Source organism: Selaginella moellendorffii, unplaced genomic scaffold, assembly GCF_000143415.4.
Source record: "Selaginella moellendorffii unplaced genomic scaffold, v1.0 SELMOscaffold_19, whole genome shotgun sequence".
Classification (NCBI taxonomy): domain Eukaryota; kingdom Viridiplantae; phylum Streptophyta; class Lycopodiopsida; order Selaginellales; family Selaginellaceae; genus Selaginella; species Selaginella moellendorffii.
This window is the reverse complement of record NW_003314280.1, coordinates 1,186,532-1,247,003: the sequence shown is the minus strand read 5'-3', so window position 1 is coordinate 1,247,003 and position 60,472 is coordinate 1,186,532. Positions and strand designations below refer to the sequence as shown.

The 60,472-nt window shown below is 48.3% G+C and overlaps 19 protein-coding genes across 20 annotated transcripts; 10 read left to right on the top strand and 9 right to left on the bottom strand.

The window, feature by feature from the left end:
• Nucleotides 1-3,528: 3,528 nt before the first annotated feature.
• LOC9651343 lies at nt 3,529-7,744 on the top strand. The gene is made up of 10 exons (XM_024677473.1): nt 3,529-3,875; nt 3,937-4,163; nt 4,223-4,461; nt 4,513-4,858; nt 4,912-5,334; nt 5,541-6,000; nt 6,222-6,448; nt 6,514-6,752; nt 6,807-7,209; nt 7,266-7,744. Exons 1-10 carry the CDS (start codon nt 3,587-3,589, stop codon nt 7,695-7,697), a joined length of 3,285 nt encoding a protein of 1,094 aa, XP_024533241.1. The 5' UTR covers nt 3,529-3,586; the 3' UTR covers nt 7,698-7,744.
• A 290-nt stretch (nt 7,745-8,034) lies between these two features.
• Nucleotides 8,035-8,766, bottom strand: LOC112347126 (pentatricopeptide repeat-containing protein At4g02750-like). The gene has a single exon (XM_024677472.1). The coding sequence runs from the start codon at nt 8,764-8,766 to the stop codon at nt 8,035-8,037; it is 732 nt and encodes a 243-aa protein (XP_024533240.1).
• A 39-nt stretch (nt 8,767-8,805) lies between these two features.
• LOC112347125 (pentatricopeptide repeat-containing protein At2g35030, mitochondrial-like) lies at nt 8,806-9,441 on the bottom strand. The gene has a single exon (XM_024677471.1). It carries the CDS (start codon nt 9,439-9,441, stop codon nt 8,806-8,808), a length of 636 nt encoding a protein of 211 aa, XP_024533239.1.
• Nucleotides 9,442-10,108: 667 nt separating this feature from the next.
• Nucleotides 10,109-18,264, top strand: LOC112347154 (pentatricopeptide repeat-containing protein At2g35030, mitochondrial-like). The gene is made up of 2 exons (XM_024677569.1): nt 10,109-10,354; nt 14,868-18,264. Exon 2 carries the CDS (start codon nt 14,905-14,907, stop codon nt 15,514-15,516), a length of 612 nt encoding a protein of 203 aa, XP_024533337.1. The 5' UTR covers nt 10,109-10,354; nt 14,868-14,904; the 3' UTR covers nt 15,517-18,264.
• LOC112347124 (pentatricopeptide repeat-containing protein At2g13600-like) lies at nt 16,425-17,392 on the bottom strand. Its single transcript, XM_024677470.1, has 3 exons — nt 17,258-17,392; nt 16,793-17,095; nt 16,425-16,616 (listed from the first exon to the last, which is right to left on the bottom strand). Exons 1-3 carry the CDS (start codon nt 17,390-17,392, stop codon nt 16,425-16,427), a joined length of 630 nt encoding a protein of 209 aa, XP_024533238.1.
• Nucleotides 18,265-21,813: 3,549 nt separating the features above from the next.
• On the top strand, nt 21,814-24,933 carry LOC112347123 (pentatricopeptide repeat-containing protein At1g09410, mitochondrial-like). The gene is made up of 4 exons (XM_024677468.1): nt 21,814-21,951; nt 22,137-22,418; nt 22,548-24,330; nt 24,473-24,933. The coding sequence occupies exons 1-4, from the start codon at nt 21,814-21,816 to the stop codon at nt 24,931-24,933; spliced, it is 2,664 nt and encodes an 887-aa protein (XP_024533236.1).
• LOC112347026 lies at nt 24,889-28,382 on the top strand. The gene is made up of 14 exons (XM_024677127.1): nt 24,889-25,477; nt 25,534-25,598; nt 25,672-25,729; nt 25,787-25,899; nt 25,957-26,025; nt 26,099-26,638; nt 26,688-27,157; nt 27,211-27,275; nt 27,344-27,423; nt 27,480-27,584; nt 27,638-27,780; nt 27,841-27,963; nt 28,032-28,184; nt 28,244-28,382. The coding sequence occupies exons 1-14, from the start codon at nt 25,252-25,254 to the stop codon at nt 28,365-28,367; spliced, it is 2,334 nt and encodes a 777-aa protein (XP_024532895.1). The 5' UTR covers nt 24,889-25,251; the 3' UTR covers nt 28,368-28,382.
• Nucleotides 28,383-29,036: 654 nt separating this feature from the next.
• On the top strand, nt 29,037-30,758 carry LOC9651339 (pentatricopeptide repeat-containing protein At1g09900). Its single transcript, XM_002972475.2, has one exon. It carries the CDS (start codon nt 29,037-29,039, stop codon nt 30,756-30,758), a length of 1,722 nt encoding a protein of 573 aa, XP_002972521.2.
• On the bottom strand, nt 30,744-31,934 carry LOC112347027. Its single transcript, XM_024677131.1, has 6 exons — nt 31,753-31,934; nt 31,604-31,678; nt 31,433-31,540; nt 31,165-31,385; nt 31,057-31,110; nt 30,744-31,004 (listed from the first exon to the last, which is right to left on the bottom strand). Exons 1-6 carry the CDS (start codon nt 31,856-31,858, stop codon nt 30,852-30,854), a joined length of 717 nt encoding a protein of 238 aa, XP_024532899.1. The 5' UTR covers nt 31,859-31,934; the 3' UTR covers nt 30,744-30,851.
• LOC9650832 (sodium/hydrogen exchanger 8) lies at nt 31,915-33,885 on the top strand. Its single transcript, XM_024677128.1, has 7 exons — nt 31,915-32,064; nt 32,118-32,263; nt 32,322-32,529; nt 32,586-32,674; nt 32,727-32,778; nt 32,843-33,284; nt 33,342-33,885. The coding sequence occupies exons 1-7, from the start codon at nt 31,962-31,964 to the stop codon at nt 33,820-33,822; spliced, it is 1,521 nt and encodes a 506-aa protein (XP_024532896.1). The 5' UTR covers nt 31,915-31,961; the 3' UTR covers nt 33,823-33,885.
• On the bottom strand, nt 33,852-35,180 carry LOC9650831 (tobamovirus multiplication protein 2A). The gene is made up of 6 exons (XM_024677129.1): nt 34,838-35,180; nt 34,680-34,779; nt 34,528-34,608; nt 34,372-34,476; nt 34,107-34,313; nt 33,852-34,049 (listed from the first exon to the last, which is right to left on the bottom strand). The coding sequence occupies exons 1-6, from the start codon at nt 35,140-35,142 to the stop codon at nt 33,942-33,944; spliced, it is 906 nt and encodes a 301-aa protein (XP_024532897.1). The 5' UTR covers nt 35,143-35,180; the 3' UTR covers nt 33,852-33,941.
• An 852-nt stretch (nt 35,181-36,032) lies between these two features.
• LOC9651338 (X-linked retinitis pigmentosa GTPase regulator-interacting protein 1) lies at nt 36,033-36,962 on the bottom strand. The gene is made up of 4 exons (XM_024677398.1): nt 36,905-36,962; nt 36,736-36,840; nt 36,491-36,689; nt 36,033-36,420 (listed from the first exon to the last, which is right to left on the bottom strand). Exons 1-4 carry the CDS (start codon nt 36,915-36,917, stop codon nt 36,102-36,104), a joined length of 636 nt encoding a protein of 211 aa, XP_024533166.1. The 5' UTR covers nt 36,918-36,962; the 3' UTR covers nt 36,033-36,101.
• A 215-nt stretch (nt 36,963-37,177) lies between these two features.
• Nucleotides 37,178-38,511, top strand: LOC9650830 (coiled-coil domain-containing protein 25). Its single transcript, XM_002972473.2, has 6 exons — nt 37,178-37,345; nt 37,400-37,527; nt 37,586-37,689; nt 37,742-37,829; nt 37,891-37,952; nt 38,009-38,511. The coding sequence occupies exons 1-6, from the start codon at nt 37,233-37,235 to the stop codon at nt 38,159-38,161; spliced, it is 648 nt and encodes a 215-aa protein (XP_002972519.1). The 5' UTR covers nt 37,178-37,232; the 3' UTR covers nt 38,162-38,511.
• LOC9650829 (ATPase family AAA domain-containing protein FIGL1) lies at nt 38,271-40,637 on the bottom strand. Its single transcript, XM_024677467.1, has 13 exons — nt 40,369-40,637; nt 40,197-40,317; nt 39,959-40,129; nt 39,726-39,907; nt 39,549-39,676; nt 39,374-39,492; nt 39,231-39,323; nt 39,076-39,177; nt 38,920-39,022; nt 38,785-38,868; nt 38,641-38,736; nt 38,454-38,581; nt 38,271-38,408 (listed from the first exon to the last, which is right to left on the bottom strand). Exons 1-13 carry the CDS (start codon nt 40,635-40,637, stop codon nt 38,307-38,309), a joined length of 1,698 nt encoding a protein of 565 aa, XP_024533235.1. The 3' UTR covers nt 38,271-38,306.
• Nucleotides 40,638-40,694: 57 nt separating this feature from the next.
• On the bottom strand, nt 40,695-42,848 carry LOC9651337 (protein NRT1/ PTR FAMILY 8.3). The gene is made up of 5 exons (XM_002972274.2): nt 42,734-42,848; nt 42,508-42,667; nt 42,245-42,462; nt 41,621-42,183; nt 40,695-41,567 (listed from the first exon to the last, which is right to left on the bottom strand). Exons 1-5 carry the CDS (start codon nt 42,794-42,796, stop codon nt 40,745-40,747), a joined length of 1,827 nt encoding a protein of 608 aa, XP_002972320.2. The 5' UTR covers nt 42,797-42,848; the 3' UTR covers nt 40,695-40,744.
• Nucleotides 42,846-44,699, bottom strand: LOC112347047. 2 transcript variants are annotated; one of them, XM_024677209.1, is made up of 7 exons: nt 44,543-44,699; nt 44,440-44,490; nt 43,954-44,306; nt 43,702-43,883; nt 43,370-43,634; nt 43,267-43,319; nt 42,846-43,216 (listed from the first exon to the last, which is right to left on the bottom strand). In XM_024677209.1, the coding sequence occupies exons 3-7, from the start codon at nt 44,296-44,298 to the stop codon at nt 42,883-42,885; spliced, it is 1,179 nt and encodes a 392-aa protein (XP_024532977.1). In that variant the 5' UTR covers nt 44,299-44,306; nt 44,440-44,490; nt 44,543-44,699; the 3' UTR covers nt 42,846-42,882. The 2 variants fall into 2 exon arrangements, with proteins under 2 accessions (XP_024532977.1, XP_024532976.1); XM_024677208.1 differs by lacking the exon at nt 44,440-44,490 and having other exon boundaries at nt 44,543-44,621.
• Nucleotides 44,700-44,721: 22 nt separating this feature from the next.
• On the top strand, nt 44,722-47,213 carry LOC9651336 (protein NRT1/ PTR FAMILY 8.3). Its single transcript, XM_002972472.2, has 5 exons — nt 44,722-45,128; nt 45,207-45,333; nt 45,390-45,607; nt 45,667-46,223; nt 46,298-47,213. The coding sequence occupies exons 1-5, from the start codon at nt 45,060-45,062 to the stop codon at nt 47,124-47,126; spliced, it is 1,800 nt and encodes a 599-aa protein (XP_002972518.2). The 5' UTR covers nt 44,722-45,059; the 3' UTR covers nt 47,127-47,213.
• Nucleotides 47,214-47,330: 117 nt separating this feature from the next.
• LOC112347048 (IQ domain-containing protein IQM5-like) lies at nt 47,331-49,322 on the top strand. The gene is made up of 12 exons (XM_024677210.1): nt 47,331-47,424; nt 47,502-47,575; nt 47,650-47,755; nt 47,810-47,903; nt 47,960-48,025; nt 48,085-48,173; nt 48,230-48,317; nt 48,372-48,512; nt 48,572-48,664; nt 48,718-48,819; nt 48,877-49,166; nt 49,221-49,322. The coding sequence occupies exons 2-12, from the start codon at nt 47,518-47,520 to the stop codon at nt 49,237-49,239; spliced, it is 1,146 nt and encodes a 381-aa protein (XP_024532978.1). The 5' UTR covers nt 47,331-47,424; nt 47,502-47,517; the 3' UTR covers nt 49,240-49,322.
• Nucleotides 49,236-51,485, top strand: LOC112347044 (protein NRT1/ PTR FAMILY 8.1-like). The gene is made up of 5 exons (XM_024677204.1): nt 49,236-49,517; nt 49,564-49,642; nt 49,690-49,907; nt 49,958-50,496; nt 50,553-51,485. The coding sequence occupies exons 1-5, from the start codon at nt 49,248-49,250 to the stop codon at nt 51,433-51,435; spliced, it is 1,989 nt and encodes a 662-aa protein (XP_024532972.1). The 5' UTR covers nt 49,236-49,247; the 3' UTR covers nt 51,436-51,485.
• Nucleotides 51,486-60,472: the final 8,987 nt, after the last annotated feature.

Sequence of the window (60,472 nt, the reverse complement as noted above, 5' to 3'; positions counted from 1 at the left end):
CTCTGTTCCTCCTCTTGGTGGGTACAAGCAACAGCAACCTGCGAAACCTACTCCTAGTGGAACAGGTAGTGTGGGTCATTGCTTCCATTGTGGAGAGTTAGGACATAAGTCCTCGAAATGCCACAACAAGCATAAGACAAGGTCTCGGGTTAATGTCTTGAGGGAAGACGGTGGTGGCGAAGCTGAAGGGGTTGACAAGTTGGTCAATGCAGATTATGAGAAAGAGGAGGTGAGTTACTTTCGTTGCTTTCCTCAAGCTTTTCTCGCAGTCAATGCAAACACTAATCTGTTGATGTATCTGGTAGGCTTTCTCCGTGGACACCGAATCTGAGTGATGATTGACACGGGAGCTATGCACAATATGATATCTAAAGACTTAGTTAAGTTGTTAGGATTGAATGCTGAGCAAATGTCACCTATACACTTCCAGTTTGTGGAAGGTGGGCAAGTAGCCAGAAAGTTTATGAGTGATGTTCCAATAAAAATATCCAAGTGGAAAGAAAGAGTGGACTTGATAGTGTTGAAAATACCAGATTTTCATATGGTGTTTAGTATAGACTTCTTCAACAAATATATAAAAGGGATTTATAGTGCTGGACAAAGTCATATCATATTGAAGTCAAAAGGACATCCTGATATGTCCTTCCAATTGCAAAAGCACTCCTCAAAGGATTGGGATGCCAAGTTCTAGATTGCGAGGGCCGCTCAAATAGCAGTTAAGAAGGGATGTCAGACCTTTTGGGTTCAAATGATGGAAACTGAGGGTATTGGTGACACAGTTTGAATCGGTGACGGGGTTGATCCGTACCAAAGAAGATATTGGAGTTGTTGGCGAGGAATCAAGATATCTTTCCGAAGGATTTGCCACCAGGGCTACCTCCTAGCCGTGAGGTTGATCATCGGATTGAGGTTATTTCGGGTTCTAAACCACCTATGAAAGCTCTATATCGGTTGAACATCAAGGAGATGGCTGAACTCAAGAAACAACTCACAGAGCTTCTTGACAAAGGTCATATCTAACCAAGCAAATCACCTTATGGAGCGCCGGTCCTTTTTGTTATGAAAAAGGATGGAACCATGAGGATGTGTATTGATTATTAGGCACTCAACAAGATCACGGTTAAAAACAATTATCCTTTGCCATGCATTGATGACTTGTTTGACCAACTCTTAAAGGCTAAGTATTTTACGCGACTAAATTTGCGGTTTGGGTATCATCAGATATGGGTGGCGGATCAAGATGTGAAGAAGACAGCTTTTAAGACTCGGTACGGATCTTATGAGTTTCTTGTCATGCCATTCGGGTTATGCAATGCTTCGGTAATGTTCAGCACTATGATGAATAAAATATTCGGAGATTATTTGGACACATTTGTTGTCCTATATATCGACGATGTTCTAGTCTTCAGCGAAACATTGGAGGATCATTTGAAACACTTAAGAACTGTTTTAAACTAGAACTCCTATAAAATTAGCAACCAATGAGTCACTTTACCTATTTTGCATGGCTTCAAAATAAGATATTTCAAGGCCTGGTGATCAATATAAAAAGTAAACTCCTTACCGAACCAATTGCCACTGCCAAAGCATGGAATTCTCGAGACCAATTTGGCATCTTCAAAATTGGGACCGTGACCAAAGTTTGCTTCAATTCTTCAAAAGCCTATTGACACTTCTTGTTCCACTCATACTTCACATCCTTCAACAGCAAAACTTTTTCAGCATATCTCCTCACAAATCTGCAATGGTATCTTACATGTCCCAAGAAAACTTGCAACTGGTAAAGCCTAAATAACTTTTATCTTACTAGGATCAATTGTTAATCCTTCTTGGGAGAGGGTTGAGTGAAATTTCAAATTTTCTGCACCTGTCAAAGAAACTAGCAAGCTTCTTCTCATGCTGTTCAACATCAGTGAACACACTAAAATCGTCCAAAAATACCTTCATGAAATCTTGTATAAAACGTTGAAAGGCTACTATTACCACTCTTTAAAAACTCAAGCACATTTGTTAAGCCAAAAGGCATCACTTGATATGTGTATCATCCCCACTCAGCGAATGTAGTTTTAAGCTGATCCTCTTCAGCTATTCAAACTTGATTGTAGCCACTGAAACCATCAGGAAAAAAATAGAGCCTATGGCCTGGAACTAAATTCAGCATTGTATCCATAAATGGCAATGGAAAGCCATCTTTTCTTGTTACATTATTCAGCTTTCTATAATCTACATAAATTTGGAGTTGACCATTCTTCTTCTTGATGACTACAATTGGAGAAAGCCACTCACTAACTTCCACTTCAAAGATAAAACCAACTCACAATAGCTTCTCAATCTCTTCTCTCATAGCTTTGGAGTAATGGGGATTAGAGTGATAGGGTTGTTGACACACTGGCACAGCACCAGGAACTAGAGGAATCCTATGGACAGCTAGAGCTGGATCAATCCCTTTCATGTCCTTGTAGGTTCACGCAAAAATATCTCAATAGTTAGACAACAACTTCACTAAACTCATCTGCTTCTCATGATCCAGTTGGTCACCACCCTAGAGCTTCCTAGCATCCCCAGATCCAAATTAATCAACTCGGGAGGCTTGATAAATCTCAACTCCTTTCCAACCTATATTGTTGGCTCTTCATAAATTGCAAAAGATTTTTCTACCACTTTCCATAACCAATGCTTCAAACGATCACTGCTATAATCCCACTCAAAAGAGGACAAGGCTAGGTTGGCATAATTTATCATCTTCTCTTTCTGGACCAGAGCTGCTTCTTCATCCTCTTCTTAGTCAATCACTAGAACCTGAATTAGAGCAAGAATTCTCCTCTTCCTCACTGCCAGAAGTAGTATCACTGTTGTTATCGTCCCTCTCAATTTCCACTGGCTGGTTTGACTTTGACATTGCTTGAACACTAACTTGAATCTTGCACTTGAAATTTCCACTTCGAATCCTCATCAAGCCTTTATGATAGTATTGAGAAGCATCAGCTTGCACCAACCAAGGTCGGCTTAGAAGCAATGGATAAGTTAATTCACCAAGACTCATCCTAAAAACCACAAAATCCATGTAAAAGTTCAACCCTACTACATCCATCTTCACACCTGTAAGAACTCCCAATGGCTTCACCCGACTCTGATTTGCCATCCTAACATGGAAATTCACTCACATGTTTTAAACAGCATTTTTTATTAATCGTACCCGTTCGAATGCAAGTATGCATCACACATAGAAGGATGCACTCTTTGGTAAACCTTGCCAAAAATATTGAGCTTGATCATCTTCTACAGGTTTTGGATCCTTCTTTGAGAGGAGTCACCAAAATCTCATTGCAAATAATTTCTCCTGGCAGCAAGGTAATCATACTGAGCTTGTCACTCACTCATTGGCAGCAAGGTAATCATACTGAGCTCGTCACTCACTCGTTGACAGAATCCTGTATAGCATTTAAAAATGCAGTCGTCAAATCGTCCCAATCAGTGAAAGCTACTCCGCAGCAAAGTTTAGTCGTGCTCACGTTCTCGAACGTGGAGACCTGCTCGTCGGGAACTTCGATAATTTTGACATTGGGTCACTTGTTTGTTGTGAGAAATGGAGGGCATTGGCAAGGCAGTGTGGACGGGCGCGCTGCTCGTGTTGCTAGCACTGGTTGCGAAGCTATGGCGATCAATTGTCACCAGGTATTGGCTGGAGCCAAGATCGCTCGACACAAGGATTCGAAGCCAGGGTATCCAGGGGCCGCCAAGGACTTTCTTGGCCGGGAATATGCTCCAGGTGATGAAGATGAGAGACACTCCCAAGGAGCGGGACATGGCAGGCTTGAATCACGATATTGTGGAGCATGTGTTGCTGGATTACCACCAGTGGTCCAAGGAATACGGTTAGTCTCTCTTTTCGTTTCTATCGTAAGTTGAGTTAGACTCTGGAGGATTTCTTCCCAGGAAAGATGTATTTCTACTGGTGGGCGACAGAGCCGAGGATCATGGTCACGGAGCCCGAGCTCATCAGAGAAGTTCTTGCCAAGAAAGTTACTCAGTTTGAGAAATCGGACATGATGGTTTCTGCAGTCGCATCCATAATCGGCAGAGGGCTCATTGCCGTGAATGGTAACGAGTGGAGCCACCATCGACGTGTTGTGGCTCCAGCTTTCTACCTAGAGAAGCTCAAGGTTCCATTTTTTCTTTCTTTGCTTCTTATCAACTTTCACTACTTGGTCATACAAACCAGAAAATGGTGCCCCGTATCGGACTGTGCGCGCTCGAGATGCTAGACAGGTGGGAAGAAGCGCTCCGCGAGCAGCCCGAGATTGAAATGAGCAGTGAATTCTCAAAGCTAACCGCAGACATTATCTCCCACACGGCATTCGGAAGCAGCTATCTCAAAGGCCAGAAGGTCTTCGAAACCTTGAGAGCAATCCCAGAGGAGCTTTCCAAGGTCGATCGATACAACTATGTACCAGGCAAAAGGTGATCAAATCTCTTTCGTTTACGTACTATAACACGATTTTCTGACCGCAGATTCCTTCCGTTTCCAGCAAACTTTCGATTGAGAAAGCTCTACAGCGACCTCGACTCGCTGCTGCTTGGCCTGATCAAGGAGCGGCGAGCTCAGAGTGGCCAGAGTCATGACTTGCTGGGGTTGATGCTTGCCGAGTGTGGAAACTCTTCTTTTGACGATCGGGCCGTGATGGAGGAGTGCAAGACTTTCTACTTTGCTGGCCACGAGACGACGGCAACTCTGCTCACCTGGTCCATAATGCTGCTTGCTTTGCACCCGGAATGGCAGGAGCGCGCTCGCGCCGAGGCCCAGGAAGTCTGCGAAGGTGCCACTCCAGAAGCCGATTCAATCAGCAAGCTCAAGCTGGTAAAGGTTTTACGTTACTTTCGAGTTTCACGAGCTTTCTTTCTCATGGCTAGATCAACATGATCCTCCACGAAACTCTCCGCCTGTATCCACCGGTGGTGTCGATGATGCGATCGTGCTTCGAGGACACCATACTGGGAGTTATCCTCGTCCCAAAGGGAGCGGGGCTCTCCTTTCCAATCCTCGCCATCCACCACGACAAGGAGCTCTGGGGGGAGGACGCCCACGAGTTCAATCCGGAGCGTTTCAAGGATGGTGTCACCAAGGCGTCCAAGCACCCGAACGCGTTCATGCCGTTTTCGCTTGGCCCCCGGGTGTGCGTCGGCCAGTCCTTTTCACTCATGGAAGCCAAGATCGCCTTGGCCACCATTCTCCAGCGCTTCCGGTTTCGGTTGTCGCCATCGTATCGCCACTGCCCGGTGTTCAAAGTTACGCTCAGACCTTGCCACGGTCTTCCTCTCGTCATGGAGAAAATATGATCCTTCATCACCATCTATACCATAACTCTTCCTAAGCTTCGAGAGTTTCAGCAAAGTCTTAGTAAGTCTCGCTTCACATATTTGTAGCACAGTATCAACAATGAGGATCATCGCCCTCGTTCTCCAGAGCTTTGGTCATCTAATCTCTCCTCTCTCCAAAGATCCTACCAGCTTTGACAGATTGGGGAGTCCAAAGCTCGTGACTCGCCAGCAAAATCTACATGCGCTACGGCTGCCGCGATACGTACGTGGGTCATGTGTTTTGGGCCCCCATTTCTTGCCTCCTTTGTGGCGTTTTGCGGGTTGACTACCTAGATCCAGAGCGCGCGTTGATCGATCCAATCTTTTTTGCTGCTTCTTCATGGGGGTTTCCTCCATTTGATGCCATGGCGCTGCTGCTCATCGCGGCGCTGCTGCTCCTCCCGCTGCTTGCGTGGGGCGCTTGGGTTGGGTTTGTGAGAGACTATGTAGCGAAGCCATGGATTCTAGAGGCCAAGCTGCGCCGCCAGGGGATTGGAGGGCCTCCGCGGTCCATCCTCCGCGGGAACATCCGCGAGATGATGGAAATGCGGGCCGCCGCCGAGGAGCGCTGCATGGAGGGCATCTCTCACGACATCGTTGGCTACGCCCAGCCTCACTCGCTACACTGGGAAAAAATCTATGGTATGTTCCTTTGCTCTTCTTTCTTTCTCGACAAAATTCGCTACTTGTTTGTTTTGTTGCTCTTGGAGGATTTCCTCTTCTGTGTCTCTGGCACTTTTTGATTGTTTTTTTTTTTCGATCATCACCAGAGTTTCTTTCTTTCGAAAATTCGCTAGCTCTTTGTTTGTCTTGGAAGTGTTTCTCTGTTGATCTTTGATTGTTTGTCTTTCGATCATCACCAGGGTCTCCGATGATGATGTGGTGGGGTTACGAGCCTCGCATCGTTCTCACCGACCTGGACATGGTCAAGGACGTGCTCTACAACAAATCCGGGGTGTTTTGGCGCTCCTCCATCCAGCAGAAGTTCCTCATGCAAGTCATTGGCAGAGGCCTCGTCGTTGTGAATGGAGACGAGTGGGCCTTTCGCCGCCATATCATGTCGCCCGCCTTCTACCAGGAGAAGATAAAGGTGGTGGCCAAACCTCTCTCTTCTCGAGCTTCTCTCGACCTTCGCCTCTTCTTCTTTCTTCGCAGGGAATGGTCGGGACTATGGTAGACTGCGTATCCGAGATGCTGGACAAATGGCTTGCTCTAACGCGAGATAGCAGTGGTGTAGAAGTGGAGGTAAGCGAGCCCATCACTGAGCTGACTGCGGACGTGATATCTCGGACAGCATTTGGAAGCGGCCATGCGCAGGGCCGTCGCGTTCTGGAGCTCGTTCAAGAGCTGACCGCGATTATCCTACAGAGATTCTCCAAGCCATGGATTGAGAGGTATTCCCGTTCATGGTTTTGTTCCCATTTGATCGCTGGGAGGTTTGTATGCAGCATGAATCCTTTCAGCGAGCTTAACCGAGCCATAAGAAACGGACAGAAAAAGGTGAACAATCTGCTGCTCGAGATCGTCCATGCGCGACAGCAGCTCAAAGACTCGGGTGCTAGCAGCAACTATGGCAGCGATCTTCTCGGTTTGATGCTCGACGAAGTGGACTCGAGCCGCAGCTTCAGCGGCAGCGGGATCAAGCCAGCGCTGGCATTCACGAGCGAGAGCCTGATAGAGGAATGCAAGACCTTTTACGTCGCTGGCCATGAAACCACAGCCAAGCTGATAACCTGGGCGATGATGCTGCTCGCCACAAACCCGACTTGGCAAGAGCGTGCTCGAGCTGAGGTGCTGGAGGTTTGTAAGTCTGGCGTCCCGGATTCAGAAGCAGCCAGCAAGCTAAAGATCGTGAGCAAGATCTAGATTTCCTCCTCTCGTTTCTCATTGTTCTCGTTCTCTTCCAGGTGGGAATGGTGCTCAACGAGACGCTGCGGCTGTATCCACCGGCCGTGTTCTTGGTCCGCACGGCCATGGAGGACACGAAGCTGGGAAACTTGATTGTTCCAGAGGGAACCGGCGTTCTCGTGCCGATACTCTCTATCCTCCACGACAAGGAAGTGTGGGGCGAAGATGCCAACGAGTTCAATCCACAGCGCTTCGCTGACGGTGTGGCCAACGCCTCCAAGCACCCGTTTGCCTTTCTCCCCTTCTCTCACGGGCCCCGGGTTTGCCTCGGCCAAGGATTCGCTCTCATGGAGGCCAAGGTTGCGCTGACCATGATCCTCCACAGGTTTAGCTTCGAGATATCGCCAAGTTACCAGCACAGCCCTGTGCTGCGCCTTACTCTAACGCCAAAGCATGGCATGCCTCTCCTCCTTAGCCGAAGAGGAGTGTAAGAAAGTTGACGACGCAACTGGTAACTTTATGCTTGGGACTTGTAAAATGTTGGCAACCACTCTGTGCGAGCGGCAGGATCCGAGGAGGCATAGCCACTCCCTGGGCTCGGGCACAAAGGGCATGTTGGCGATCAGGTCCTCCGCGTCCTCCAAGTAGCCACCCCTCGCCAGAAGATCGACCATGCAGCAGTAGTGCTGCCTCTGGAACTGCAAGCCATAGTCCATTGACATGGAAACGAAGAAAGATCTCCCGGCACGTAACTTCCCTTCGTGTTTCCACGCTATGAGCATTGTGACGAAGCTCGTCCCATTGGGGAGATGGCATAGCCGGAGCCTGCTAAACGCATCCAAGGCCTTTGCCGAGTAGCCGTTGTGGCACAGCGCCGATATCCAGGCATTCCCAAGACGTGAGGTTCTCTTCTGGAAGGCGAGCAAGCATCTTTTCAGTGCATGGAACGTTCCCTGTGTTGGCATGCGCAAAGAGAAGGGAGTTCCAAGACATGACATCCCGTTGAGGCATCTGCTGGAAAAGGTGGCGTGACATGTCAGCGTCCCCTAGCTGGGCATATGCTACAAGCATGGCATTCCATGCCACCAGATTCTTCTCCGGCATACTGTCAAACATGCTTTTAGATTCTTCAATATGCCCATACTGGGCATACGCTGTCATCATTGTAGTCCATGAAACCAGATTCCTTTGCAACATCGATTTAAACAGGCGTTTAGTATCTTCCAGATGCCACGAACTGGAATATGCGGACAACATAGCACCACACGCCACAACATCCCATACCAGCATTCTAGTAAAGATCCGCTTAGCTTCTTCTAGATTCCCAGCATCCGCGTATGCTGCAAGCACACAAGTAAAAGAAGCGAGATCCCTGGTAGAGAATATCCCAATAGCACATATTAGATGCCCGTTTTGAGCATATGCCGCAAGAAGGGCATTGTAAGATACCAAGTCCCACTCGGGCATGTCGTCGAATACTTGTTTTGTCATCGTCACGTCGCCACTGGAAGAAACTGCCGACAGTAACAAGTTACAAGAGAAAAGGTTGGATTCTGGCATCGCGTGAAAGATTCCAATGGCCAAGTCAATATGCCCGTGTTAGGAATATGCCGAGAGCATCGAAGTCCACGAAACAATGTTGTGCTCGGGCATAGTATCAAACGTTTTCTTTGCTTTCTCCAGCTTTCCGTACTGCGCGTACATGCTAAGAAGAGCCGTCCGCGAGACCAAGTTCGTGAGAGGCATCTGGAAACAGATGTTCTCGGCTTCAAGAATATGCCCATTGATGGTATAAGCAGAAAGCATGGAGCTCCAGCAAATGAAGTCCCTCTCAGGCATCAAGCAGAAAAGATTCCAAGCTTCTACCAACTTATTGTTTCGTGCATGACAAACAAGCATTGAAGTCCAGGAAACTAGATTCCACAGCGGCATCGCGTAAAAAATCTTAAGAGCGTCCTTCAAATGCCCTGCCAGGGCATGCGCAGCAAGCAAACAGTTCCAGGAAACAATATCCTTGTGTGGCGTTTCTTCAAAACCCATTGCCGCTCCTTCGAAATTGCCTGATCTCGCGTACGCTGTGACGATGGTAATGGATGATACCGAATCCATCACAGGCATTTGACTGACGATGCCCCGAGCGCAGTCAAAATGCCCCACGCGGGCATATGCATCCAGGAGCGCGGTTGCTGCCACCAGGTTCTGGACTGGCATTGCATCGAAGAGCTGTTTAGCCATTTGGATCCGGCCCTCCTTGCAATGCCGGCAAATGGCGATGTTCCGGGAGAGACAATCTCCATCAGAGCCATTTCTAATCTGATTGTGAGAATGGGCTCTTTCAAAACGTGAGAATGGAAGCTGCTGGATGAACTCCAGTTTGACCTCATTCGATCAAGACGAAATTTTTTACTGAAAAGTCTAAAGTCGGAGTGAACCACGACTTTGTACATCACGAGACGTTGAGTGCTTGTTTGTATATATAGAGTTTGATCATACGAGAAAGATTAATGCAAGCAGACAATGGTATGCGTTTGGCGATATGCTCTTGTTGTGATTTTCACAGCATTTTCATTTGTCATTCATAATGGAGAGGACCAGGAGTCTAATTTCAAATTTAGGCCTCGAATAAAACCCCTGAGCCCATGACAATTATACTTTATGTGTTCTTTTTATCTCCTAAACATTTTATTCTCTTTGAATCGTTCTTTGCCGTAGGATCGCATTGTGAGCATCGTGAAAATTGTCACACAAGGGGGAAGCTCTCCAGTTTGACCTCGTTCGATATGGAAATGACAGTCAAAAGTGAAGCACGATTTTGTAGAAAACGAGACTTTTAGTCAAGCTGCTGTTTGGTATATATGTTTTGATCATGCACACGAGAAAAGATCATGCACGAAAACAATGCAACGGGTTTGGCAATACGCTCTTCAAGTTGTGATTTTGATTCTACTCTCAATTGTCATCCAGAAGGTGGAGAGCCGGTTTACCCTGCCTATCCAAAATGTCGAGGGGTATAGGCCTCCACCGAAGACCCCTCCGGTGACGGGGCCATGACAAAAGTGTGTTCTCCCATTCTCTTCTAAACAATTATATTCTGTTTGAATCGAATTGGATCAAGGGATTTCTTTCTTTCTATGCCTCGGAAGACGTGGTTTTCTTTGTCATGATCAGAGCACGCTTGCTATCCTATGCTCGATCGAGCTCAGTGCGTGGGCTTGATCCAGAGCTGCAACGATCTCTCCAGGGCCAGGGAGCTCCATGCCGCATTCCAGGAGCTCGCCACGGCCGCCGCCACTGACACCTTCGTGCCCAACAAGATCATCGAGATGTATGGGCGCTGCGGGAGCGTGCGCGAGGCGCGAGCGATCTTCGACGCCATGCCCTGCAAGGATGCCTTCTCGTGGGTGCAGATGATGCGCGGCACGGGGATCTCGATGGCGCGCAGGCCGTGTTTGTGTCGATGCCCTGCAAGAATCTTGTGTCGTGGACAGCCATGGTGTGCGCGCTTGCCGAGAGGGGGCGAATCGAGGATGCGAAGGAGCTCTTCTTGAAAATGCCCGAGAGGGATTCCATCGCCTGGAACGCGATGGTCGCGGCATTTGCCCGGGCGGGGCATGCCGCGAAGGCCGAGGAGATCTTCCACGAGATGCCGGAGAGAGATCTGGCATCCTGGAATGCTCTGCTCGCGGCATACACCCACGAAGGCGAAAGCGCTTCTGGATCGAATCCCCTCCTGGAACCCAATCGCTTTGACTGCCGTGATGGGCGCGCGCGCCCAGTCCGGGAATTTGCGTGGCGCTCGGCTGATGTTTGACGAGATGCCCGAGAGGGATTTGATCTCGCGTAACTGCATGATATCTGCTTATGCCGAGGGTGGCGGTTTCGATCAAGCGAAGCTACTATGCCCGAGTGGGACGTTGTGTCTTTCACTGCGATGATCAGAGCATACACACAAGGCCACTTAGTAGATCAAGCAAAAGCGTATACCCCAGAAAAACACCGTGCTAGCAGAGGCGTGTCACGTGTTCGAATCCATTCCAGAGAAAACCCTCACGTCGTGGACCACGATGATCGCAGATTGACGCGGCAGCGGATCTCTATCGTCGGATGCCCACGCGGGACGTGAGGTCGTCGGCGACAGTGATCGCGGCGGCAGGGACCACGCGACCACGACGCGGATATCCCGCGCGATGCCCCTCGTGAACTGCACGGCCCTGATCGCGGCGATGTCGCAGGGCGGCGACCTCGAGGACCTGTTTGACAAAATGCCGGAGCGCCACCTGGTGACATGGAATGCCACGCTGGCAGCGTTCGCGGACAGCGGCCACGTGGAGGGCGCCAAGTCGCTGTTTGACTGGTGACGTGGGCGACGATGCTTTACGTAAACCACAGCCAAGCTGATAACTTGGGCGATGATGCTGCTCGCCACAAACCCGACTTGGCAAGAGCGTGCTCGAGCAGAGGTACTGGAAGTTTGCAAGTCTTCCCAGCCAGCAAGCTGAAGATCGTGAGCAAAATCTTGCTTTTCTCCTCTCGTTCTCACTGTTCTCGTTTCCTTCCAGGTGGGAATGGTGCTCAACGAGACACTGCGGCTGTATCCACCGGCCGTGTTCTTGGTCCGCACGGCCATGGAGGACACGAAGCTGGGAAACTTGATTGTTCCAGAGGGAACCGGCGTTCTCGTGCCGATACTCTCTATCCTCCACGACAAGGAAGTGTGGGGCGAAGATGCCAACGAGTTCAATCCACAGCGCTTCGCTGACGGTGTGGCCAACGCCTCCAAGCACCCGTTTGCCTTTCTCCCCTTCTCTCACAGGCCCCGGGTTTGCCTCGGCCAAGGATTCGCTCTCATGGAGGCCAAGGTTGCGCTGACCATGATCCTCCACAGGTTTAGCTTGGAGATATCGCCAAGTTACCAGCACAGCCCTGTGCTGCGCCTTACTCTAACGCCGAAGCATGGCATGCCGAAGAGGAGTGTAAGAAAGTTGACGACGCAACTGGTAACTTTATGCTTGGGACTTGTAAAATGTTGGCAACCAGTGTGTAACTTGCTCCACAGTTTGGATCAAGTGCAAAAGCATGCTTCGCGGCATTTGCTCCCCGATCTACATCTCTGTGCGAGCGGCCAGATCCGAGGAGGCATAGCCACTCCCTGGGCTCGGGCACAAAGGGCATGTTGGCGATCAGGTCCTCCGCGTCCTCCAAGTAGCCACCCCTCGCCAGAAGATCGACCATGCAGCAGTAGTGCTGCCTCTGGAACTGCAAGCCATAGTCCATTGCCATGGAAACGAAGAAAGATCTCCCGGCACGTACCTTCCCTTCGTGCTTGCACGCTATGAGCATTGTAACGAAGCTCGTCCCGTCGGGGAGATGGCACAGCCGGAGCCTGCTAAACGCATCCAAGGCCTTCGTCGAGTAGCCATTGTGGCACAGCGCCGATATCCAGGCATTCCAAGACGTGAGGTTCTCTTCTGGAAGGCGAGCAAGCATCTTTTCAGTGCATGGAACGTTCCCTGTGTTGGCATGCGCAAAGAGAAGGGAGTTCCAAGAGATGACATCCCGTTGAGGCATCTGCTGGAAAAGGTGGCGTGACATGTCAGCGTCCCCTAGCTGGGCATATGCTACAAGCATGGCATTCCATGCCACCAAATTCCTCTCCGGCATCCTATCAAACATGTTTTTAGATTCTTCAATATGTCCATACTGGGCATACGCTGTGATCATGGTAGTCCATGAAACCAGATTCCTTTGCAACATCGATTCAAACAGGCGTTTAGTATCTTCCAGATGCCACGAACTGGCATATGCGGACAACATAGCACCACACGCCACAACATCCCATATCGGCATTCTAGTAAAGATCCGCTCAGCTTCTTGTAGATTCCCAGCATCCGCGTATGCTGCTAGCACACAAGTAAAAGAAGCGAGATCCCTCTGTGGCATGGTAGAGAATATCCCAATAGCAAATATCATATGCCCGTTCTGAGCATATGCCGCAAGAAGGGCATTGTAAGATACCAAGTCCCACTCGGGCATGTCATCGAATACTTGTTTCGCCATTGCCACGTCGCCGCTGGACGAAACTGCCGACAGTAACGAGTTACAAGAGAAAAGGTTGGATTCTGGCATCACGTGAAAGATTCCAATGACCAAGTCAATATGCCCGTGTTGGGAATATGCCAAGAGCATCGAAGTCCACGAAACAATGTTGTGCTCGGGCATAGTATCAAACGTTTTCTTTGCTTTCTCCAGCTTTCCGTACTGCGCGTACATGCTAAGAAGAGCCGTCTGCGAGACCAAGTTCGTGAGGGGCATCTGGGAACAGATGCTCTCGGCTTCAGGAATATGCCCATTGATGGTATAAGCAGAAAGCATGGAGCTCCAGCAAATGAAGTCCCTCTCAGGCATCAAGCAGAAAAGATTCCAAGCTTCGACCAACTTATTGTTTCGTGCATGACAAACAAGCATTGAAGTCCAGGAAACTAAATTCCACAGCGGCATCGCGTAAAAAATCTTAAGAGCGTCCTTCAAATGCCCTGCCAGGGCATGCGCAGCAAGCAAACAGTTCCAGGAAACGATATCCTTGTGTGGCATTTCTTCAAAACGCATTGCCGCTGCTTTGAAATTTCCTGATCTCGCGAACGCTGTGACGATGGTAATGGATGACACCGAATCCATCACAGGCATTTGACTGACGATTCCCCGAGCGCAGTCCAAATGCCCCACACGGGCATATGCATCCAGGAGCGCGGTTGCTGCCACCAGGTTCTGGACTGGCATTGCATCGAAGAGCTGTTTAGCCATTTGGATCCGGCCCTCCTTGCAATGCCGGCAAATGGCGATGTTCCGGGAGAGACAATCTGCATCAAAGCCATTTCTAATCTGATTGTGAGAATGGGCTCTCTCAAAACGTGACAATGGAATCTGCTGGATGAACTCCAGTTTGACCTCATTCGAAATTTTTGACTGAAAAGTATTAAAGTCAGAGTGAACCACGACTTTGTAGATCACGTGACGTTGAGTGCTTGTTTGTATATATAGAGTTTGAAAGAATCATGCATTGGAATCCGTTTGGCGATATGCTCTTGTTGTGATTTTCATAGTATTTTCATTTGTCATTCATAAGGTCGAGGGCCAGGAGTCTAATTCGAAATTTTCATGACAGTAATTTTATTCGCTTTGAATCTTTGAATCGTTCTTTGCCGTAGGATCGCATTGTGAGCATCCGGTCCTTTATTGTCACAAGGGAGCCCTGGAAGCTGCTAAATGAACTCCAGTTTGACCTCGTTCGAACAGTCAAAAGTGAAACACGACTTTGTAGGACACGAGATTTTTAGTCAAGCTGCTGTTTGGTATATATGTTTTGAGTATGCACACAAGAAAAAATCATTTCAAGAACACAATGCGATGGGTTTGGCAATACGCTCTTCAAGTTGTGATTTTCATTGTCTTCGCTATTGTCATCCAAAAGGTTGAGTGCGAACCTGATCCGGGTTTGAGGCCTCCAATCAAGCCCCCTCCCGAAATGAGTCCGTGACATGAATGGCTCTAAAATTGTTCTTATTTTCTTCTTCCCAACAAGTTATTATCTTGGATCATCTATCTACCCCGACTTCCTACTTTCAGATGTAATATATTTCTGTTACTAATCGCAGGGAGAGAAGGTTTTCTTTGTCATGATCAGAGCACGCTTGCTATCCTATGCTCGATCGAGCTCAGTGCGTGGGCTTGATCCAGAGCTGCAACGATCTCTCCAGAGCCCGGGAGCTCCACGCTGCATTCCTGGAGCTCACCACGGCCGCCGCCACTGACACATTCGTGCCCAACAAGATCTTCGAGATGTATGGGCGCAAGGCGCGAGCAATCTTCGACGCCATGCCCTGCAAGGATGCCTTCTCGTGGGTGCTGATGATGCGCGCCTACGCTCGGCACGGGGATCTCGATGGCACGCAAGCCGTGTTTGTGTCGATGCCCTGCAAGAATCTTGTGTCGTGGACAGCCATGGGGTGCGCGCTTGCCGAGAGGGGGCGAATCGAGGATGCGGAGGAGCTCTTCTTGCGAATGCCCGAGAGGGATTCCATCGCCTGGAACGCGGCATTTGCCCGGGCAGGGCATGCCGCGAAGGCCGAGGAGATCTTCCACGAGATGCCGGAGAGAGATCTGGCATCCTGGAATGCTCTGTTCGCGGCATACACCCACGAAGGCGAAAACTCTTCTGGATCGAATGCCCTCCTGGAACCCAATCGCTTGGACTGCCGTGATGCGCGCGCGCGCCCAGTCCGGGGATTTGCGTGGCGCTCGGCTGATGTTTGACGAGATGCCCGAGAGGGATTTGATCTCGCGTAACTGCATGATATCTGCTTATGCCGAGGGTGGCGGTTTCGATCAAGCGAAGCTACTGTTTGATGATATGCTCGAGTGGGACGTTGTGTCTTTCACTGCGATGATTGGAGCATACACACAAGGCCACTTAGTAGATCAAGCAAAAGCGTTTTTGGATAGCATACCCCAGAAAAACACCGTGTCTCTTCTCCATGCTTATGCCCAAGCGGGGCATCTAGCAGAGGCGTGTCACGTGTTCGAATCCATTCCAGAGAAAAACCTCACGTCGTGGACCACGATGATCGCAGCGTGTTGCACCAACGGCCACGCGGCAGCGGATCTCTACCGTCGGATGCCGTTGTGTCGTCGGCGACAGTGATCGTGGCGGCAGGGGACCACGCAACCGCGCGCGGATATTCCGCGCGATGCGGCCACATGGTGACGTGGAATGCCATGCTGGCAGAGTTCGCGGACATCGGCCACGTGGAGGGCGTCAAGTGACAGTCGGGACATGGTGACGTGCGCGACGATGCTGGCCATGAAACCACAGCCAAGCTGATAACTCGGGCGATGATGCTGCTCGCCACAAACCCGACTTGGCAAGAGCGTGCTCAAGCAGAGGTACTGGAAGTTTGCAAGTCCGGCGTCCCGGATTCAGAAGCAGCCAGCAAGCTGACGATAGTGAGCAAAATCTTGCTTTTCTCCTCTCATTCTCACTGTTCTCGTTTCCAGGTGGGAATGGTGCTCAACGAGATGCTGCGGCTGTATCCACCGGCCGTGTTCTTGGTCCGCACGGCCATGGAGGACACGAAGCTGGGAAACTTGAGGGAACCGGCGTTCTCGTGCCGATACTCTCTATCCTTCACGACAAGGAGTGTGGGGTGAAGATGCCAACGAGTTCAATCCACAGCGCTTCGCTGACGGTGTGCTCCTCGATCTACATCTCTGTGCGAGCGGCAAGATCCGAGGAGGCATAGCCACTCCCTGGGCTCGGGCACAAAAGGCATGTTGGCGATCAGGTCCTCCGCGTCCTCCAAGTAGCCACCCCTCGCCAGAAGATCGACGATACAGCAGTAGTGCTGCCTCTGGAACTGCAAGCCATAGTCCATTCCCATGGAAACGAAGAAAGATCTCCCGGCATGTACCTTGCCTTCGTGCTTGCACGCTATGAGCATTGTAACGAAGCTCGTCCCGTCGGGGAGACGGCACAGCCGGAGCCTGCTAGACGCATCGAAGGCCTTCGCCATGTAGCCGTTGTGGCACATGCCAATATCCAGGCATTCCAAGACGTGAGGTTCTCTTCTGGAAGGCGAGCAAGCATCTTTTCAGTGCATGGAACGTTCCCTGTGCTGGCATGCGCAAAGAGAAGGGAGTTCCAAGATATGACATCCCGTTGAGGGATCTGCTGGAAAAGGTGGCGTGACATGTCAGCGTATCCTAGCTGGGCATATGCTACAAGCATGGCATTCCATGCCAGCAGATTCCTCTCTGGCATATTTTCAAACATGCTCTTAGATTCTTCAATATGTCCATACTGGGCATACGCTGTGATAATTGTGAAACCAGATTCCTTCGCAACATCGACTCAAACAAGCGTTAGTATCTTCCAGATGCCACGAACTGGCATATGCGGACAACATAGCACCACACGCCACAACATCCCACCGGTATTCTAGTAAAGATCCGCTCAGCTTCTTCTAGATTCCCCAGCATCCGCGTATGCTGCTAGCACACAAGTAAACGAAGTGACGGCATGGTAGAGAATATCCCAATAGGAAATATCAGCGTTTTGAGCATATGCTGCAATAAGGGCATTGTAAGATACCAAGTCCCACTTGGGCATGTTGTCGAATACTTGTTTCGCCATCACCACGTCGCCACTAGACTAAACTGCCAACAGGAACGAGTTACAAGAGAAGAGGTTGGATTTTGGCATCACATGAAAGATTCCAATGGCCAAGTCAATATGCCCGTGTTGGGAATATGCCAAGAGCATCGAAGTCCACGAATGCTCGGCCAGGTTAGTTTTATGCTAAGAAGAGCTGTCCGCGAGACCAAGTTCGTGAGGGGCATCTGGAAACAGATGCTCTCGGCTTCAAGTATTTGCCCATGGATGGTATAAGCAGAAAACATGGAGCTCCAGCAAATGAGGTCCCTCTCAGGCATCCATTAAGTGGAAAAGATTCCAAGCTTCTACCAACTTCTTGTTTCGTGCATGACAAACAAGCATTGAAGTCCAGGAAACTAGATTCCACAGCGGCATTGCAGTTTCATCCATTGCCGCATCCATGCCAGGGACCATCGCCCATCCGCATGTTTTGCGAGACTATCAGCAGTACCTCCATCCCAGGGAAATTTCCTCGCGGAAGAAGAGGATTTCTTCTTGTCATCGCTGAGAATGGGAGCCCTGGAAGCTGCTGGATGAACTCCAGTTTGACCTCATTCGATCAAGACGAAAATTTTGACTAAAAGTATTAAAGTCAGAGTGAAACACAACTTTTGTAGATCGCGAGACTTTCAGTGCCTCTTCTGTATATATATTTTGATCATACAAGAAAAAGTAATGCAGGAAGACGATGCAATGGGTTTGGCGATATGCTCTTGTTGTGATTTTCATTGTATTATCAATTGGCATCCAGACGATCGAGAGCCAGAGAGTCGGACCGCCTGGCCGATCTGATCAGGATTTTAGGCCCCTAAGGAGGTCCCCTCCCGAGATGATGCCATGACAATAATGACGATTTTGTTCTTCCTTTCTTCTTCTGATTTCTTTCAAATTCTATGTTTTTTTTCTCCCGACAACACATACTTCTATCAAGGATTCTACAAATCCCAAGGACATAGTATATAATTCTTTGTCATGATTAGAGCACGTGAGGTCAATGCGTGGGCTTGATCCAGAGCTGCGACGATCTCTCCAGGGCCAGGAGCTCCACGACGCATTCCAGGAGCTCCGCCACGGCCGCCCCCAAAGTTCGCGGGTACTGATGGTGCGCGCCTACGCTCCGCATGGGAATCTCGGCAGCGCGCAAGCCGTGTATACCTTGGTCGTGGAAAGCTATGGAGGGTGCACTTGCCGAGAGAAGGCAAATCGAGGATGCGGAGGAGCTCGCCCGAGAGGACTCCATCGCCTGGAATACGGTGTTCGCATGGTGATGCCACAAAGGCGGAGGAGATTTTCCACAAGATGCCGGAGAAAGAATGCTCTGGTCGCGGCATACGAGATAATGGTCATTTTCTGGCATCGTAGAGAATATCCCAATAGCTCGCATTGTAAGATACCAGGTCCCTCGTGTCTGGCTGTTGCCAAACTCGAGAGTAATGAGTTACAAGGGAAAAGGTCATTGCGTGAAAGATTATGCCAAGAGCAAGGAAACAATGTTGTGTTAGCATTGAATGTTATGGACACTTATGAACGCCCAAACAGATGCTCTCAGCTTCAAGAATATGCCCATTGATGGAACTCCAGCATTAAACAGAAAAGCTTCCAAGATTCTCGAAACTACTTAAAAAATCTAAATCCTGAACATGCACAGCAAGTAACCAATTTCAGGAAATGATATCGTTGTGTGGCATTTTGTTAAAAACTGTGTAAGCTGTGTTGATGGTAATAGATGTGGCAATCAATTTGGAACCCAGCACCTATGTAGCCTTTTATCTGGTACAACGGTTTATGTGATCCAATTTTTGTATGAATTTGTATGATTTTTTTATGTTTCCATTGGATGGATCTTGCACACATTGAACTTTAGGATGTTTAATACATATATAATCTACACTGTCTAATAATGGATAACAATTGTCTGTAAGTTAAGTTTAAACCTTTGATATGGGTAAATTTAACAATTCAAGTATGTTTCCCTTTGGGAAAATATTATTTCCAAAAGGTTGGAAATAAGTTTTTTATAAGTTTAATTCCCATAAAAAAATTTAAAAGAATGAACTTCCTTTTAGAAAATTAATTTTTCCTATAGGATACACTTATAAAAGGTTTGTCTTCTCATCCTTTTCAAAGAATTTATCTTATTTGCAAAAAAGAAAAGGTTCTTAAATAATATATTTTTCCAATGATTGATTTTTTTAATGGAATATTAAAAAGTATTTAAGAAATTTTATGAATTATAAATATGGTTTATAAATTATAAATAAAATATTAATTTAAATGAACAACATGAAGATCTCTATTAGTGGGATTGGAATATTTTTTATTAGGTATTATCTTCTGATTTTAAATTCTTCTATTAAGTATTATTTTTTATTTAAATTTCTTTAAAATTTAAATTTTTTTATGAAAAATATAGATTCTTAGTAACGAGAGAAAAGGCACGATATCTCATTCTCCTTATGTGCTCAACAATGTTGATTATACCTTTCTGGATCCTTTGCATATAGCAGTTGTTTTACTTTGCATGGGTATGACACGGGACAGCTTGGAGACACCATAAGATCTTTTAGAATTTAGCTAGTAAGCTTATCATGGGGTAAATAAATTCATCTTTCCAAGAAAATTTTGTTAAACTAATATAAATTATATTTTATTTAAATTATTATATAAATATGCTAGTAGAGTGTAGTAGAGAGATACTTCAGATGGCATAATTTTCTTTAGCACACCTAAATGCAATATACTTTTTGTTGTCAAGGGGGTGATATATCTGTAAATTGCAAATAAACTAATTATAAATTAGAGAATTTCAAGTTTTTGAGAAGAAAAGTAAGCTCCACCCAAAGTCCTAACACCTCTATCATGTTTTGTTATTTTATTATCCTTTTCATTTTTCACTCATCCTAGAGTGGTGTTGATGACTTGACTTTATATACTATTATTTTGTCCTTCACCACCTTTGCAAACACTTTCTTCATTTGGGATACTTTGAAGTTAGTTGGTTGTTTCCTATGCACTTGCAAGAGCTAATCAAAGTTACATTGGAGCACAAGTACTTGAATGTATTGTAGGAGGATTTTTTTCTTTAGCATTTTTGCATTGCTGTTATTGTCATGCTTTAAAGAATGGATCCCTTTGCAATTTAGTTTCATAAAGTTTATCATCATGCACAAGATCTTGAACAAGAACCATGTTTATTATTACATTTGGAGAGGTTTACCCCACTTGTGAGCCTCACGAGTAAGCTCACTCAATTGGTTGAATCATTAGCACATTGCAGTGAGCTCCACACTTTAAACTCCAAGGTCATCTGACATAGCTTAACTTAAAAGAAAAAATTGAAGATTAATTCATCAATACTAAAAATATACACTCACTAACTTGCTTGCACTCTCTTAATGCTCACTTCTTATGCCTTGCTTGTCTCAGCACTCCTTTCATTGCACCTAACTCTACTTCACAAAACTATAGCAAAACTATGTTGGGCTAGTTGAGTTGCTCCTTAGCTGTGGCTATACTACCCTGCTACCTCACAACTCAAACTGTCGACTTGCCACTCCACCCTAGACACTTCCGTCGCAACACTACTAATGGCACTTGCAACAGTGTGCAGATGGGGGAATGCTGGTCATTCTCTCCTACAACAAACACCCCCATAGGGAAAGCCCCTAAAGGAATCATTAATTACCCTTTTGGAATTTTTTTTTTACCCATATGATCATATATAACTAATGGCAACCCTTGAATATTCAATGAGATCTAAATCGAATCCACACAAGCAGGAGCCCTGCGATATTCCAAGACAGAAAATATCCATTGGAGCCATTTCTAGTCTGAATGTGAGCATGGGCTCCTTTAAATATGTGGAAATCTGTCACAAGGTGGAAGCCACTGAATTTACTCCAGTTTGACCTCATGACTGAAAGAAGAAAAGTCAAAGTGAAGCACGAATTTGTAGAACAAGAGACTTCCAGGCAAGATGTTCTACTCTTGTATACATGTTTTGATCATACAAGAAAGAATAATGCAAGCAAACATTGGAAGCAATACGCTCTTGTTGTGATTATAGCATTTTCATTTGTCATTCAGAAGGTTGAGATCCAGGAAGATGAGCCCATGACAATAATGCTTTATGTGTTGGTTCTTGTTCTTTTTATCTCCAAAACATGTTATTCTCTTTGAATCGTTCTTTGCCGTAAAATTGCATTGTAAGCATCGGCTCCTTTAAAACGTGAAAATTGTCACAAGGGAGCCCTGGAAGCTGCTAAATGAACTCCAGTTTGACCTCGTTCGAACAGTCAAAAGTGAAACACGACTTTGTAGGACACGAGACTTTTAGTCAAGCTGCTGTTTGGTATATATGTTTTGATCATGCACACGAGAAAAGATCATGCACGAACACAATGCAACGGGTTTGGCAATACGCTCTTCAAGTTGTGATTTTGATTCTACTCTCAATTGTCATCCAGAAGGTGGAGAGCCGGTTTACCGTGGCTATCCGAAATGCCGAGGGGTATAGGCCTTCACCGAAGACCCCGCCCGTGACGGGGCCATGACAAGAGTGTGTTCTCCCATTCTCCTCTAAATAACTATATTCTCCTTGAATCGAATTGGATCAAGGGATTTCTTTCTTTCTATGCCTCGGAAGACGTGGTTTTCTTTGTCATGATCAGAGCACGCTTGCTATCCTATGCTCGATCGAGCTCAGTGCGTGGGCTTGATCCAGAGCTGCAACGATCTCTCCAGGGCCAGGGAGCTCCACGCCGCATTCCAGGAGCTCGCCACGGCCGCCGCCACTAACACCTTCGTGCCCAACAAGATCATCGAGATGTATGGGCGCTGCGGGAGCGTGCGCGAGGCGCGAGCGATCTTCGACGCTATGCCCTGCAAGGATGCCTTCTCGTGGGTGCTGATGATGCGCGCCTACGCGCGGCACGGGGATCTCGACAGCGCGCAAGCCGTGTTTGTGTCGATGCCCTGCAAGAATCTTGTGTCGTGGACGGCCATGGTGTGCGCGCTTGCCGAGAGGGGGCGAATCGAGGATGCGGAGGAGCTCTTCTTGCAAATGCCCGAGAGGGATTCCATCGCCTGGAACGCGATGGTCGCGGCATTTGCCCGGGCGGGGCATGCCGCGAAGGCCGAGGAGATCTTCCACGAGATGCCGGAGAGAGATCTGGCATCCTGGAATGCTCTGTTCGCGGCATACACCCACGGTGAGGATCTACAAAGATTTGTTTCGTTGTTTCACGCAGCTCCACTCCGGGATCTTGAGACCTGGACGTCGATGATCGCCTCATTTGCTGCCGATGGAGATTCTCGCGGATCCAAGCACACATTCGATGGAATGCCCGAGTGGGATCTGGTCGCCTGGAATGCAATGCTAGCTGCGTACGCCGGGAATGGAGAGATCAAAGAGGCCGAGAAGATCTTCGCTGCCATGCCCCATAGAAACTTGATATCTTACAACACTATGCTGGGTGGGTATTGCAAAACAGGGCTCGTCACAAGCGCAAAGCGCGCGTTTGATGCTATGCCACAGTGGAACACAGTAAGCTGGACGGCGATCCTCACAGCATATTCCACGAAAGGGCATCTAGGCAACGCAAGGTATATCCACAGGGAGATGCCAGAAACCAGCATGGCGACGTGGAATGCCATGCTGGCCGGGTGTGTCTCCGCCGGCGACATTGACGGGGCTGGTCGGTTGTTCCACGACATGCCGGCTTGGGACACGCTGACGTGGAATGTCATGCTGGCCGGCTATGCCCAGATTGGGCATGTCTTCCAGGCCAAATATTTGTTTGAATCCATGCCGTGGCCCAACGTGGTGTCGTGGACGCAGATGATCTCCATGTACGGGGAGTACGGTTTTGTAGATTTTGCGAAGGATACGTTTGATAGGATGCCAAGTCGAGATTTAATTTCGTGGACGTGTATGCTTTCTTCGTATGCCCGAAACGGGCATATCAAACAAGCGTTTGACGTCTTCCAGAGCATGCCACACAAGGATTTAGCGTCAACAAACGCAGTCATAGCCGCGTTTTTTGACAATGGGTGTCTTAGTCGGGCAATTGCAATGGTGGACAATATGGTGGAAAAGAATCTCGTGACTTGGAACACGATGTTGGTGGGCTATGCGCAAAATGGGCATTTTGAGGAAGCTAAGTGTTTGTTTGATGAAATGCCCGAGTGGGATGACTGCTCGTTTAACTCGCTGTTGGCGGCCTATGCCCAGTTTGGGCATCTGGACGAGACAAAGAGGGTGTTTGATTCGTTGCCTCACAGGGATCTCTTCTCCGCTACCACCCTCGTATGGGCATATGCCTCAAATGGACACCTCGAAGAATCTAAGATCCTGTTTCACAGAATGGCCTTCCACGATACAGTTTCATGGAATTGCATCATGGCAGCACACTCGCAAAACGGCGACTTGGAAGGCGCGGAGAGGATCTTCTCGCAAATGCCGGAGCACGGAGCTTCATCATGGAGCGGGATCATCAGCTCACACTGCTGCAGCGGTGGCGATTCCAGCTGCAAAGTTGTAGCGATGTTCCATCGGATGAAGATGGTCGCACTGCCCACCAAGATCTGCTTCGTCCCGGTTCTCATAGCTTACTCCCACCAAGCCAAAGTTGACGCTGGCTTGAGCTGCTTCGTCTCAATGCGCGGGGACTTTGGCCTCGAGCCCGTCAAGCAGCACTACTGCTGCGTCGTGCACTTGCTCGCCAGCGCCGGATACCTGCGAGACGCCGAGGATCTCGTCGAGGCCATGCCGTTCGTCCCTGACGCGGTGGAGCTTATGTGCCTGCTCGACGCTTGCCGGGGCCAGGGCGAGAGAGAAAGAGCCGCTCGAGTTGCCGAGCAGCTGGTGAATCTAGATCCAAAACACGGAGCAAGTTATGTGATTCTAGCAAACATCTGTATCTCGTCGCTAGCTTCTACCAAGGTCGTCAGATCCCACCAAAGGCTCGCCGGAAGACACCATAGACGTAGTCCTGCAAGGCGGAAGTTAGACACTCGCGACTCAAAGATCGATTTTTCTGGCTCTTGTGATCTTTCTAGCTCTTGCTTACCTCGAAGAAGGAGCTAGTGTCGTTGCTTTCATGCTTGAAATTCCCGGTGGTGCGCTTGTCACAGACGATCTCGTCCTGGAACCTGGTGATCGGGAGCTTGTGCTCGAACATCCCGACCTGGAAGCTTACGTGAGTGCCATCGGCGAGCTCCACGCTCGAGACTGGCAGCCAGTGGAAGCCCTTCCTAATCCACACCCCGTACATGTCGTACATCTTGCCGTGGCCAAAGCTCCCGCTGATTCGAGAATCGAAGAACAGGCCCTCCTCGTCCAGCTCCTTGGACTGGCACACGTCGCGCAGCTCCACCAGGAAAGTGCCATTCGTGCGCACCTCGAATTTCTACAGCAAAGCCGGCGATTGAGCGAGAGGGAAATTCTGGAAAATTTTCGCTTTTGCTCACCTCGATCCCTGCTGTCGGGAACAATCCCGCGGGGAGGCCATTGGTGCTGAGAAAGCTGCCGATCGTGCTCGAGACTGGAAGATCGCGGCAGTAGCCGGCGATCGCGAATGCCGCCAGGGCGAATGCTAGAACCCTAATGAAACGATCCATGGGAGGAAGAGAAGCTCTCTCTCACAGACAGCTTAAGCAGTACCAAATTGGCTCGCTCTTAGACAAAATTGGATGGAGCCGCCAATGTAGACCGAGGACCGTCGGATGTGCGCCACGTGGCGGAGCAAGGAGCTACCTCCTCCTCGTTTGTGCGCTTGGGAGAAAGAAGAGAGTGGGAAGAAGAGGGCAACTCGGCAAGAAAGAGGAGGCGCCAGGCCATGGCGCTGCGATTGTTGATGCTGCTAGCCTGCGGCTACATTCTGGCGATGCATGGAATCGCGGCGGAGGCGATCAGCGCTGGCGCTCCTGGAAGTTCTGATCGAGTGGGAGTTCTTAGGGTTCTTGCGAGCTCCAGTTCGAATTCGAATTCCAGTTCGCGCATCGCATTGTCGGCCTTTTATCCCGATAGGACCATCGGGCCCTCGGGCTGGGACTACTTTCGAGGTACGAAGATCATTTGCAATGCTTTCTCTCCATCTTTTTCTTTCTCTCTCCTGCAGCCGAGATTCCTGTGTCTTTCTCCGTACTCTCTATCATCCTCACCAAGAAGAGATGGACGTCCCAGGTAGAAAAAATCGCATTTTTTCCGAGAACTTCGTGCCAAGTTTCCACTTTTCCTTGTCTGTTTGCAAGAAAAGGGGAGTGGACCTCTTGTTTGTTTCCAATTCGGCGGCCTTCCACTGCCATCGGCGCCTGGTGAGGAAGCGATCAATTCGAGCTTTTGGTAGATTTCTCTTTTTATCGTTGGTACAGTGGAAAGCCTCGAGGTAGCGATTAAGATGGCAGGGGAGAGACGTAATGTTTCCACGACAGGGAAATGCGCTTTATTCCAAGAGTCCGTTCACATCAACATGACGAACGAACAGGTAATGTTCTACGCTCTGTCTACGCTTCCATTGACAATGTTTCTTTGACGTTTCCAGATAGTTTCTGGAGTATTATATATTGGAACATTTAGTGATCCAAGTCCCCATCGGACTCAGTCTACAATGGTAAGAAAAGCGTCAGCGTATAAATGCTTGTCTTTCTCTTTTGTTTACAATGTCTTGCTTGCGTTGTTCACAGATTTCACGGGGACCAACTTATAACTTTGAAGCGCAAGTTGCAGTTTCGGTCTGCAAAGACAATTTTGCAGGAGAGGTCTGTAACCGGAGCGTGAGTGTTCTCTCGTCTTCCTCTTCCAGCGAGTTTTCTGTATCGGGTGTGGAGAGGATTGCCAATGGAACATCGCAAGCTTCTGGTAACACTTCTTCGTGGAGAATTCTGTTGGGGAACTGTGTTGCTCGGGGTGAGTGGACATTTTTCCTTCTTCAAATTCCGGACTTGGTGTCATCTTTGGAGATCAGGGTCGACACTGACGCTGCCGTGTCCGATATGAAGCTTGCTGCCAGACATGAAGCTCTTCCTCAACTTAGTGACGTTTCTACAGGCAATCAGACTCAGCTAGTTATCGAGGCGCCTATGAAAGGTGCGTGGTACATAGGTGTGACGGGTGACAATTCTACAGGCGGTTCAAACTCGTGTTTTTCTCTACTCTGGAGAATCCAGGATTGTGTGGCCGGATACGGTGGAGCTGGATGCAATTCGCCATCCATCCCGCTTGAGGTAGCTTTGTTTCTTATGGTCGAAAACTAATCTTAGTTCTTCTTCACAGAGAGTTGTTTCAAGGGCGAGCGAGTCACCTTTCGATTCAAGCTTTTTACCAGCGACGAAGACTAGCACCAAGTCTGGCTGGTTTTCTTGGAAGTTATTAAATGTGCAGGCTGTAAATACTACGTTGAGGTGGTTATATCTGAATCTGGAAGTTCCAAATGGTGCAGCTGGATCAGTTTTGTCTTTCGAGGTTCACTTCCCCGAGGCAAGTTTGATAGAGGCCTATGCTCGGTTTAAAGGATATCCCACGCTTGAAAGCTGGGACTTTCGCCACACATCCAAGAACAACAAATCTCTCTCCTTCGACGTCACGTACCCCGCGGAAGGATTCTGGTCTATCGGTGTGAGACATTCTCTAGCTGTTGAAGCGGCTCTCAAGTTCCGGGTGCATCTACATGGCTGCGTGGATTCTTGCTCGCACCATGGATCTTGCACCACAAGATACGAAGCCAGTCGCTTGAGTTTTTACAGGTAGAATCCTTCTTCTTGTGATGCATTAGCCGGATGTTGTGTGCTGGCTACAGCTTCTGCAACTGCGACCGGACACACGGTGGGATTGATTGCTCGGAGAAACTCTTGAGTCTTTCAGGTAATTGTCATCTATTTTGTCTACATTTGCTTGGCTACATAAGTTTGGATCTTAACGGTGTGTTTCAGCGAGATCCTTGCAGATTGCTGCTCTAGTCGGCTCGAATGCAGCAGCTGCTTTTCCAAGCTTCTGGGCTCTTCGTCAAAAGGTGCTCGACATATCTGCTTTAGGAATTCATTTTGTGCTGAAAAGCTCGTCACGTAGGCTATGTCCGAGTGGCTCATATACACGACCAGCGGCATCGCTAGTGCAATCTATCACTCTTGTGACGCTGGTGGCTGGTGTGCTCTGTCCTACGACACATTGCAGGCAAGCCAAGAGCTTAAAACTGTGCTCACAGTTCCTAACTTTTCGCCTTGCAGTTCCTGGATTTCTGGCTCTCTTTCCTGGCCGTGATCTTTACATGCTTGTATCTGGCGGAAGTTCTTGGCCTTACCAAACCAACGCTTCATGTAGCTGCGGCGGTCATCACCGCCATCATTGCCAAGAACAAAGATCGGACAAGGTGTGCCAGAGGACGCAAAGTTTGAGCAAACTTTAAGAACTAACTGGCTTTGGTGTTCAGTGCCAGGAGCGCACTCCTTGTGATTGGAATTGGCGCGGCGGTGCTTCTGCTCGGGCTGTTGTGGGAGCTGTGGGGGCAAAACAGGCTGCGTCGATGCCAGCCCTTTCGGTTGCAGTCGATAAGGTGAGCAAGGAGAAGCTCCCGTGATCAAGAAACTAAAATCCGTGTGAAACCTTCCATGGTTTTTCCAGGTTGTATAGCTTGGAGCTCCAAAGGAGCGCGCTCGTGAAGAAGCTCCGGCAAAGATTTGTCTGGGCGTACGTTGGAATCGGAGTCATGATCGTAGCATTCGCGGGAGTATGCTGGAAACAAGAAACAGCGAGGAACTATTGGATTTGGCACAGGTAAGAAGAAAAAAGCTATCTTTTCCTTGTAGATCCGTTGATGGTGTTCTTGGTTTCAGTCTCTGGCACGTAAGTATCTACACAGGCGCATTTTTCTTGCTCTTTTCGGTGATCCCCGAAGAGAGCACCACACCCGAAGCTGTACCGTCCGATGAAACGGACACATTCATGAATGGACGCTAGCGATTTGCTTTGGTTTAGGGTTCTTGACAGGGAAGAGACAATGGCATTCCTCCTGAGAAGCGCGCGATGGAACCAGTCCTTGCTCGGCGGCAGCCTTAGATCATCCTTCTTGTCGGCGCGGCCATTCACAAGCTCGAGCATCCTCTCCGCAGAAGGAGAAGCGGCCGCTCCAGGAGCTTCTTCTCCAGCCAGTGATTCTCCAGCTAGCGATTCTCCAGCCCCTGCTGTCGAAGCCAAGGATGCGGCGAAATTTCCACCGATCTTTCTGTCGCAGCGGAGCCCCGTCTATCTCAAGCGCATCGGCCGCATGGTGAACAACAAGGCGATCCGGGATTTCAAGCGCCGGCTGTGCGTCGCGGAGCACGAGAACGAGCGCATGCAGTACAAGGCGATGACGCACGACCGCAATCTCCCGCTCGAGGTCCGCCGATATTTCGAGAGCAAGCTCAACGCGCTGCCCAAGAACAGCTCCATCACGCGGGTGAGGAACCGGTGCATCATCACGGGCAGGTCTCGATCGGTCTACCGCAAGTTTAGAATGTCGCGAATCTGCTTGCGGGAGATGGCCGGGCGCCACGAGCTCATGGGGCTCTACAAGGCATCGTGGTAGATCACTTTCAGGGATTTTAGGGTTCTTTAGCTAGGTAGCAAGGAGGACATAAGAGGAGAATGCAGGTAGCGGCATTCTTTCTCGGCAGGAAATGGAGATGGGAGGAGGCATACAGGTTTTCCAGCGCTCGCTGCTTGGCAGCGTTTTGCGGCAGCCAGCTCGTGGAGACCGCAGTGGCAGGGCTGGATCGAGCGATCCAAGCTCGCGGGAAGAAGGCGGCGTACAACTGGGCCAAGGATCCCATCCGGCCGGAGATGGTGGATGCCGAGGCCATCGTGGCCGCTGTCAAGGCTGGGCGATTGGACAAGCGCTTGGTCTCACACCTCCGGGACTCGACACGCATTGCGTGCCTGGTGCTGAGCCATCTCGTGCTGCCCGATCAGGCCGTGAGCTTCTTCGTCTGGGCCGCGAGGCAGGATGGATTCAAGCACGACATCACCTCCGCCAACCAGCTGCTGGAGACGCTCGTCCGGTGTGGCCGATCCATGGACGCATATGGCATCTTCAAGCGCTTCAGCCGGATGTTCAAGCCCAATGCTTTCACGTACACGGTGCTCGTCCGGGGGCTCTGCGACGCCGGAAGGATCGACGAGGCTTGCGAGGTCTTCAACGAGATGCAAGGACGGGGTGGCATCGAGGCCAAGACGGCGATCTACAGCGTGCTGCTAAACGGGCTCCTGCGATCTGGGAAGCTGGACGATGCGTTTTCTTACTACCAGATGATGCAAGAGACTTGCCAGCCGGATTCGTCGACGTATAGCACCATGATCTACGAGCTCAGCAGGCAAGGGCGCTTGGATCACGCCACCAAAGTCGCGCAGGAGATGGTGGACAAGGACAAGATACCCGACATGCCGTGCCTGGGTGTTGCTCTGGAGATCCTGTGCCGGTGTGGCCGGGTGAGCGATGCGTGGAAGCTCCTGAGGATGATGAAGGAGAAGCATTTCAAGCCCGACGCGGTGCCGCACACGTACGTGCTTCGGAAGTTCTGCGAGGCGGGTCGTCTGGACGAGGCTCTCAAAGGTTTCGAGGAGATGACTGGAAACGAGAAGTGCGAGCCCGATTTTGTCACGTACAGCGTGATCATGGACGGGCTGTGCAGCGCACAGCGGCTGGATGACGCTTGGAAGTTCATGGAGAAGATGGTGGCCAAGGGAAGAATGCCGGATGTTCGAACGTTCCGGAGCTTGGTGGAATCGCATTCCAAACCGAGGCTTGTGGAAGATCGAGGGAAGCTCGAGGATGGCAAACGAGCAAAGCCGACGGCGACCATGTATACGCTCCTCTTGTATGGGCTTTTGAGGAAGGGGAGAGCCGGGGAAGCGATGGAGCTCTACCAGCAGGTGCTATCGGGATCCACAAGGCCGAGCTTTCTTACGTACTGGGTGATCATCGATGGCCTTGGCAAGGCTGGCCGGGGTCTGGAAGCCGACGAGGTGTTCTCGGACATGATCCGGGGAGACGTATCGCCACAGACGGTCACTTACAACGCTCTCATCTCCGGGCTCTGCCGGATTGGCTGCGTTGAAAGAGCTCTGGAGCTGTTCAGGGAGATGCCACAGAGGGAATGCCGGCCAGACTCGGCGAGTTACGGGGCTCTACTAGATGGGATTTGCAAGGCTGAGAGAGCCGACGACGCTGTCACGCTGCTCCGGGAAGCGTCAGAGAGTGGAGTAGAGATCGATGTGGCTGTGCACGAGGCTGTTGTTGCGATGCTTAAAAGCACTGGGAGAGTCTCCGAGGCCGAGAATGTTACTGCCAGAATGGAAACGCGAGAGTAAGCCGTTCAGAGATGTTCTAACATTCCAGCAGCAGAGATAACTCTTACGAGACCGTGCTTCCAGAACAAGTGACTCTTTGCGTATGTACAGAGCTCAGTATTTCAAGAAAACCGTGGACGAGTGCAAGACCCACCAGTTGCCGAGAAAGCCAAGCAGCACGATCGACTCCGTGAGGCCGCTCACTCGGGCCAAGCAGAAGAGGAGATGGTCTTCCACCTGGATGTGCTTGACTAGCGAGAAGTTGAGCTGCCAAGCACACACAAGTGTCAGGCTCAGGTATTCCTTTCAAGTTTTCTACCTGGTGTTTGAAGCGGTCTAGGCCTTGCTTCTGGATCGCTGCCTCCATTCGCCTCTAGAACAAACGATCAAACGTCAAAAGAGAAAGAGAAGAAAAGGAAGACGCTACCTCTTCAAGCCATATGTGAATCGACGCTGGAGTTGGCTTTGTGCTCCAGACCAAGAGAAGCAGATTGACGGCCAAGCTCACCGGGTACTGCCAACCCAGGATGACTGTCAACACGGCCAGCGTCGGCACCCACAACTTCCTTATCCATGACGAGATCATGAAGCTTGTCTTGTCGAGCTCCTCGTTGGGAGATGCAACCCAAACTTTGGACGATCGAAGCTCTGGAGATTTTGATTGGAAAAGAAACTTGAGAGATGAACTGAAGTACCTGTAGCATGATCTTTTGACGCTCCCTTGGAGTCATGGTTGAGAAGAAGGCGGCCCTCTCTCGGCGGTAGGAGTGGATGGAGAAGTCCACAGGCGAATGGAAATCTTCCTACCAGAGGAAGAAATTCTTACAAGCTTTTTCTCTCGAGAATTATTTCTTCTTCTTCTTTACCTTGTTGTTGTGCCTCGCGTAGAACACCGAGAAGAGTCCTCGAGCTTGCATTTGATCCAGCGGCGGCGGCTGCTGCTGCCAAGGCGCAACAAAGGAATATTTCAGCCAAAGCTCTCGCGATGCGCGGCTCGCATCGCTGTAAACCTTACAATCGGAACAAGGCGCGGCTGCCGACGAGAACGATCGATGCGCCGCGGCGCGGAGATGGAGGCGCAGCACGTCGCCGGACCTCTTGAGCGCCTTGGCTGCAAACATGAGAGGAAGAAGAGGGGAGGAGCCCTAAAATCTTTTTAGATAATTTAGGGCTTATTGGAACAGGGAATGCGTCCAGCTCGAGGTCCCCGCAACTTCGCTCGCCATGGCGATGGAAGACATTCTCCTCTGCTGCCTGCTCATGATCGTGGCCGTGCTCGTGGCGTACCTCGCGAAGAAGCACCAGTTCATCTACTTGACGGAATCAGGTTCGTGGAAATGAAATTTTCTTCCCAGAGCTCATGAATCGTTTGCCTTCCAGCCGCTGCGATGATTCTCGGCATTCTATTCGGAGGATTGTCCAAGCTCTTCTTCGATGGCGGAAATCTCACGTTTGATAACCAGGCTTTCTTCTACTGGCTACTTCCAATTATTATTTTCAATGCTGGCTACTCCCTCAAACGAAAGGTATGCCTTCCTTGGCATTCTCCAGCTCGCTAAGAACTTTGCTTGGATTTCTTCTCAGGATTTTTTTCGCAACTTCACGACGATCATGCTCTTCGCAGTGGCTGGAACGGTTGTCTCGGCTCTTGCTTATGGCCTCCTTACTTACTTCCTCTACTTGGCCGGTGTCATCAGGCACTTGAGTAAGGAAGCGCCATTGCTGGACTCTCTAATGTTTGGAGCTCTCATATCCGCGATTGATCCCGTGGCAACGCTGTCCATATTCCAAGGTACTACGATGAGTTTGCTATTGGTGCTTACATCCATTTTTTTCTTCTCAATCCAGACGTTCATGCTCCTACGTTGCTGTACAACCTTGTTCTAGGCGAGAGCCTTGTCAACGATGCTAGCGCGATAGTTCTCTTCCGGACTTTTGTAAGCTTTTTCTTCTTTTTATCATTGTTACTTAACAAGCACTGGTTGACAGGAGTCTTTCCTGGATATAAAGTTCACTTTCTCGACCATTGGTGTTGCCATAGGTAAGCATACAATGTTTTTCTAGTAAGTACAACGATACCAGGGCTCTCTTTCATTGTGATACAGTGCAGTTTTGTGTCATCAGCGTTGCCTCGACGGCTTTGGGCTTTGTGGTATCGCTGTTGTGTGCACTGGTGCTGAAGTTCATAGACTCCAAGAGTGAATACGCCAAGTTCGAGCTGGCCTTCATTCTCATCTCGGCTTACGTAGCCTACGCCGTCGGCGAGCTACTGTCACTCTCCGGCATCATGTCCCTTTTCTTCTGCGGCATCTGTAACGCTCACTACGGCTACTACAACTCGTCACAGGCATCGAAAATCGGTTCGAGGTATGCGCTAGAGGCTCTATCTTTCCTGGCGGAGATCTTCGTGTTTGGATACTTGGGAATGCAAGTTGTGCTGCTCGACCACAAGTTCGACACAGGACTCATACTCTCAGCGATCCCCCTGTGTCTAATCTCGAGGGCCATCAACATCTTTCCACTCTCATGGCTGGCAAACAAAGGACGGTAAAAGCTCTCGTCTCAACTACTTGTCTTCCATGGCTTAACTTTACTGTGATCCAGGCGGTGGCCGATAACAACACCCATGAAATCGATGATGTGGCTGTGCGGCCTCCGTGGCGCCGTCTCGTACGCTCTAGCCGTGAACATACCAACGAAGAACCGCGCTATAGAGACCACCACCTTGTTCATCGTCGTCGTCACCACCCTGCTCTTCGGGAGCTCCACAGGTCCGATGCTAAAACTCCTGGGACTCTCGTCGCCCCCGTCGAGCTCAAGGATGACAAGTTTGCAAGCCCACGAGCTCAAGTACTCCCACGAAGAAGACGACTGGGGTCCTCGCTCCGTCCCACACGCCGTGTTCCGGTGGCTGGACCAGGGCTACATCAAGCCGGTTTTTGGGGGCCGCATGGACGAAGCGCTCGAGCCGTGGCTCCGCGAGAGGGCCGACGATGCTGTCAGCGAGGATGGCTTGAGCAGCGACGATGAATTCTCCAAGAGCCCGGAAGTGACGCTCATGGACATGCCTCCAGCGATCAGCTAGCACGCATCCGCGAGCTTGTAAAGTTTGAAAGCTCTATAAATTCCGTGAATATTCTTTCTCTAAGCCCTAAAAGCATTACGTTACGAATATGCCAGTGGAAACACGAATATCCTACGTATTTACATGATCACACATCCTCTCTTCGGCTCGGGAGGGGGCTGGTTTTGCGCTGGAACTCTCTTGGAATCCACTGGATTGTACGTGAACTCGGCGGTGTCCAAGCCATACTGCGACACGAGCGATTGAAAACTCAGCCAAGGCAAAAAGAAAGATTTGGCAGCAACCTTTTCTCGCATCCTGGTGCTCCAGGCATCGTTGCGTGGTGGTCGGCTCTCGGCTGGAGCTGATGGAGTTGCATTCGACTGCGTCGCCTGACGGTTCAAGAGAGGCTGCCTCGTGTTTCTCACCGGCATGTCATCGTCACTGTCGTAGCCTCTCTGGGCTCCCAAGGCCACGGACCTCAAGACGATTGCCAAGAACAAGGAGAGAGCCTGCCAATCTTGTTTCTCAGCTACAACGACAGAGAAAAGAAAAGCTCGCGGTGATTACCTCAAGAATGATTACTCCCAGAGCCACCCACTTGCAAATCGCGAAGTTGCGCTTTATAAAGTGTGCGATCCTGTCGAATTCGCCAGTTGGATCTTCCGGAACTGCCTGTGAGGAACGAGAGTCTTAAAGCCAAGAAGTAGAGAAACGAGCTAGTACCTTCTCCCAGTTCTTATCAAAGATGATAAATCCAGCTAGAACAGCTTGCGCGAGCAAAAGCACCACCAACAACAAAGTGTACTGGATTAGCAGTCAAGGAAGCAAGAAAAAAAAAATCTGGAAGAAGTAGCAAGAGAAAGAACAATGGATACGAAGCAAAGGCAACAGCCACTGGCAGTCTCGGCAGCAACATGGCCGGTGCAAGTGATCACCAAAACAATCGCTCCCACTCCTAAGAACGCATAGATGAACCTTGCAAATGCGAGATAAGAGACAAGAAAGAAAAGGGATCTCGAACAGATAGACTCACCAGGGAGCCGGGAGACTCTTCCCCAGCGTGATCGCTGGCTCTAGATCGATCATCCACGTAGCCCTACCCGGGCCCCGAGGATAGCCATTCCCCTTCTCCGCCACGATCGCCAGAAACGCGTGGTGATGATCCTGGAGCTGCTCCGGAGCAGGAGACGCCGCCGGCGGATGCGATGGCTCCTGGCGGGAGTGCCACTCGTTGAGCATCCACAAGGAGTAGACGATCATCGCGATGCCGAGGAGGATGAGCACGAAATTGACGAGCTTGAGGAGGCATTGGAGGAAGCCCTGGCACACGCGCCCCATATCCAAGTTTAGGGCTCTTTGTAACAGCTGTTTGTAATTTTGAGTGCTTTTTGTTTCAACAATAACCATCCTGGTTTAAACCATTGATATTGTAATTTTAGTTTTTTAATCATTAGTTTCCTTTTTCTGAATTACATTTTTGAAACCAATCATGAAATCATTTGTGTAGCAACACTTTGATTTGAGGAAAACCTAATTTGTATTTATTCATTTTTAAAATCATTTTTATACTGTTTAACTACAAAGTTTCAAAGGAAAAGTGTGATTTATATTATACAGACAAAACAAAAATGAAAGATAAATAATATATTTCCCAAGTTGTTTTATTTAATCAGTTGCACTAAGCCAAATATAATGTTAGTTAATCATAAACCATCTTAAGGTTTTTCACGCTAACGGAGTATTGTGAGCTTTAAATGTTTTATTAGCAATTGATTTTCTGGAGTATTAAGATCCAAAAGTTTTAGCGCTTTCTCTTCTTTCATTGCAATTGTCATATTTTATTTTAAACATTTTCCACAAAATAATAATTATCCAAAATCTTCACATTTAACATTTCAATTTAATTCAGTTGCTATTATTAACATAAAAAGTATCAAGAAAAAGAGTTACAGAAATAATATAATTATACAGGATTCATATATATTTCTAAAGAATGCATTTGATATATATATATAAGCTTCTATTATATACTTCAAAAGCTAAGGAAATTTCTTTCTCATCATTTTAAAAACTTATTTATTATTAATATTTTAAATATTTAGCAACTATGGTACATAATTTAATATACATAAATAAAAAATACTAATTAAAAATGAAAGGATATTTTGCTTTTTGGTAATTTCTGTGGTGTGATTATTAAAAAAGATTAAATTTATATTTAATCGTTATAAAACCTTTCAAGCAAACTCAATCGCAAGCAAATGGAAATCCCAACTTACGATTTTTATGGCTGATCATCACTCATCATCTTCCTCCTCCTCCGACTCCGACTCTTCCGACTCTTCTTCTTCTTCTTCTTCTTCTTCCACTCCTTCTACTTCTTCTGCTTTGTGCTCTTCATTTTGTTCATGTCCTTCCTCTTGCTTTTGTTCTCCTTGCCTGTGGCCCCTAACCAATTTCTTGATCGCACCCCCAATCCCTGATGCTGAAGAGGTCTTCTCTGATGTTTCTGGCTCTCCACTCTCGCATTGAGCTGCTGGAGCATTGCCACCTTGAGGAGGATAAACCCCAACTGTAGTGTCGCAGTGCAAAATCAGCCTCAATTTCCCAGCGTCCCTGCAACGGGAAATGTTTTGTCAGCAGTTAGTTTTCTAAAGCTCCAAGATCCAAGAGTTTAGATAACTACTTTCCCCTCTTTGTTTTGAGTGGCCAGCTTCGATCATCATAGCCGGAAGCTAAGACTTTGTCGAGGAGCACCTTTCCTGCGCCAATACACTGATCGGATCTCATCGAGTTCTCGTTCCAAACCTCCACACTCATCTCTCGAACACCCTCGATCAGGGAGGGCGTGAAGTTGTCGTTGAACACGGGATTTTCACCACCATCTAGATTGATAAAACTTTAGAAAAAAAGAGGAGAACTGTGCCATACCTTTGCAAGTTTTTGTTGTGAACTTTTGGGATCCATACTGTAAAATCACATACGGGTCCTGCGTGCCAAACCATTCGGTGTCCTTGAGCTTTCTCCCACCAAGAACTAAGCAAAAAACCAATGTTTCAATGCGATGATGATCTAGAATTCTTCCGTTTCCACACAATACCATTGATTTCCATTTCAAGATCAGTGGTGCTTGCTGCTTTGATCGCGCCTCCTTCCCACTTTTGGGGGTCCTTTGCTTCTTCTTCTCGAGGCGCCCGGATAGATATATATCAAGGTGTCAGAAGACTCGTTCTTAGAGACTTGTTCAGAGAAAGACATTTTCAGCCGTATAGCAACAAAGTACACTGAAGTCTGCCGTTCTTCCCCGTGTGCAGTCACGCCCACGCCCGAATCTCTTGTCGATCATAGTCAAAGTCCAATCAAAACGCGATTGTTTTTCTTGCTGGGGAGTTTTACTTCTAGGTTTTTTAGTGGGGCGCCGTCGAGGGATGGTCTACTACTTCAAGGCCAGGCCCGAGGTGGGCGACTTCACCATCTACATGGGGCTGGACAAGCACGAGAACGAGGACCTCATCAAGTACGGCTTCCCCGAGGATATCTGGTATGGCCAATTCTTCTCTTCCCTAAGGAATTTTCCTGGTTTGGATCTTCCCAGGTTTCACGTTGACAAGCTCTCCTCGGCTCATGTCTACTTGAGGCTCCACAAAGGCCAGACCATGGACAGTATCAGCGCGGAGCTCCTGGAGGACTGCGCTCAGCTCGTCAAGGCAAACTCCATCCAAGGTAACAAGCAACACGCTTGGAAGTTTGATCGTTCTTTACAACTTTGCTTCGGCTCCAGGGAACAAGATCAACAATCTCGACATCGTCTACACTCCCTGGTCGAATCTTAAAAAGTCGTCTTCCATGGACGTCGGCCAAGTTGGATTCCACAATCCCAAGCTCGTAAGCCGTTTCTTTCCTGCTGTAAGTTTCACTTCTCTTTGCTCCTTCACAGGTCCGGACTGTCAAGGTCGAGAAGCGCGTGAATGAAATCGTCAACCGGCTCAACAAGACCAAAGTCGAAAGAACTCCAGACTTGAAAGGTAGCGTTGTTCGTTCTTTCGCCATATAGTTTTCATGGTATCATCCTCTTCCTCGTTTCAGCCGAGAGAGAGGTCTACAACTCCCAGGAACGAGCGGAGCGAAAGAACCAGATGCGCGACAAGGTCTGGCGATTTTTCTTTGTCCCAGGCCGCTAGAACTTGTTTGTCTTTCCGAGCAGAAACGTCGCGAAGAGCTGGAGCGCGTCCAGAAGGAGAGGGAGGCGGACGTCCGGAGCTACAAAGCCCTGATGGTGTCGGAGAAGATGACTTCCAACAAGGACATTGCCGGCAAAGGCAAGTCTCTCCAGGAGATTGAGGACGACTTTATGTGACGAGCCTCAACCAGCCCCGGCCTGTCCATCCTTCCTCCCTGGAGCGTTCGCACGATAACGATGAAATAAGCTGGACGCTTGTTGAAGCACGTACCATAACTCTTTAATCTTCTAGTGATGCCGCTCCTCGCTCGCTCCTTGTTCGTCACAAGCACAGGCTTCCAAACTGAGAGTTCCAATCCTCGTAGGCACCCAGCTCGCATTTCGAGACTGAAGGCTTTACTTCTTGAAGAGCGGCCCTGAAGTCCTGCAAAGGAGATTAAGAGTACGTAGAGTGGAAGCTTTTGCTTACCTGTAGCCCAATAGCTCGCATTTCTTCGGTGCTAATCTTGCCAATGTCTTTCCCCGCTTTGAGCGCCTCGCGGAGAGGATACATGGATGCTTCTTTGACGAGGTTGTTCATGTCAGAACCGGAATAGCCTGGAAGCAGCAAAAGGACGAACTTGATTCCGGTTATGAAAGCTGGTGTCTGTATGTACCCTCCGTCATTGAGCATATTTCGTCCATGTCGCTGCTGGACATACAAAACAGACCATCCTTTTGCAAGAGGTTACGAACAATCCATCCTCGAGCCTCTGCATGGGAAGCATAGTCAAGCATAATGTGAGGCGAGAATGAAGTACCAGCAGAAGGAAGTGGTATGTATAGCCTCTTCGAGAAACGACGGCGAGCTGCTTCATCAAGCTCTTGAGGCCTGTTTGTAGCACCTGAAACATTTCTGTCGAACTCTACAATCCATCGATCAGTCCCTGGCTTACCTATAAGAAGAAGCTGCTCGTTACCACTTCCAATACCTTCCATCTCGATGAGAAACTGCGTCTTTATCCTTCGGCTTGATTCATGCTCTCCCTCTGATTTCCTCTGGTTTTAAAAAACGTAAATATCGACCGAGATGTTCAGATTGTCGACGATACCTGAGATAGGAGCGAGTCCACTTCGTCGATGAATATCACCGCTGGTGTGCGACAACTGGCTACACCAAACAAAGCCCGGACAAGCTTCTCGCCTTCACCAATCTGCAACTCTGAGCAGAAAAATTAGCATGTGCTAGGAAGAAAATCAAAGTTACCCATTTGCTAGTTAGCGAGCTTGCTGATATTGAAAAGAATGTAGCTTTTGATTCGCCAGCGATCGCTTTTCCTATCATTGTCTTGCCTGTTCCCTGTCACATTCTTGAGTTGCTTCATCAATGCGCTCAATATATACACTTACAGGGGGGCCAAAAAGGAGGAGTCCTTTTCCTGGCGAGCGGCAGCCATGGAAAATGTCCGGGCGTAAAAGAGGCCAAATCACCATTTCTGTGACACTCTTTTTAGCATGATCCAGTCCAGCTGTTTGCAAAAAATTGAAGTTACAACACAAACTAATGAGTGAGAAAAAGCGCTACCTATGTCATCCCAGCGAACGTTTGAATCCCTTTCCATTATTTCGTTGCTTATGTGCTCAAGCAGGCGAGGTTCCAGATTGCGCAATTTGTCAGGCAGCTCGCCATCAGGACCAGAGAGAAGTTCCAAGCTAACATGACACCGTTGAGAAACTAAACCAAATGGACATGAGAACGTACCATTTGGTGGTCGACTCGGAGATGGCAGCATCCGAATTCTGCGTGGTTGTTCCTCCCCCATTGGAGCGAAGAGGTGGTGTAAAAGAACTTCGAACATTCCGGCGGCCCAGAGTCTTAGCGGTGGTGTTGGTCCCTGTAGGTGCTGGACACGATGCTGATCCAGTTTTCTTGGAGTCAAGTGCCTGAGGAAAGAAATTTCTGCGGAGAACTGTCAAAAAGTTCAAAATGCTTACCCATTTTTGCTTTGCTGTGACAAATCCTCCTGAACTCTCCACAGGATTTTGCTTCTCTACAACGACAGACTTGTTCCTTATCATATCTTCCTTTGGCGGCTCACACACGACTCTTCCGCGCTTCTTGCTCTCTCCCGGGCTGACGTCTATGCGATCAATATCCATTGGTTCCTGTAAGTTCAGATTGTCAAAACCACGAGAGAAAGAAAAAATAAAAAATTCTGCAAAGATCACTCACGATGCTGTCACCACAAAATGGTTTGTAAAGTGGAGAGCTTCTAATCCCTGCGACGTCTACACGGTGCTGGCCTCCCCCAAAAACTGCGCCGCTAGATCGAGCTGCCTGTGCGAGCGCATTTCTTCAACCAAATCACTACGTAAGCTAGATTTCATGGCCAAAATCGACTTACCTCTCAAAACCTTGGTAGAATTTGTCCCTGGCCGCATCGATCAGATCCTGGACATGCCTCTTTATTGGAGCAGTGTACACCGCATCCTCTCTCGTCCTCGTCTCGCTCTCGAGAAATCCCAGCAGACAAAGCCCCAGACCCAGCGCCTTCTCCCATTCCTCCGCCTTGATCGCGGCCTCCACCCCAAACAGCAAAGAATGCAGCCGCCCGAGCTTGCGATCCAGCGCCTGCTTCCACGATTCTCTTATTTCCCCCTCCTCGCCCGCCATAGCCCATAAACCCTAGAAAATGCGCGCGAAAACCATGAATTGAGTTGAAATTAAAAGTGAAGTATTTAACTCTTCTCGAGAAGTTACATTAGTCCAATGTAAAATATTTACACGGTAACTTTCTTGTATCGATAGCCTCTCGAGCATGCCCAGAAGAAGAGCCCATTGAGAGCGCTGAGCGCCGCCACCACCAAAAAGAAGTAATCCAGGTGGCCGCGATTTAGATTGTTTGGGATCCACCCGGAACTCCCGGAAGAACTCGTTGCAGAGATCACCGCCACCAAGAAGCTGCTCAAGTAGTTCCCCAGCGCCGTCGTGCTGAGCGCCAGCGCGCTCGCCAAGCTCCTCATCGCGTCGGGTGCCTGATCGTAGAAGAACTCGAGCTGCCCAATGGCCGTGAAAATTTCCGAGGCACCGATGAGGAAGTACTGCGGTATCTGCCAGAGAATGCTCATCGGGACCGGATCCGTGACGTTGTCCAGGAGATCAAACTCGGCCGCGAGCTGGAGCCTCTTCACTTCCACCACCGCCGCTACCAGCATCGAAGCAGTGGCGAGAACGAGGCCGATTCCCATCCTCTGGATCTGGGTGAATCCCTGCGGGTGGCCCGTGAACTTTCGGACCAGCGGCACCAGGAACCAGTCGTAGAGTGGCACGCAGACGATGATGGTGAGCGTGTCGAAGACGGTGAGCGATGCTGCCGGGATGTTAAACTTTGGACCCAGTTTGGGATCCATTCTCTGGCCCTGCTCCACGAAGAAGGTGGACATCTGCGAGTAGACCGTGAAGAAGACAATCGTGCTCGCCCATATTGGGAGCATCCGGACAAAGATCTTTACTTCCTCGACCTGAGTGACTGTGCATAAGCGCCAAGGACTTGGTCGGTTTTCTAAGTCAGGAGCTGTTTGTGTCGCTGCTTTGTCCAAACACCTGGTGGATTCAAAGCGAAACTAATCAGCGAACAAAACTAGCAAAGATCTTACGTGAGCTCGTCAGTGTGTTCGATCTTCCTGCTTCCTTGGATGGCCGATTCCTTGTCCGGCACCTCGTAAAGAAGCCGCTCGTCCGCCGGGACTTGTACTCGGGACTTCGCGATGGCAGCAACTATGACTTGGGCGATACGAGTGAGTGAGCTTCCACCGGGCTTTTGGTTCCTATACAGCGGCGTCCCGAAGAAGAAAGTGCATATGGCCACCAGCATCGTGACTGCAGGTATTGCGAATCCGATTCCCCATCCGACGTTCACCTGTATGTACACGATCACGCTGCTGGCGATAAGAGCTCCAACGTTGATGGAGAAGTAGAACCAGTTGAAAAACGACGTCATGTGTGCTCTCTCGGTGGGATCTCCAGTGTCGAACTGGTCAGCTCCGAAAGAGGACACACAGGGCTTGATGCCACCGGTCCCGAAAGCGATGAGGTACAGGGCGGTGTAGAAGAACGCCATTTGCCCCGGAGTGGCACTCTCGCAGGGGGTGTTGTCGAGAGGACAAACGGACGGTTTCAGCGAGGGCAAGGAGGCTGACAGAGTGAGAAGAATCATCCCCTGCGAGAGCCAAAACAAGTTAGAGACGAAACCAGGAAAAGAACAAAGAACAGTTGCTTACGATTGCATAGAAAATGGAGAGAATTCCTATGGTCCAGTAGCGTCCCCAATACGAATCCGCGAGAAACGCACCAATGAAGGTCGTGAGGTAGCAAGTGCCAGACCAAGCAGTGACGGATTTAGCAGCGGCGGCATTGCCTTGATGCAACACCGTTGTCAAATACACGACCAGGTTCGTGTTGATGCCATAGTACGCCAATCGCTCGCAAAATTCGTTCCCTGCGAGAAAGTGAGAAAGCGATCACAACGTATGCCAATCTCCACCTAGAATGAAAGGGCAGGCCTTCCAGCCGCCGGTCTTGGCCCTGATCGAGCGGCGCCCGGACGAATCCACGGATCCATCGCCCGTGTAATACGTCCCATCGACATCGTCGTCCTCGCAAACGTTCTGCCGCGAGCTGGAGCTCTGCTTGGGATCCTCGAGCTGACGATTCCACAACAACAAGCGCTCGCTCTCAGATCAAGAAAGAAATTCCAGCCAAGAACTTACCGGCGCTTCAGTAGTCTGGCCGTCCTGGAGCAATGGCGTCGTGCACGAATCGACCGGCGCCATAGCTTCGCGAGCTCCAAGCCCTAAATATCTTGGAAAAATAGGAAGGAGCTTTGCGTGTAAGGACACCTTACGTTAGAGGAAAAAACTTATATACAAACACTCGTCTTCTCTGTTCTTGACGCTTCACAGGCGCTCGAGGCCGACGATAGCGCCGCCGCGAGGCTGCAGTGATTGCTTCCACCATTTCCTTTGAATTGGTGCGCGGCCGGGAAGTTCTCAACGCACTGGATGCTATCCTTGTAGCTCATTCCCACCTCCTGGCACGCCTCCAGTGCCAAGTTGTGGCATTTTTGCCCCTTGAGGCTCTGACCGCTCGCGCTGTAGAGCGTCGCCATGGCGATCCAGGCGAGAACTTGGCCCCTGACTGCCGCGGTTCTACACTCGCTGCGGCCTTCAGTCTCGGAGTCGAGCTTGGCCAATCTGTGTGATAGATTCACTACTTTTTTGCGTGATAAGAGCTTTCGATTTACCTGAAGACGTTGGCTGCGGCCTTGTACTCGATCAAAGCACCGGCAATATTTCCCTGCGGTAGCAAGCTGGTAACAAGAGTGGACGCGCGAAAGAACTGAGTACCTGTTCGATGAAACTAGAAGCCAGAAGCATGTGTTGCATGGCCACCTCCATAGAGGCAAAGAAGCTTTTGGCTGATGACCATGCCAAGTTTGAGTGAAGTTCATCAAGCGTGAAAGTAAGGTTTCTGGGAGGAAACAGTCCGCCGGTAAGGCCAGGCTTTTGGCCAACCGTTTCGTCCTCTGAAACAGGGCTATCAGGAGCGCAAGGGACGACTTCTTGGCCCTCCATCATTGAGCCACTGTTCAATGGTTTTAAGCCTCCAGACCTGTAAAGTATTGCACCTTTTGTCAGCAAAGAAAAGAGAGAAGAAAACTAGCAAAACAAAAACGAACTTGGTTTTTGTCTTGGACTTGGACCGTTTCTTTCTCGAGCTGTTGTGGCGATTGAGTGTGTGGGAGACGCTGCTCTTGGGCGGATCACGAACGTCGACGGCCCACTTTACGTGTAGCTTAGGCCTCGGTCCCAAACCCAGGCCTTCATGGCCTCCACGCAATGCGGATCGCAGCGAAAACAACTGGAAAAAGGAAAAGCGAGCATCATAGTTAAGAACACAAACAAGAGAACACGAAAGAGCTACAACGTACCGGACACGAGCTCGAGAGCGGATATGGCGACGATGGTGAGCTATCCAAAGCGTGAGCATCCTCATACTCAAAAGCTTTGGAAGTTCGCAGCGGGATTGCGCACGGCTCGGAGCTTGCAAATGTAGATGGTTTGTGGAGCTGCCGGGATTTCTCCTCGGCGAGCTTCTGCTGCCGGCCTTCATCAAACGCTTGGATGCTGGCCGGATTGCTGTAGTAACTCTTGTTCTTCTTCTTCTTCTTCTTTCGCCGGTCCTTGGCAGAGGGGGAGACGGGTGGCGTGTCGCAGCAGTCGCTAGGATCATCCAACTGGATGCTGTCTATATCCAATCTTTGCTTCTCGTCCATAAAAATAGCTGCAAAGGAAAGAAGTGGATAAGTGAAGATGAATGCGGCGAAAATCTAAAAAATCTTGGATTGCGACTGGAAATTTCCAACTGCGCAGATCCCAAAGAACTACGCCAGAGATCTAGATTCTAGAATCCTCACTGTGGAAGTAGAAGAAGTAGATCTTCCTCCGTGCTCTCTCGACAAATGCAGCTAGCAGTAGGGATTACCCAGCCGAGAAGACGAGAGGAGCAAGCCCCCATACCTGAGAGAGATTATCGCGCCCCGGATCGACCAAACCCCTGCGTCAATCTTGGAGGAACCAAAATAGGGCAGCAGGACCCAATCGCGCGGAGCAACTACGCTCAACATGGCGATATTTCCCCGGCATCGAAGGTTCGAAACACTTTACCAAAACCTCATTGCCCGTACGCGCTGTACGGGCGAGTCTAGGGCTTTAGGAGAGGGGGTTGGATTCCGTGCGCATTGCGTGATCGAGCCGGCTGTGAGGTACGCCAATGTATCGATTCCACTCTGGATCGATCGAAGGGCGCCAATGTCGTGACCGAGACTCCGGAGTCTGGTCCCGGGAGAGGACTTTTGGACTATTGGAGCCACAGGAAAGGATTAAAAGACGCATCTCCACGCTATACGGCGACAAATGGCTCGTCCGGTTCGCCAGATGAGCGATCGAGGAAACTTTAGACCAGAATCGAAGCTGGGAACTCTGGTTCTAAAGTTCCCTTGAAAGTTCCAAATTCTTCCTGTGTGAGGGGAAAGGGATGGGAGCCATGGAGGAGAGCACCGTCGCCGACGCTAGCACTGCTGGGCTCCTGCCCCCATCAACCAAGGTGAGGAATTTCTCTTGGAAGAAACTTAGGAGAATGGAAGACTTACAACTTACACACTGATGCTTTCGATTTTGTAAGGATCTTGAAAATGGCGAAGATCTGGAGAAAGAGAGCTTCATCACAAAGGACGGCACTGTGGATTGGAAGCACAATCCTGCTGATAGGAGAACTACCGGCGGCTGGAAAGCGTGTCCTTATATCTTGGGTGAGCAACAAAAAAACGAAACTTTCTGATATCTTGCTTGATCTTGCCTTGAACAGGAAACGAATGCTGTGAGAGGCTTGCCTACTATGGAATTTCCATGAACTTGGTGGTGTTTCTGACCGACAAACTCCATCAGCACAACGCGACTGCATCGACCAATGTGACGAACTGGTCTGGAACTGCTTACATCACACCTCTCATAGGAGCTTTCTTGGCCGATGCCTACCTCGGTCGCTACTGGACGATCGCTGCCTTCTCTTCTGTATACTTTGTGGTAAGTTCTTCTTTCTCGACTTTCATAGCTTCGCAGCTAAAAGTTTGTTTGTCTTACAGGGAATGGTTCTGCTCACGTTATCAGCGTCAGTTCCATCGTTAAAACCACCATCTTGTGTGGGGGACGTTTGTCCTGGGGCCTCGCCTGGTCAGATCGGATCATTCTATCTGGCTCTCTATCTGGTAGCGCTGGGCACTGGTGGAATCAAGCCTTGCGTTTCATCCTTTGGAGCAGACCAGTTTGACGACGAAGACCCCTCGGAGAAGAAGTATAAGACTGTCTTCTTCAACTGGTTCTACTTCTCGATCAACGTCGGTGCCATGATCGCCAGCACCTTTCTCGTTTACATCCAGCAAAGCGTCAACTGGGCCTGGGGATTTGGCATACCGGCAGCAGCAATGGGAATAGCCATTGTGAGCTTCTTCACCGGGTCCAAGAAGTACAGGCACCAGAAACCAGGAGGCAGTCCGCTCACTCGGATCGCTCAAGTTATCGTCGCAGCCATCCGGAACTGGAGGCTACGTCTTCCAGCCGACGAGACCATGCTCTACGAGGTCGACGAGAAGGCGTCCGCCATCGAAGGGAGCCGAAAAATCCAGCACACAGCAGAATACAGGTGAAGAAGTGCTCCTTACATATTTTTTCGGGCTTCGCTTCGTTCTAAGTTCTTGTGCCTTTCGCTTTTGAAAGTTTCCTGGACAAGGCAGCGGTCGAGGACAGGTCAAGACCGACGACAACGTGGAACCTTTGCACGGTCACTCAAGTCGAGGAAGTGAAGATCCTGCTACGAATCGTTCCTATCTGGGCCAGCGCCATCGTCTTCTCCACAGTCTACGCTCAGATGTCGACGCTGTTCGTGGTGCAAGGCCTCAAGATGGACTACATCCTCGGCACCTTCAAGGTCCCGTCGGCATCGCTCTCCATGTTTGACACGCTCAGCGTGTTGATCTGGGTCCCGATCTACGACCGGCTGCTCGTCCCCTTCGTCCGCAGGTACACCGGCCACCCACAGGGATTCACGCAGCTCCAGAGAATGGGAATCGGTCTCGTCATCTCCACGCTCTCCATGGTGGTGGCGGCGGTCCTGGAGATCCAGCGTCTGCGAGTCGCGAGGGAGAAAGGCCTGGTGGATGCCGACGACAAGAACTTCCCGAAGCTCCTCAACGCGCAGCTCAGCATCTTCTGGCAAATCCCCCAGTACTTCATCATCGGGGCGTCGGAGGTGTTCACCTTCATCGGGCAGCTCGAGTTCTTCTACGAGCAGTCGCCCGACGCCATGCGGAGCTTGGGCTCGGCGCTGTCGCTGGCGACGGTGGCGCTGGGGAACTACCTCTCGAGCTTGCTGGTGACCATCGTCACCAAGATCACCCGGAGGGATGGGAAGCCCGGATGGATCGCCGACAACCTCAATCATGGCCACATTGACTACTTCTTTTGGCTCTTGGCAGCGCTCAGCGTCGTCAACTTTCTCTTCTATCTTCCATTCGCGTATCGCTTCAAGTATAAGGCGACTAAGTAAAAGAAGATTGGCGACTAAGTAAAAGGAAAGCTTGACTGTGTAAAGTGAAAGTCAAGCTTTAGTCAACGAGGGGATCCGGTCAAAGTCTTGCACGAGCCAACAAAAAATACTCATACTTTAAACGAGAAGGAAGGAGGACGAGCTTCGAGGCAATTTCCTGGCAAAGGCGATAGATCTAGTCGTACGGCGATGTCCGGAAGAGCCAAGGGGAAAAAGGAGAGAGCGCGCGTCTCGTTTAGGGTTGCGCGAGCTTGGGCGAGCGGAAGCTCGAGAGATTGGATCGCTGCCACGCGCGCAGGTGTGGATAAGCTTCGATCGGTCTTGCTTTGCTGCTTTGACTCCCTTGCGCTAAGCTTAGCGGCATTTTCCTTGCAGATCGACGAATTTTAGGATGGATTGCTCGGCGCTAGAAGGCGCTCCGGTTCGAAAGAGCGCCGCTGTGAGCTGCGGTGCGGTGTTTCTTAACCGATCGATCATCCGCAAAGAAATTTCGAGTTTTAGCTTGTGCTCTCTGTCTTGGCAGAGAAACCTCAGGACGATGCCGCCATCGCGATGCAAAAGATGTATCGTGGCTACAGAACCAGGCGCCAGCTCGCGGACTGCGCGTGCCTAGCCAAAGACTATGGATGGTATAGCTCTTTCTTTTTCTTCCATTCTCTCTTTTCTCACATCTTGTCAATTAGGTGGAACGTTGTGAATGGCGTCGTCCTATCGAAGAAGACAGCGCAAGATGATCCTCCTCACCGGTGGATCCGTGCTGGAAGAGAGGCCGCCAAGGTCGATCCAAACATCGAGTGTTTTCGGTTTTTTCAAGAAAGCTGGGCGATCTGCAGGTGGGAAGAGGACTTTTCCAGGACGAGAAGGCCAAGAAGCTCGCGTTTCAACACTGGCTGGAAGCTGTAAGTCAGCTGTGGATTGATCACACTCGCCATCGTCAGTTTCTGATGTTTCTGCGCAGATTGATGTGAAGCACCGTTATGGACACAATCTGCGTTTCTACTTCAACGCCTGGGAAAGAAGTGGGACGAAGGAGCGTTTTTTTACCTGGTGCTGCGTTTGTTTTTGTAGTTGACAAAGCTTTATGCTAAGTTGCTTCGGTACAGGCTAGATGCCGGGGAAGGGAGATACCTGGACCTTGAGGAGTGTCCTAGAACAGTTCTCATGAAAGAACAAATTTGCTACTTGAGTCCAGTATGTATGGCAATTTTCCAATTCTTTGGCGCTTGAGACTGATGAAACCAACAGAAAAAAAGGAAAGAGTACGAGGTGACGATTCAAGACGGGAGATTGATATACACCAGCTGTGGGAAACCTCTTGATACGGACGAAGGACGCGACAAGTGGATTTTCGTAATGGATACGAATGGGAAGCTTTACGTTGGACGGGTAAGAGGTTTTCTTAAGCAAGCTCTTGTAAGTTGCACTTTTGTATTTCTTCTTTACAGAAGGTAAGAGGAAAATTCCAGCACTCGAGCTTTTTAGCCGGAGGAGCGGTAAAAGCAGCCGGACGTCTGAGAGCCACAGATGGAGTTTTAAAGGTACTCAAGCTCTGCTATGCATAAATCTATCTATGACCATCTGTTTATATCAGTCTATCGAGGGTTACAGCGGCCACTACCTTCCTACGCAAGAAGAATTCAACAGTTTGCTCAATGAGTTAAGCACCAGAGGGGTCGATCTCTCAACCGTAGAGGTAAGAGAACTATCTGAAGCGTATCCGTTCTGTGTGTATAATGTGTGTTTTTTCCAGACCAAGTTCCTACCTCGCGAAGGGAAGTCTATCAGCAAACTCATGGTGGAAGATGGTTTTATCGAGAAAAAATCACCTGATACCGAAGACGACTGCTTCGCTTTCTGCCGCTCGATTCTCTCCTTCCTTACCATGAGACTGAGTTGGTTTTGGACTGTGAACCCTTTGCGAAAGTTCAGGAGACAGAAGTCGTGGTGCACAGAAGGAGGCGCACGGTTGAGCAGCTTGTCTGTTATTCCACACAACGTACGAACGAAAGCTCTTGAACAAGTAAACGGGGAGCAAACAAAGTGCGGTGAGCTTTCTCGGTTCATATAAATACTAACAGTCTGTTTTGTGAGCAGTGATCGCGGATACGGCTAGGATACTTTATGTCTAAATCGCTTTGCGGCATTTTCCCCGCTTTGCTGTCAAAGAAAACGACTGTTAACAAGTTCGTTCAATCACGCGACGCGAATGTGACTGGCAAGCTTTTCTTTTTTTTGTGTTTGATGCAATTATGCTACGTGGTTTTCAAAGTTATTTGCAGGTGCACCGAAACTGGTTTTAGAACCCTTAAAATAAGATTTCTAGGCTTTGCTAAAAAGTGTGTTATTGTTCTCATGGAAGCTCCCGAGAGCGTGGAGGCGCCGGCGCTCCAGGTACTCGTTGCTTTCACTGGCTAATGCTTCTAATCTTGTGTTGTAGAGAAAGGATTCCCTTTCATCCCTTAAGGGTGCGGAGAAAAGGAAGACTGGCGGCTGGAAAGCTTGTCCATTCATACTTGGTGAGCTCTTTTTTTCGATTCAAGTTTGTGTGTTAACGTTTCTTCAGGCAATGAATGCTGCGAGAGGCTGGCATACTATGGCATCAGCACTAACCTGGTGGTGTACATGACCAAGAAGCTCAACCAGAACAATGCAACCGCTGCTACCAATGTCAACAACTGGTCGGGAACTTGCTACATCACGCCGCTCATTGGCGCCTTTATCGCGGACTCCTACATTGGAAGATACTGGACGATCGCTGCTTTCTCTTGCGTATACTTCCTGGTAAGATTGCTATCAAGCTAGCTTATGAAGTGACTTTCGGATTGTGCAAGGGAATGCTACTTCTCACTCTTTCAGCGTCACTACCGTCTCTACGACCAACTTGTCACGAACAGTCATGCTCATCGGCAACTCTGGGCCAGCTCGCAGTCTTCTACAGCTCACTATATCTCATAGCGCTCGGGACGGGTGGAATCAAGCCGTGCGTCTCGTCGTTTGGAGCGGACCAGTTTGACGACAAGAATCCGGCGGAGAAGAAACAGATGACATCGTTTTTCAACTGGTTTTACTTCTCCATCAACATCGGCGCTCTCGTGTCGAGCAGCATTCTGGTTTACATCCAAGACCAAGTGAGCTGGGCATGGGGCTTTGGCATCCCGACGGCGGCAATGGCGATAGCGATATGCTCCTTTTTCTCGGGAACCAGGCTGTACAGGCACCAGCCTCCAGGGATGAGTCCGCTCACACGAGTCGCCCAAGTGCTTCTTGCCGCCGGGCGGAAGTGGAGAGTCCAAGTTCCTGAAGACAAATCCTTGCTTCACGAGGACAACGACTCGGAGACGAGGAAGCTAGCACACTCTCCCAACTTTCGGTAAGAGTTATCATGTATTCCGATTTATTATTTTTTCACACTGACTTTTCTCAAAGGTTTCTGGACAAAGCTGCTGTGAAAGACAGGGCGAGCGCCGAAGTATCACCGTCACCATGGCTGCTTAGCACTGTCACTCGAGTCGAGGAGGTGAAGATGCTCGCCCGGCTGCTGCCAATCTGGGCTACCAGCATCGTCTTCGCAACCGTCTACTCCCAGATGTCAACATTGTTCGTGGAGCAAGGCGGGGTGATGAACACTTACGTCGGCTCGAGCAACTTCAAGATCCCGCCGGCCTCGCTCTCCATCTTCGACACCTTGAGCGTCATCCTTTGGGTCCCTCTCTACGACCGCCTCCTGGTGCCGCTCGTCCGCCGCTACACCAAGCATCCACAGGGGTTCACGCAGCTCCAGAGGATGGGAATCGGTCTGATCATCTCAACCTTCTCGATGATCATCGCTGCGCTGGTGGAGATAAAGCGCCTGGAGATCGCTCGGAGCAGGGGGCTGATGGATCCCGACGCCGTGAGCGACGATCCGGTGCTGGTGAGGAGGCAGATGAGCATCTTCTGGCAAGTCCCGCAGTACTTTCTCATCGGCGCCTCGGAGGTGTTCACTTTCATCGGCCAGATCGAGTTCTTCTACCAGCAGTCGCCGGACGGGATGCAGAGCCTGGCCGCCGCCCTGTCGCTCACGACCAACGCGCTGGGGAGCTACCTCAGCAGCCTGCTGGTGACGATCGTGATGCGCATATCGCAGAGGAATGGCAACCCCGGATGGATCGCAGACAATCTCAACCAGGGGCACATGGATTACTTCTTCTGGCTGCTAGCGGTTCTCAGCGCGATCGACATCCTTATCTATTTGCCGCTGGCGCACTGGTACCGCTACAAGAGCCTGCGCGAGGAGGAAGACGACTCAGCTAGCGCGGGAAAAGTTTAGTATATACTTGAAGATGCTTTAAGTACCTATAAACCCTAAACCTCTTTCAAAAGCTTTGTAAAAAGCCTAACCTCTTGGATGGCAACATATATTGGGGAAATTTATAATTTCCTGCTGGGAGGTGAGGATTGAGAAACACCTTTTGGAAACCACACCATAAAGATGCAAAGTTAGGATTCAGACCATAAAGATAAATGAAAAGTTTGTTAATGATAATTGAGTGATAGCAGTATATTTGAAATTCTCAAAAGTTTCATCCATATGTCCTAATTTACAGGTGAGGATATATTATTTCACATGTAAACAATTTGTCCATACATTATTTCACATATCTAAAAAATTTGACAATATTTTCTGTTTATTTAAGTAATTATGCCAAAATTTTAATTAAGAAGGGAAAAATTAGAAGTGTACATATAAAGTAAATAATATTCATGATTTTTACATGACAGTTAATAATTTTATCTTGTTACAATAGTTTTAGTTACCAAAACTAATAACTACATTGGTGTTTTTATACATAATAAATTGGTAGTGCTTATGTAATTTTTAAACTTGGAAATTAAATTAAATCTATAAAACACCAAATATATCGGAGATGATCAAGTTGGGAATGTTGTGACTTCATAAAGATCTTATAAGATTTATACATGCATTTGCTCTAGCAACCCTTAATGATACTCTTTATTTAGCATAACATTATGATACATTATCTTTTCCACTTCTCATTACACATTTTTTAGCTCTACTTCCTGTGGAAGATAGTCTTGTTCCAATGGATGTTGATGCTATTGTTGCCCGAGTTCAAAGACACGAGTGAAGATGTGGTCATAGTTGTGATGTCCGTTGTTGGATGTATGATAAGGTTGGTTACACTTATCAATGTTGTTAGTGTTTTCCAAATTTGTGACTTTTATTTTTTAGGTGAAGACTTTGGCGTTAACAATGTCCTATTAGTGTTGTTACAATGGAAAGTCTAAATACCAAAATGCTTTTGCGAAACAAGGAGTTGCACGAGTAATGAAGGGACCTTGTGCAAATAAGTTAATAACCCCTTCATCTTTCTTTTGGGAGCATTATCAAATAGTTTACTTAGTATCAATTCATCTAGTGTTTACTTTCCAAACTCATTTTTATAATAAAGGGTCCTTTATTCTTCTCTCCGTGTTGGTTGATACAAGCTTGAGTTTATTTTCTATTGCTTAGTTTATTGCCATACATTGCCGTCTACATTTGCATCATACAACAGAGTCAGTTTCCATTCTTTATAGCAACGACTATATATATATGTGCATGGGATAAAGCGAACTTGGTTGTGCATGTGGGAGATTTCAAGCTTGAGTTACAGTCATTGCAAGTAATGTCAAGTTAAGTTTTTGAACTTATCCTTAGTATGGATTGATTGTAACATAATCATGCCAAACACTTTGAAACTTCTTGTTATGAATGTGATTGTAGGTATCAAAAGTTACTTGTCAGTAAGTCCTTTTAGATATTCTTTCTTTATTGCCACAATGATAAAAGGTTGGTATTGCTAATTTTGTTTTTAACCCTTTTTGTTCAAGTGTTAGTAAATTACTTAGTCAAATGAACATAAAGTAAGAACTCCTATGTGTTTCTTGCTGAGCATACTTGGCCTGACTTTTAATTCTCTTTTGCTTTGTCTTGCACTATGCTTGTCTGGCATATTTATGGAATGTAGAGATTGTTTTGAACACAATAATGTTTGTCTTATGCCCAAATTCACAATCTAGCACTATTTCATATTTAGTAAGTTTCAGACTTCATCAATGATATTTTGATCCACTTTGGGAGGAACATATTTATGATATTCATAAGGTGTTGGATCAACTATGAGAAGTTGGTTTAAAATTGAAATAATCAAAGTGAATATTTGGGTCCAAGGACATGACTTATCTTGGGTACCATATTTCTTGTAAGGGTTTCCAAGTTGATCCAGACAAACTTGTGGCTACTTTAAAGTTCCTCACTCAAAGTGTGTGAATAATGTGCAACATTTCCTAGGCAAGGTGTAATATCTCAGTTTTTTTGTTGATCATCTTTTTGATTGCATTGCACCATTGCAAGCATTGCTAAAGTCGTCAATGTCATCTTTCATTTTGTCTACAAACTGTGAGCAGGTATTTATGGATCTCAAAGAGTTATTGATAACTCCTCCAATTTTGCCATATCTTAACTACACTCGACTTTTCATTTTGCACGTAGATTCTTCTGATATCGATTTTGGAGGTGTATTAATGCAAAAGAGCCCAAGTGTGCTTAGTCAGCACCATATTATTGTATATATCATTTATATATTACAACCAATAGAGGTGAACTACTCCACGATAAAAAATAAGTGTTTAGTAGTAGCTTGAAGTTTCAATAACTTCATACATATCTACATGGTTCTCAGACATTACAAGAAGGTGATCATTCTACACTTACTTCATTATTAAAGTTGAAGAACTTAGTTAGTCATACTATTTGGTGGGCTTTGAAGCTTCAGATATATAATTTTGATATTGTTCATTGCACAGGGAGATTTATGGTTAATATTGATATCCTTTTTTGAAATCCTTTTCCTTCTTCACTCTCTTCTCATGTTTCTGATAAGTTTATTATTCTAGCATCTATGGATTTTTTAACAAGGATTTCATGCCATCGGTAGTTGTTGTACTTGACATTTAATGTCTACAAAGTGCAAAGCAAAATTTATCTTCTTTTAATAAAGTTTATAAAGATCAAAAGGTTAAGCTGTGGATCCAAAGGCTTCACAATAGATTTAAGAATTCTACATTAGATGATGATGACTTGCTATTTTGGCATTTATATTCTTGATATCATCTTGAAGCTAATCTTCTTTATTTTATAGGGACGAATCCTAATGATCATTTATGGTTTGTGGTGCTTTCAATCTTTATTCTATGCTTTTTCCATACCTATCATGATTCTCCTATTTTATATGGGTATATAGGACATTATCATGTGACTGAAAAGCTATGCAATTCTTTTTATAAGTTTGAGATATGACATGATATTATCTAGTATATGCATAGCTGCAATTGGTGCCAAGTTCATAATACTCCCCCTTGTGTTGCGAAAGGATGGTTGAAATTAATTGCATTTTCCCATCTGTTTGAGTTAATGGTATTTGATTTGATAGGGCCTTTTCCACGGTCGATTATTAGCAATGAATGTCATTATTGCTTTTGACTACTTGACTCATTAGGTGGAAATTGGTGCTCTTGCTAATGTGTCTACAACTATTGTTAGATACTTCCTCCTCAATTAGTGGTGTTTTAGATATGCAACACTTTCACAAATGTTTATTATCCACAATCAGATGGCTTGTTAGAATGATTTGTTCAGACCTTCAAAGGGATGATTGAGAAGTATATAAAATTTCAACATTTAGATTGGGATGTTTATATCCTATCTTTTCAGTATGCATATGTCATAGGGTGCAAAGTTTTGTTAATGCTTCACCATATAAACTTTTATATAATCATGATCCAGTATTACCAACAAAATTAAGTTTGCATTTGTGATTGCCACGACTGCCAATGTTAAGTCTTAAGATTAGTATTTGATAAACATTTTTCCACTTATCTAAATAGAGTCTACTGAACACATGGGACAAGAATAACACTACAACTCCCATCATTGTCCACCTACAAAGTACAAAGTGGATGATTTAGTGTTAATTCATTTTCCCAATCTTATGGTATATGGTTTGACTAAAGGGTTCCTTGCTTAGTATTGAATATTGTGGCAAGTTGGATCACAATTTGATAAGGTTTGGCATAATGTCCAATAGGCTAATCCTTTCGAAATTGTGCATGTGCAATATGTGAGACACAAAATCCCTAGGCCCCAAAGTGGAGCCGGAAAGGGTGCTACGTGGTAGTGGCCGAAGCGAAAGCCAAACGAGTGCAACACGTTTGGACTAAAAGCTCTGACTTGGAAGGTCGAGAGCGGGAGTGGAACTCCCAACAAATTGCTCAAGGAACGAGCACGAAGCAAGCAATAAGCAAGGCTCCAAAAAGGGACCCAAAAAGGACCAACATATGACACATGGAAGTGTCTGAGATGGAGTCCGAGGTGGACCTGAGTTGGAGTCCAAGATGGACCCGAAGTGGAGTCCAAGATGGACCCGAAGTGGAGTCCGATATGGAGTCCGAGATGGACTCCGAGATGGACCCAAAGTGGAGTCCGAGATGGAGTCCGAGATGGATCCGAGATGGACCCGAAATGGAGTCCAAGATGGAATCCGATATAGAGTCCGAGATGGATCCGAGATGGACCCGAAGTGGAGTCCGAGATGGAGTCCGAGATGGACCCGAGATGGAGTTTGAGATGGACCCGAGATGGAGTCCAAGATGGACCCAAGATGGTGTCCGAGATGGAGTCCGAGATGGAACCGAGACCGGGACCGAGAACAAGACCGAGACCGAGACTGAGTCCAAGTCCGAATCCGGGACCGAGACCAAGTCCGAGTCCGAGTCCAAATACTAATACAGGCAATTGGGTGAAAGCCCAAAGCGATCGTCCCCCCTGGGGGGGGGGGGGGTTGCGGGGGGTTCCAAAAGTATAGTAGGGAGAGAGTGGGGGTTGGAGCCCAACGGAGCCAGTTTGGCCAGGAAAGGCTAGTTTGGCCCAGGAAGGCCAAACCCAGTGTTGAGAGATGAGCTAACCACTAAGAAGTCCAAGACTAGAGTGAACACGGACTGACAAGCGGGGTAGCTTGGTGAAGTGTTCAAGAGCCGGCTTTAGTTCCCCCAGGAGATCGACTAGCCGATGCTCCTAGTCCAAGTGTGGGTGGCACTACTTACTTGGATACCAGGCGTGGCTCAACGGAACCTCGCTCTAAGCCCATGGCTAGAGCACCCAAGGGCGGAAGGTGGGGAGAGTACCCAGATGGCTCGCGTAAGGCCACGGTGTTCCGAAATGTTGTCCCCAAAGGCCCAGACTATGGAAAGGAAGAGGAGCAGTCCTCTGGGGTAGTGACCAAGGACACAGTCGTATGGTGAGGAAGTCCTAGAGGACCATGGGACTTAGTGGTCGGGCCTGTGGGCCTCGATCCAGTGGCAGTGTTGGCAAACACGGCAAGGGGCAGAAAGGGACTTAGTGGGGACTGACAAAGGGATATTGGGGAAGGCTATTCCCCTTGTCGGTGGGCATCCTAAGGATGCTAAGGAGTGGATCTGAGATGACCACTCACGGATGGCTTGCCTAGTTGGAGAGCCAAGACTGGGGTGCATGTGGTATTGGACTACCAGTGTGGCAAAGGTGATTGGGCGTGGCCTTAGCGTGACAAGCTGCCATGTCGATGGTACCTTTGAGTGTCGGTCATGGGATTGGACACGTGGAGCACTTGGACCAAGTGCAAATGTTGAGTGGCATGGATGCCATTTTCAGGGCTAGCAAGCCCCAAGTCCTGAATTGGACTTATGGAGGTTATGAATGAGACTCCTCTAAGTGGTCGAAGATGTGGTTAAATGACTAAAGTAGAATGGAAAATTTAGTCGCTTACAATTTGGTATCGAAGCTGTTCCTTAGTCCGACTTTTATTGGTGCTCAAGTATATCACCATTGATGTTGGCATCGGAAGGTCCTAGAAGTGGGCTTATCCTTGAGGAGTAGCATGTCAAGAGGACATGGCTCTCCACTCAAGTTCATGCGTGAACTTGGGCACAATATGGTGGATAGAAAAGGGCCAATAATGGAACGACTTTGGGATCTTGGGAACAGTATAAGGTTTCTTCAGAGAGCTGAGGATGTGATCCAAATGAGTGTTTGACGCAACAAACGGGCTAACGTAGTTGTGATAAACAACTATAGTTGGGATCACGGGAAAGATAAAGACTCCAAAGCAATAAAGGAGTCACAAGATTATCCTCATATAGTTGAGGTTGGTGCTCATGAATGTGAGACCAAAAGTAATGACTGTGGGAGGTCAAATATGGAAGAGGACTCAAGTCCTTGAAATGGTAGCCGGGGCTACCTTTAATAAATGCTGGAACAGCCTAAAGAGTTCGGGGGTGTACTTAAAGATGAGTTGGTATTCTCATCACATGAACAAGTAGTCCTAAGGGGCAAAGGTTGCCCCAGAGAACAAAATCAAGTGTCAGAGTAACACATGTGAAAATAGTCCTTGTGAGTGAGGATATGAATGCAAAAAGTGTATTCTAGTGAGCTAGTGCCCGACAAGTAGGACCTTACGGGTTTGTGAATTAACCAAGTCCAAAACTGCTGGATGACTCAAGTAGAGTCAAGGAATGGTCCTAAAAGACTGATGGAAGCATTTGGACTGAAGTGTGTGGTACCCCATGAAGGATAGGGGGGATCATAGGATCCAAGGATGAGAACAAAGGGTATCTCATCGATGACAAAATATGCCATGCTAAAGTCGTGGGAAGGGTGTTCCCAAAAGAAAACAACTTTGAAACAAAGTTGTGTGTGACCTCTATAGTGCAGTGCTAACAGATGGTTGGCATGAGAAAGAGTGGTATTGGTCTTGGCAAAGAAGTGTCATAGAGGTAGGCTCGTGAAGCCGATGGTGTGGAGACACCAAATGTGCCAAGGTGTGATACCTTGCCAAAGGAATCCCAATGGAAATGGGAATGGCATAGCCTAAGCTGCAGAGCATGCAGTTGGAGTGTGGTGACCCAGATAATGATGGAGGTGTGGAAGCACCAGCAATGAGTTGTAGGACTTGACAACTATGAGGCAACTAAGCAAGAGGTGCAAAATAATTCGTTAAACGGGTAGAAGGTAATTACCCAAGCCTTCTTAATGGCATAAGGAAGTTGGATATACCCTTACGGGGGATAAGTTGCTTATGTTGCGATATAGTAAGTCAATGTCATGAAAGGAAATACTCATTGTCAAGGAAGTCGTCATTGGGACACCTGAACACTCTAGAACACCAGGAGGTAGTGTTTGATGTCACGAGGGCAATAGATAAGGCCCAAGGGACTAAGTCCCTAGCGAATGATGGATAGAAGGTGTTATCCAAATGTCCAAGGTGGCAAAGACAAGAGAAGACTGTCTACTCGAATTGGACAAAGCCAAAAATGGAATTTTAGCAAGGCTAGCGATGGGCATGTAAAGGCCCATAAGCAACAATGTAATCTCAATATGTGGGATTATAGGGTGAGCATACTTCGATTGAGGAACCACTCCTTAGGCTATTAGGTAGGTTCATCCCTAAGAATACTTGCTAAGGCATGATAGAAAGTGCAAAGCTATCCTCCTGGTCTGGAGGAGAATGACCGAAGGAAAGGTGTGAAGCCAAAAGCAAGAAGTAAGGGGGTAGAACCGAACCATAGGAATCGAAGGGCATAACCAAGGTTGGTTATGCCAGCTGGGATTGGAGAATCAAGTGGGGGCTTGAGGGTGTTGCCACTAGCAACCGTGATGCCATGGAGAGTCTAAAATATGGAATTGTCCATGTTAGACTATATGGTAATTGGAAAGCTTGCAAAAAGGGAGGCCTTAGCAAGCTAAGGGACAGAGTTCCTTCAAGGTTCCCAAAGATGATTTTAGGTAGCTTAGTACCTAGAAAGGCCAAGCGTAAATGGTTCAAGGAACGCGCGAAACTAGAGTGGCGCAGCAGAAGCGTGGTCTTGAAGCTTGCCATGAGGCAAGGCTATCAAGGTTAGGGAAGTAGTTCCCGAGTGTTCAAAGAGAGGGCTTTGAACGAAAGTCGATAATCAAGGGCTTTCACGCTTATGCAGAAACCATGTTACAGTGGTCGGAGGATTTGCCAAAGCAAGATTGGCAAGTCAGGGGAACAAAGACCCTAGTTGAAGGTGATAACTTCAAAAAGGGTGGGCCATGGGGCCAAGTATGGAGGAGTCCATGCATGATCACAGACTTGTCAAGTGAGAGGACTTGGCAGTGTGGAGGAACTAGGTTCCTAAGCTGTGATCTATAGCACACTTTGAGTATAAGTTGGGGCACCGGCGTGGGGAGTCACGCCAGGCATCCTAGGTGATGCCGTCCGTAGATGCATATACGGAGGTTGGGTTCGAGTCCCGACCCTTTAGTGCTTGGGTTCGAGTCCCAACTCACTAGGGCATGGTGATTGTTTGAAATATGAGGACACTCATTTTTCTGTGGTCATGGACTCTCAGTGTGGAGACTGGTTTGGGCACACCGCCAAGCGAGGGATGCCTCGGAGTCGTGATGCACGATTAGATTGCTTAGTGTGGCTCAGCATATCTAACTTGAACACTTTGGTGCCAGTGGCACCAAAGACGCGGTGAATGAAATGGGGACACCCAGTCTCAGTTGCTATGGACCCTTGGCCGAAAGGGCTGGCTTGGGCGCACCATCAAGTGTGGGGGATGTCCCCAGGGTCGTAGTTAACAAGTTAAAGGTCTAGAAGACCTAATACCTATTGGCAAACCTGTTAAGGTGCCAAAGTGAGAGCACTAGGTGATCTTGTGGCTAAATAAGGACAAGGTCCTTGTTTGGGCTAAGGAATAAGGTTTCTAGTTCAAAGTGTTGATTTGAACTATTGATGATGGTGTGGCTTGGTCAAGGTGACCAAGTAGGAAAAGCACCTTAGGGAAATGAGCTATGTCATTGCGATGGCATAGTGTGTCCAAGGAAAGTAGTCTCTAAAAAGACCCATGGGAGGGTCACAAAGTTGGGCCGTGGATAGAACCCACAGCAGAAGATGTTAAAGAGACTTACTAAGGGTGAACACCCTAGTTTTGGCAAAGCAGAGCTTTTGCTATGGAATCAAAAGAATACCTCAAGAAGGGAGGTAGAGATTCGGTGTTGCTTGGTGCAACAATCAACGGATAGGAGCAAAAGATGAGTGGCCAAGAGAGGGCCGTGGAATCCCTTGGAAGGAATCCAAGTGACAAAGTTAGGCGAGGAACACTAATGTGTTGGACATTAACAAATTGCGGGAAAGGAAGTGTGTTTCTAAGGATGGATTCCAATTTGCTCCGATTTGGCGAAAGTGGAAGCTCCAAGGGAGGGAGCGGTAAAGTAGCCAAATGATAGAGCCATAGACAGC

What these genes read in the sequence shown, in the direction of transcription:
- LOC9651343 (XM_024677473.1), top strand. Translation starts at nt 3,587, where the DNA reads ATGGAGGGCATTGGCAAGGCAGTGTGGACGGGCGCGCTGCTCGTGTTG. An exon ending in AACTATGTACCAGGCAAAAG is followed by an intron (nt 4,462 to 4,512) that starts GTGATCAAATCT and finishes TTCTGACCGCAG; the next exon opens with ATTCCTTCCGTTTCCAGCAA. An exon ending in CAGCCAGCAAGCTAAAGATC is followed by an intron (nt 7,210 to 7,265) that starts GTGAGCAAGATC and finishes GTTCTCTTCCAG; the next exon opens with GTGGGAATGGTGCTCAACGA.
- LOC112347126 (XM_024677472.1), bottom strand. Translation starts at nt 8,766, where the DNA reads ATGCCAGAATCCAACCTTTTCTCTTGTAACTTGTTACTGTCGGCAGTT.
- LOC112347125 (XM_024677471.1), bottom strand. Translation starts at nt 9,441, where the DNA reads ATGGCTAAACAGCTCTTCGATGCAATGCCAGTCCAGAACCTGGTGGCA.
- LOC112347154 (XM_024677569.1), top strand. Translation starts at nt 14,905, where the DNA reads ATGCTCGATCGAGCTCAGTGCGTGGGCTTGATCCAGAGCTGCAACGAT.
- LOC112347124 (XM_024677470.1), bottom strand. Translation starts at nt 17,392, where the DNA reads ATGGCGAAACAAGTATTCGACAACATGCCCAAGTGGGACTTGGTATCT. An exon ending in CCGTCACTTCGTTTACTTGT is followed by an intron (nt 17,096 to 17,257) that starts GTGCTAGCAGCA and finishes GATGTTGCGAAG; the next exon opens with GAATCTGGTTTCACAATTAT. An exon ending in CTTGGAATGCCTGGATATTG is followed by an intron (nt 16,617 to 16,792) that starts GCATGTGCCACA and finishes TATGGCTTGCAG; the next exon opens with TTCCAGAGGCAGCACTACTG.
- LOC112347123 (XM_024677468.1), top strand. Translation starts at nt 21,814, where the DNA reads ATGCAACGGGTTTGGCAATACGCTCTTCAAGTTGTGATTTTGATTCTA. An exon ending in TTGTGTCGTGGACGGCCATG is followed by an intron (nt 22,419 to 22,547) that starts GTGTGCGCGCTT and finishes CATGCCGCGAAG; the next exon opens with GCCGAGGAGATCTTCCACGA. An exon ending in TGTGATTCTAGCAAACATCT is followed by an intron (nt 24,331 to 24,472) that starts GTATCTCGTCGC and finishes TGATCTTTCTAG; the next exon opens with CTCTTGCTTACCTCGAAGAA.
- LOC112347026 (XM_024677127.1), top strand. Translation starts at nt 25,252, where the DNA reads ATGGCGCTGCGATTGTTGATGCTGCTAGCCTGCGGCTACATTCTGGCG. An exon ending in TCCACTGCCATCGGCGCCTG is followed by an intron (nt 25,730 to 25,786) that starts GTGAGGAAGCGA and finishes TCGTTGGTACAG; the next exon opens with TGGAAAGCCTCGAGGTAGCG. An exon ending in AGTCGCTTGAGTTTTTACAG is followed by an intron (nt 27,158 to 27,210) that starts GTAGAATCCTTC and finishes TGCTGGCTACAG; the next exon opens with CTTCTGCAACTGCGACCGGA.
- LOC9651339 (XM_002972475.2), top strand. Translation starts at nt 29,037, where the DNA reads ATGCAGGTAGCGGCATTCTTTCTCGGCAGGAAATGGAGATGGGAGGAG.
- LOC112347027 (XM_024677131.1), bottom strand. Translation starts at nt 31,858, where the DNA reads ATGTTTGCAGCCAAGGCGCTCAAGAGGTCCGGCGACGTGCTGCGCCTC. An exon ending in AGCCGCGCCTTGTTCCGATT is followed by an intron (nt 31,679 to 31,752) that starts GTAAGGTTTACA and finishes GCGCCTTGGCAG; the next exon opens with CAGCAGCCGCCGCCGCTGGA. An exon ending in TAGACCGCTTCAAACACCAG is followed by an intron (nt 31,005 to 31,056) that starts GTAGAAAACTTG and finishes TGTGCTTGGCAG; the next exon opens with CTCAACTTCTCGCTAGTCAA.
- LOC9650832 (XM_024677128.1), top strand. Translation starts at nt 31,962, where the DNA reads ATGGCGATGGAAGACATTCTCCTCTGCTGCCTGCTCATGATCGTGGCC. An exon ending in AACGCTGTCCATATTCCAAG is followed by an intron (nt 32,530 to 32,585) that starts GTACTACGATGA and finishes TTCTCAATCCAG; the next exon opens with ACGTTCATGCTCCTACGTTG. An exon ending in TGGCTGGCAAACAAAGGACG is followed by an intron (nt 33,285 to 33,341) that starts GTAAAAGCTCTC and finishes ACTGTGATCCAG; the next exon opens with GCGGTGGCCGATAACAACAC.
- LOC9650831 (XM_024677129.1), bottom strand. Translation starts at nt 35,142, where the DNA reads ATGGGGCGCGTGTGCCAGGGCTTCCTCCAATGCCTCCTCAAGCTCGTC. An exon ending in AAGAGTCTCCCGGCTCCCTG is followed by an intron (nt 34,780 to 34,837) that starts GTGAGTCTATCT and finishes CGCATTTGCAAG; the next exon opens with GTTCATCTATGCGTTCTTAG. An exon ending in TGGGAGTAATCATTCTTGAG is followed by an intron (nt 34,314 to 34,371) that starts GTAATCACCGCG and finishes CAAGATTGGCAG; the next exon opens with GCTCTCTCCTTGTTCTTGGC.
- LOC9651338 (XM_024677398.1), bottom strand. An exon ending in CACAACAAAAACTTGCAAAG is followed by an intron (nt 36,690 to 36,735) that starts GTATGGCACAGT and finishes TTATCAATCTAG; the next exon opens with ATGGTGGTGAAAATCCCGTG. An exon ending in CTCAAAACAAAGAGGGGAAA is followed by an intron (nt 36,421 to 36,490) that starts GTAGTTATCTAA and finishes TTCCCGTTGCAG; the next exon opens with GGACGCTGGGAAATTGAGGC.
- LOC9650830 (XM_002972473.2), top strand. Translation starts at nt 37,233, where the DNA reads ATGGTCTACTACTTCAAGGCCAGGCCCGAGGTGGGCGACTTCACCATC. An exon ending in GGCTTCCCCGAGGATATCTG is followed by an intron (nt 37,346 to 37,399) that starts GTATGGCCAATT and finishes GGATCTTCCCAG; the next exon opens with GTTTCACGTTGACAAGCTCT. An exon ending in GATTCCACAATCCCAAGCTC is followed by an intron (nt 37,690 to 37,741) that starts GTAAGCCGTTTC and finishes GCTCCTTCACAG; the next exon opens with GTCCGGACTGTCAAGGTCGA.
- LOC9650829 (XM_024677467.1), bottom strand. Translation starts at nt 40,637, where the DNA reads ATGGCGGGCGAGGAGGGGGAAATAAGAGAATCGTGGAAGCAGGCGCTG. An exon ending in CATTTTGTGGTGACAGCATC is followed by an intron (nt 40,130 to 40,196) that starts GTGAGTGATCTT and finishes CTGAACTTACAG; the next exon opens with GAACCAATGGATATTGATCG. An exon ending in CATACCACTTCCTTCTGCTG is followed by an intron (nt 38,737 to 38,784) that starts GTACTTCATTCT and finishes CTTCCCATGCAG; the next exon opens with AGGCTCGAGGATGGATTGTT.
- LOC9651337 (XM_002972274.2), bottom strand. Translation starts at nt 42,796, where the DNA reads ATGGCGCCGGTCGATTCGTGCACGACGCCATTGCTCCAGGACGGCCAG. An exon ending in GCCAGACTACTGAAGCGCCG is followed by an intron (nt 42,668 to 42,733) that starts GTAAGTTCTTGG and finishes TGGAATCGTCAG; the next exon opens with CTCGAGGATCCCAAGCAGAG. An exon ending in TCTCCATTTTCTATGCAATC is followed by an intron (nt 42,184 to 42,244) that starts GTAAGCAACTGT and finishes TGGCTCTCGCAG; the next exon opens with GGGATGATTCTTCTCACTCT.
- LOC112347047 (XM_024677209.1), bottom strand. Translation starts at nt 44,298, where the DNA reads ATGGACGAGAAGCAAAGATTGGATATAGACAGCATCCAGTTGGATGAT. An exon ending in AAGTCCAAGACAAAAACCAA is followed by an intron (nt 43,635 to 43,701) that starts GTTCGTTTTTGT and finishes AATACTTTACAG; the next exon opens with GTCTGGAGGCTTAAAACCAT. An exon ending in CTTCTAGTTTCATCGAACAG is followed by an intron (nt 43,320 to 43,369) that starts GTACTCAGTTCT and finishes TTGCTACCGCAG; the next exon opens with GGAAATATTGCCGGTGCTTT.
- LOC9651336 (XM_002972472.2), top strand. Translation starts at nt 45,060, where the DNA reads ATGGGAGCCATGGAGGAGAGCACCGTCGCCGACGCTAGCACTGCTGGG. An exon ending in AGCGTGTCCTTATATCTTGG is followed by an intron (nt 45,334 to 45,389) that starts GTGAGCAACAAA and finishes TGCCTTGAACAG; the next exon opens with GAAACGAATGCTGTGAGAGG. An exon ending in CAGCACACAGCAGAATACAG is followed by an intron (nt 46,224 to 46,297) that starts GTGAAGAAGTGC and finishes CGCTTTTGAAAG; the next exon opens with TTTCCTGGACAAGGCAGCGG.
- LOC112347048 (XM_024677210.1), top strand. Translation starts at nt 47,518, where the DNA reads ATGGATTGCTCGGCGCTAGAAGGCGCTCCGGTTCGAAAGAGCGCCGCT. An exon ending in GGAAGCTTTACGTTGGACGG is followed by an intron (nt 48,513 to 48,571) that starts GTAAGAGGTTTT and finishes TCTTCTTTACAG; the next exon opens with AAGGTAAGAGGAAAATTCCA. An exon ending in CCACAGATGGAGTTTTAAAG is followed by an intron (nt 48,665 to 48,717) that starts GTACTCAAGCTC and finishes TGTTTATATCAG; the next exon opens with TCTATCGAGGGTTACAGCGG.
- LOC112347044 (XM_024677204.1), top strand. Translation starts at nt 49,248, where the DNA reads ATGTCTAAATCGCTTTGCGGCATTTTCCCCGCTTTGCTGTCAAAGAAA. An exon ending in TGGAGGCGCCGGCGCTCCAG is followed by an intron (nt 49,518 to 49,563) that starts GTACTCGTTGCT and finishes CTTGTGTTGTAG; the next exon opens with AGAAAGGATTCCCTTTCATC. An exon ending in GCACACTCTCCCAACTTTCG is followed by an intron (nt 50,497 to 50,552) that starts GTAAGAGTTATC and finishes CTTTTCTCAAAG; the next exon opens with GTTTCTGGACAAAGCTGCTG.